The sequence below is a fragment of the Cornus florida genome, unplaced genomic scaffold (assembly GCF_030987335.1).
Source record: "Cornus florida cultivar Cherokee Brave unplaced genomic scaffold, ASM3098733v1 CherokeeBrave_3.0.0_Hap2_Chr01, whole genome shotgun sequence".
In the NCBI taxonomy this organism is placed as follows: Eukaryota; Viridiplantae; Streptophyta; class Magnoliopsida; order Cornales; family Cornaceae; genus Cornus; species Cornus florida.
In genome coordinates, this window is record NW_026775571.1 from 105,629,294 (window position 1) to 105,701,382 (window position 72,089).

The 72,089-nt window shown below is 31.0% G+C and overlaps 3 protein-coding genes and 1 pseudogene across 3 annotated transcripts in view; 1 reads left to right on the forward strand and 3 right to left on the reverse strand.

Moving 5' to 3' along the window:
• Positions 1 to 1,941: 1,941 nt before the first annotated feature.
• On the reverse strand, positions 1,942 to 20,366 carry LOC132279688 (raucaffricine-O-beta-D-glucosidase-like). Its single transcript, XM_059781718.1, has 8 exons — positions 20,251 to 20,366; positions 7,345 to 7,582; positions 7,130 to 7,197; positions 6,379 to 6,595; positions 6,007 to 6,106; positions 5,827 to 5,870; positions 5,368 to 5,541; positions 1,942 to 2,178 (listed from the first exon to the last, which is right to left on the reverse strand). Exons 1-8 carry the CDS (start codon positions 20,364 to 20,366, stop codon positions 1,942 to 1,944), a joined length of 1,194 nt encoding a protein of 397 aa, XP_059637701.1.
• Positions 20,367 to 24,290: 3,924 nt separating this feature from the next.
• LOC132279698 (raucaffricine-O-beta-D-glucosidase-like) lies at positions 24,291 to 32,480 on the reverse strand (annotated as a pseudogene).
• Positions 32,481 to 51,863: 19,383 nt separating this feature from the next.
• LOC132279706 (beta-glucosidase 24-like) lies at positions 51,864 to 58,030 on the reverse strand. Its single transcript, XM_059781738.1, has 13 exons — positions 57,707 to 58,030; positions 57,434 to 57,503; positions 55,373 to 55,431; positions 55,103 to 55,199; positions 54,737 to 54,793; positions 54,519 to 54,606; positions 54,027 to 54,264; positions 53,773 to 53,879; positions 52,936 to 53,189; positions 52,821 to 52,852; positions 52,605 to 52,704; positions 52,347 to 52,458; positions 51,864 to 52,146 (listed from the first exon to the last, which is right to left on the reverse strand). The coding sequence occupies exons 1-13, from the start codon at positions 58,028 to 58,030 to the stop codon at positions 51,864 to 51,866; spliced, it is 1,821 nt and encodes a 606-aa protein (XP_059637721.1).
• Positions 58,031 to 70,925: 12,895 nt separating this feature from the next.
• Positions 70,926 to 72,089, forward strand: part of LOC132311886 (F-box protein SKIP19-like) — a 4,662-nt gene continuing 3,498 nt past the window's right edge. The window contains exon 1 of the mRNA XM_059810035.1: positions 70,926 to 71,476. Within this exon, the coding sequence (XP_059666018.1) occupies positions 71,145 to 71,476 (332 nt within the window). The 5' untranslated portion in view covers positions 70,926 to 71,144. The remainder of the gene's footprint in view (positions 71,477 to 72,089) is intronic.

The following is a 72,089-nucleotide window of genomic DNA, read 5'->3' on the forward strand; positions in this document are numbered from 1 at the left end:
ATTATATGCTTATAACTTGCATGGAGTCCGTATGTATGATTTATTTCATAGTTAATTGTAAAGTTTGGTACATGATTAAATTGGAGGCATGGATGAGTTGCTAAAAGTATAAATAAATTGTCTTATTAATTGTATAAATAAAATACATACATGGGAAACGTGGATGAATTACTAATAAATAGTATGGATAAAAACATACTTTTGGAGGTATGGATAAGTTGCCAAGACATAAACAAAATGCCATTTAATAGGCATGGTTGATTTGCTAAAATATAAATAAACTACTTGTAGAGGCATGGTTGAGTTGATATAGTATAAATAAATATACTTCTAGAGGCATGGTTGATTTGCCAAATCATAATCAATATTAGTGGAGGTATGGATGAGTTGCCAAAGTATAAATAAATCAATATTTGTGGAGGTATGGATGAATTGCTAAAGTATAAATAAATTACTAGATAAGTTAGATGATCAAATATACATCTATGGATATTGTGTTTATAAGTTGGAGGTGATAAATATTCTTATTATAATAAACTATTATTTAAAGGATAATATATTATTTTATAGTATTAATAAAATAATACTAGTGTAGGCATGGATGAGTTGCTAAAGTATAGATCTTTGCTGTGTAATATTTATAAATAAAATCATGCATTGGTAGAAATTGGGATTTGGGTTGAAGGAAAATATTTCTTGGATTATTATTTATTATTTAAATGGTTAAATAACTGTTTAAATATGGAATTTAGGTTTAAAGGAGTTTTCTCTTAAAAGTGGAATGTACTTGATGGTTAGTTTAAATATGGAGGTAGTCTTATCATTATTTATGGTCTTGGATTTCAAGGAATTTATTAATGAACATATTCTTTATATATTTATATATATAATATATATGTATCAACTTATATTAAATATTAAAACTTTAATTAGGATGATTTTGGTTAGAGATGTTTTATTTATTGGTTTTCAGAGGCTTGGTAGAAGAAACTTGCTCGTGGGTCTAACTCACGATTTATTTTTCAGGTTATTAGAAATTCCAGTCTCGAGGTTGAGGATCCGCAGCTAGGAGACTGTCATTCATCTACTCAGCTTGTTTACTTTTTAGTATTGTTATTTATTATTAGATGTCTGGTGAATTAAAAGTTTATAGTTTAGGGGTCCTTAACTTATAAGATTCCCGAGTTGTATTTTAGAATTTTAAATTCATGAAATTTATTTTTGTAAAGGAGGTTTTATTTTATTAATAGAATTTCATTCAGCAATTTATTCATTCTTTTTATTCTTTTTGTATTCTGTATTCGTTTAAATACTAAATTGTTTTGATATTCTCGTATTTTCGGGTGTGGACCTGGCCAACCTACACGTGGAAATTCGGAGGTATTATAATAATAATACTAATACTACCCTGTAATATTATGTATCTACATAAATATGTAACCATTTATATAAATACAATATAATTATATATATTTATATAAATATAGATATAACTGAATCCTCCTTATCATTATTAGTTAGAATAATAATAACAATAACCTCCACTACCCATGGGTCATAACCCTTACCTATGTAGGTCCATCCAAGTAGTCCATGTGACCCATTTATTTGGTCCATAACTACTATCAAAATCCAACTCCTTTTAAAATTAAAATTAAAATAAAACACATATCTAAACAAGCAACTAAAATTAACACATTATCTTTTAACAAATAATCTCCTACAACAATTAATTTAAAACATTTAAGCACACACTTATAATTAATCAATTAATTCATTTAAACATATAACATGAAGCCACATAAACACATAGCCACGTAAACAATTAAAAATGCACAAGAAATAAAAATTTAAATTCTAATTATATCCTTTTGAAAACTAGGGGTATTACAAACATTGACTTAGCAATTGCAATGAAATCACTGATGGACACAACATGACCTACTCGACCTTCATGTTCTTCTTGTATAGCTTCACCGAAACCAGCTGAAGGAGTTCACCATTCAAAAGAATTACAAACCCTATCCTTGCAATTGAAAACAACTTCCCAAGATTGTCGTCTGACTCAGAGATCAACACAACTGCCCTTTTGTCACAACAATATTTCCTATTCCTGAAAGGGCCCCTTCGCACCACACCACGAAACCAACGTCTTGCAGATGATTCATAACTCATTTTCTGCAAATATACGCACACACAGAGAAGGAGAATGAGAAGGAGATGGACATGAAAACTGACAGCATCGTGAAGATGAAAATAGAAGTAAAGATGGATGATAACACTTACCAACACTTGTATCGATTTTCTGACCGCGATTATCACCAAAATTAACATTCGATTAATGTAATACTCCTAATTTTACAAAGGATAGTCCTGGAGTTTCTTTAATTATTTAATTGCAATTTTTAATGGTTAATTGCTTAATTGCTTAATTTGTTGGAATTACTTGTTATTGTTTGAATGATATGTCAGTTTACTTGATTATTTGTGTAATTGTTTTTAATTGCATTCATTGTTTAAGTTAATTAATTGTTCTGTTCTAATTAATTGCCGTAATTATGGATTTAATTGTTTTATTTAATTATTTTAATTGGATTAATTTTGTGGGATTTATTACTTTAATTGTTTTAAAATTAATTGGTTTAAATGACTGGATTTAGTTAAATTTAGTTAGTTCTCAACGTGACTGTTATATAGCTTTTCATTGGGTTTATAGTTTTCATAGACAGCCGTCATTGATTGTAACCTAGGTTTACATATTAATTGTAAGCCCTGAAGGTTTTGGAGTTGGATTTTATATTCTTATTTTGAGGATTTTCGGTTAGAGTTCTTTTCAGCCATTTTTATTTACTTCTTATTATTTCATCTTGTATTCAGTGTTCGATTTAAAATATTAATTGTTTGATATTCCCTCGGGTTTGGGTTTGGGCCTGATCAACCCGTGTCTCGGATCCGAGGGGTATCACAATTGAGCACCAAGAACAACAACAAAAAACCCTAACAGTTACAGAGTTCGTGATTTGGAGATATTTGGGTAAAGCCGTGTTTGGCTTTTTTTGTCCATTATAAGGAATGGGATTTTGGGGTATAACCGTATAACGGTTGGAAATTAAAGGCACTATTGTCATTTCATGCTTCTAAGGGTAATATCGTGTTTTAAAAAAATGCACTCAAATTTAACGGCTATATCTCACCGGACCTTGGCCGGATGGGGTGATTTGCAACTTTTTTGCATAGTTTAGGGGGTTTCTTGCATTTTTTGAAATTTAGGGGGTTAGTTGTAGGTTTCCCCATAATTCAGGAGGGGTTTTGCACTTTACCCTTTTAATTATTTAGATATAAGAGTGGAGCGCCCGTGTATATCATCTCCCTTCATTATTTAGAAATAAAAAGCAAGCCCAACATACTAACAACTAAGCAAACTTTTAATACTTTTGTGATATAATTATTTTATTTTATTTTATTTTTGTTGAACTTGTGATATAATTGACATAGTTAAAATATATAACTTTTTCATATAACTAATAAATGTTTATTATTTTTATTTAAATGTTTATTATTTTTATTTTTCTTATATTAAAAAATCAACAAAAAAATATTTAATAAATTCAAGTGATAATTTTTTAAGTGGAATAAATACATATAAGTAAATATATGAACGCTATAATGGCACCCCCGCTCTCATCTCATGGCCCCGCCCTGTCCCCAAACTCATAAAAACCCTCACAATTGATCTAGCCAGCAACAGGGCTGCTAGCTTGAGTTTAAAAACAAATATACACGACATAGACATATTTTCAACCAACATAAAGGAATGAACTCATAATTCATCAAATACATTTTATGAATTTTAACTAATTATCCTAAATAAATTGCTCCGAATTATTCAATCATTTGATAATCAGATTTATTCTTTGATATTGATAAATGAAATGAGGAAAATGGGCTACAAAGCAAGGCTAACCCTCACAAATATTGATCTAGCAAAAGGGCTGCCAGCTTGAGTTTAAACACACAAATATATATGACACAGACATATAATCAACGAACAGAAAAGGAAGGAATTTTTTTTTTTTTTCCCCGGAAAAAAAGTGGGGATAATCATTATTTTATTTTACTGAAAAATGAGATAGAGAGTTGAAAGATTATTGGCATTGAAGTTTGATGTCCCTTTACTGACAGCCTAGCTTTGAAGCACTACCGCCTCTGGCACTACTCCGTTGGTACTGAAAGGGATCGGAGGTAAAGGGAACGGAGACTCTTCCGCCCGCTCCACTGGTAATGTAGTTACCGGAGACCCTCCTTGAAAAAATTCATATACCATAGAGCTGAGTCGATCATTTGGGTGTCTGGCTAAATTATTCTTGTAATCCACACAAATGAGGCCGAAACGGGTAAGGTAAGCATTACCCCAGTCACAACTTGTATAATTTGCAACTCAATAATTTATAGTAACTAAACAAACTTGAGTTTGATTGTAATTTTTATTGGTTTGACCATATAAATGGTCGATTTCTATTGAACTCATCACTTAAATATCCTATGAAGAGGATAAGGTAAATTAGAGCGAAAAGAGTTTTTTCATGTTTGTAAATAAGTAATTGTCTGGTAATGAGTAAGAAATATTCGTCATTTTGCTAAATAGAATGTATTTAACTCATAATTCATTAGATACATTTTGCGCATGCCAACTAATTATGGTAAGGAAATTGCTCCCATTGTTCAATCATTTGATAACCAAAGTTATTCTTTCATATTAATAAATGAAAGGACGATAATGGGCTGCACAGCAGGAGGTAGCCCTCCCCATACTTAAACGCCCTCACAATTGATCTAGCAAAAGGACTGCTAGCTTGAGTTTAAACACATATATGACATATTACCAACCAACAGGAAGGAATGAACTATGTCAACTAATTATCGTAAATAAATTGTTCGGAGTTGTTAAATCATTTGATATTGATAAATGAAATGACGATAATGGGCTACACAGCAGGAGGTAGCCCTCCCCAAACTTAAATACCCTTACAAATATTGATCAAGCAAAAGGAATGCTAGCTTGAGTTTAAACACACAAATATATATATATATATATATATATATATATATATGACATAAACATATCATCAACCAACACGAAATCTTTTTTTTTTTTCTTTTTTTGCCGGAAAAAAGAAGTGGGGATAACACTTTTATTTTATTGAAAAATGAGATAGAGAGTTGAAAGATTATTGGCATTGGAGTTTGATGTCCCTTTATTGACAGCCTAGCTCGGAAGCACTACTGTCATTGGCGGTTGGTACTGTAAGGGATCGGAGACTCTTTCGCCGGAGACTCTTTAGCCGCCCCAATTGGTATTGTAGTTACCGTAGATCCTCCCTTGAGAAAATTCATGTACCACAGAGTTGAGTCTTTTGGGTGTCTTGCTAAATTATTCTTGTAATCCACATAAATGAGGCCGAAACGAGTAAGGTAACCATCACCCCATTCGAAATTATCCATGAGAGACCAAACAAAGTATCCAATTACATTAACTTTATCCTGGTCCATAAATGAAAAAAAAAAAATTAAAATTAAAATTAAAAAAATAAATCCAAGTCATATATATATATAATTGATGTACAAAAATATAATAACTAAACAATGTATCACAATTTTCATTATTAATTTACTCTAAACTTTTTGTAAATCATTAATACCGTAGTATAACATTTATCGCATCAAAGTAAAGAGAATTGATTTTTTTCCAAGAACTTACTTTCTTGCTTCTTTAATCCGAAGAAGATGATCTTGGATGTATTTTTTCCTCATCGTATCATTACAGACTTCTGAAAGATTTGTGCCTTTTACATCAGACTTGTCGCAGACCCCTATAAGAGAAACAGAAGTATTTGACTTAATTCATACCTATTTCTAGGGTAGTAATATATATGGTATATATCATTCTGCCCAATATATATATATACACACACACACACAATTAACCTTGCCAAATTTAAGGCTTACCATTCTCCGTAATGTAAATAAGCTTAGTGTCGTACTTTTTCGCAAGTTTTTGTAAAACATGTCCAAGTCCTTCTGGACAGACATTAAGCCATGAATTAGCCTGCAACATTATCAAATTAATTAATTGTATAAGATAAATACTTGATTAAATGATGATTCATATTAAATGATGGTCAGACGTGATTTTGTAGAGGTTGATAAAACTTGAAGGCTTTCCTTTTCACCAATTGCTTCACCTTTCCAACGACCTACAAGCAAATATATATTCGATCGATCATTTGAGTTCGTATGGAATTAAAATTGCATTAGAACTTTAGAACTAATTAATTATATACCTGTAAGTAAAACATCAGATAGTGGTTGGAAAATAACTGGTTTTTCATAATCAGTTGAATCTTCAACACCATTACCATGAGAGTCTCGATATATTTTTTTGTGGAGTGCATGATATGCTGTATAGTAGTTCAATCCGATGAAATCGCATGAATTTTTTAGCAACTTTTGCTCATTCTTACTGAAATGTCGAAGATCTTTCACTCTATCTCTCATGTTCTTTGGATATTCCCCTGTTGTCAATGGATTCATAAACCTGAAGAACAAAATGGAAGAATCAAAGAACATGAAATGAGAAATCGATTTTGAGATTTGGAGAAGGAGACCAATGGATTTGCCTTCCTTTTTCAAGAATTAGCAAATTTGTCATTTTGAGCGTATCTTGTTATGTGCCCATAACCTGATTGTTTAGGCGTATCTTATTTTGTGTTCATAACTTGATAAAATACCCGGTAAACTCACTTACTGCAGTTCGCTGCCAGCAGACCCTTATTATCTATTTTTGGTCCGTTTGAGTCTGTTCAAGTCATGATTCGCACAATAAAAGTTGCATTACATTTTGGGTTTCGGAATTGGGCTACTATCCAAATGGAACCGACTCCGTAGCTCGAAACCGGTTGCATTTTCTGGATAGTTCCATTGACCGCTCTTGCAAGTCGGATCTTAATCAAAGAAGCAGAGGTACGACAATTTGGGGCCACACCTCCGCTATCATACTACTTACCTGACTCGGGATGGGGAGGCACCGTTTCTGGGTCCTCGGAATTAGTCGGGGCAACGTCTTAGATACCCCCAGTCCAAAAGAGTCTTAAACCAGCATGTCACATTCACAATCCCGATCTTGCTATTTTGAACTTTCTATTAACATTCAATATCATTAGTATGTAAATTAATCACAACAGTTTAATTTCGGACCAATATCAACATTATCATTTTCTTTTTCTTTTCTTTTTTGTCGATACAGAAGATGAACACAAAATTTAATTAAGGCGGATGGAAATTGACCTTATAATTCTTCTTATACAAATCTGCTGCATTTGCATGAGCAAGAAGAAGGTTATGCGTCACGTCGTACATGTTCAATTCACTCTTCAAATGCCATGGATAATATCCACCCGGTGGGTGTGCACAATTGTGATGTCCAAAAACAGAGTAGCTCCATGGTTCATTAAGCGTGATCCAATTCTTTACCCGATCACCAAATTCCCAAAAGCAAAGGTTTGCATAGTCACGAAAATCATTCCTGTTATGTTGATATAAAAATCAATATTATTTTATTTAGTTGCAATATTAAACACCAAATGTTCACTAAAAAAATTAATTCTAAAGTCCAAATGTTCACAAAATGAAGATATATTTAAAAAATAATAATAATAATTTTTATAAAACTATATCACAAATTACCTATTTTATTTTCAATAAAACTCTATCAAACTAAACAAAGATATATTTAAAAAAAATTTATAAAACTCTAACACAAATTACCTATTTATCTATTTATTATGAGTTTTTTAAGAAAAAGAAATCTAATTAGACAAATATTATCAGTATAAAAAATCATTTATTAATTTATATAAAAAGAGGTTTAAAAAGAGTTTCTATAAAACTTTAACAAAAATTACCTATTTATCTATTTATTATGAGTTTTTTTTAATAAAAAGGAAATCTAATTAGACAAAAATTATTATTATAAAAATATTTATTAATTGATATAAAAGAGTTTTTAAAAGAGTTTCTATTAAATTCTAACACAAATTACCTATTTATTTATTTATTATGAGTTTTTTTATAAAAGAAAATCTAATTAGACAAAATTTATTGATATAAAAAATATTTTATAATTGATATAAAAAATAAAATAAAATTTCTAAAACTCTACCACTAATTATCTTTTATTATGAGTTTTTTTAATAAAAAGTAATCTAATTAGACAAGAATTATTAATATATAAAAATATTTATTAATTCATATAAAAAAAAGTTTTTAAAAGATTTTTTAAAAAACTCTAACACATATTACCTATTTATCTATTTATTATGAGTTTTTTAAATAAAAGAAAATATATTTAAACAAGAATATATTTAAATAAAAAATAAAAAAAATTTCTATGAAAACTAGCTCAAATTAGCTAACTCTAAAATCTACCTAATAAAATTCAAATTAACCTATTTATCTGTTTATTATTATGAATTTTTTTCATAAAAGAAACTCTAATTAGACAAAAATTATTAATATAAAAAATATTTATTAATTGATATATAAAAGATAATAATTTTTCTAAAACTCTTCCACAAATTAGCTTTTATTATGAGCTTCTTAATAAAATGAAATCTAATTAGACAAAGATATATTTAAAGAAAATAAAATAATTTGTATAAAACTCTATCACAAATTACCAATTTTAATTTTAATAAAACTGTATCACATTAGACAAAGATAGATTTAAAGAGTTTCTATAAAAATTTAACATAATTTAACTATTTATCTATTTATTATGAGTATTTTAACAAAAGGAAATCTAAATAAACAAGTATTATTAATATAAAGAATTATTTACTAATTAATATAAAAAGAGGTTTAAAAAGAGTTTCTATAAAACTTTAACACAAATTACCTATTTGTCTATTTATTATGAGTTTTTTAATAAAAAAAAAAATCTAATTAGACAAAATTTATTCATTTAAAAAATATTTATTAAGTGATATAAAAAGAGTTAACTATTTATTTCTTTATTATGAGTTTTTTTATAAAAGAAAATCTTATTAGACAAGATTTATTGATATAAAAAATATTTTTTAATTGATATAAAAATTAAAATAATTTTTCTAAAACTCTACCATAAATTATCTTTATTTCTGAGTTTTTTTTTAATAAAAGGTAATCTAATTAGACAATAATTATAAATATATAAAAATGTTTATTAATTCATGTAAAAAGAGTTTTAAAAGATTTTCTATAAAGGTCTAACAAATATTACTTATTTTTCTATTTATTATGAGTTTTTTTAATTAAAAAAATATAATTAAACAAGAATATATTTAAAGAAAAGAAATTTTTTTATAAAATCTACCACAAATTAGCTATTTTATTTTTATAAAATTCTATCACATTATCTATTTATTATGAGTTTTTTTAATAAAATAATTTCTATAAAATAAAATAATTTCTATAAAACTCTATCACAGATTAGCTATTTTATTTTCTATAAAACTCTATCACATATTATCTGTATTTATCTATTTATTATGAATATTATTATAGAAAATAAAATAATTTCAATAAAACTCTATTACAAATTATCTATTTTATTTTCTTTAAAACTCCATCACATATAATTTGTATTTATCTATTTATTATGAGTTTTTAAATAAAATAAAATCTAATTAGATAAGGATATATTTAAAATAAATAAAATTATTTTTCAAAAGAGTTTATATTAAGCTCTAAAACAAATTACATATTTATCTATTTATTATGAGTTTTTTAATAAAAGAAAATATAAGTAGACAAAAATTATTAATATTAAAAAATATTTAATAATTGATATAAAAAATAAAATAATTTTTCTAAAACTCTACCACAATTAACTCTTATTATGAGTTTTTAATAAAAGAAAATATAATTAGAAAATGATATATATATATATATATATATATATATATATATATAAAGAAAATAAATAATTTATATAAAATTATACCACAAATTACCTATTTTATTTGCAATAAAATTCTATTACATTAGAAAAGATATATTTAAATAGTTTCTATAAAACTCTAGCACAAATTATCTAAACTCTGGCACAAATTAATTACCCCTATATAAAAAGAGAACTCTATCACATATAACCCTTGTATTTATTTAATTAGTATGAGTTTTTAATAAAATAAAATCTAATTATACAAGGATATATTTAAATAAAATAAAATAATTTTTATAAAACTATAACACAAATTACCTATTTTATTTTCTATAAAACTCTATCACATTAGATAAGGATATATTTAAAGAAAATAAAATAAAACCTAGGGTTTTCTAAAAAACCACAAACTCCATACAATAAATTTTTATATCAATTTCAATCTAATGTATGATTAGTATAATTGTATTTCTATTTTAAAATTTAATTAAAATTAATATATTTGAATTTCTATTGTAAATTTAAAATTATAATAAATTTTAAATTACCTAATAAAATTCAAATTACAAATTACCTAATAAAATTAAAATCTATACTATTATATATATTTATATAATTTTTTAAATATTACCTAATAAAATTAAAATTACAAATTACCTAATAAAATTCAAATTACCTTAAAAAATTTATTCCTTTTCAAAACTCAAACTCTACCACCAATTTCAGTATTAAAATAATTTTTTTTATTAATTAATAAAATATAAAATATAAATATTTCAGTATTAAATAAAAACCTAAAAGAATTTATTACTTTACAAAACTCAAACTCTACAACCAATTTCAAAATATTTCAATATTTATTTATTAATGTAAAAAAATATTTATTAATTAATATAAAAAGAGTTACAAATTTTTTGTAAGGTTTATTGTTTCAAGTTTCAAATCAATAATTAAAAAAATATATATGAAAACAAAAATTCTATAAGTTACAAAACATTCACCACGTGTATCGCACATGCCTTTTCCTAGTATATATATTAAAAGTGTGCAAATAACACTTTTCGTGTTCAAATTTCACCGAACAATGTTTAGCTACTCACCGGTAAATAGCTTCACGCTTACTTACTCCTTATGTGTTCAAATAATAAACTAGCATATCAACTTTAATAACAAAATTAACAAAATAATAATAAAAAGTAGAATTAACCCATTTTAATTGGATAATTACCCTTTCTTTTTTCTCTCTCCTCTTTCACTGATTCTCAACCCATCGGTAGCCAAATCAAACGGCTCCAATCTCTCTGCCATGAAATCAACCTATTCACCTTATTGGACCATCCTTACTCGTCTCAACCCACCGCTATTCGGGTGTGACTGTTGAGCTTGACGTCAGCGCTGATGGTACAACCATCGACGTCTCTGTACGGAGAGCTTGGGAGGCGTTTGGCCAAATTGATGCTCTGATCAATAACGCTGGTGTTAGAGGTAATTCCATTCCAATTTGGTAGTAACACTAGTAGTGGTTTATGGCCAAATTGATGCTCTGATCAATAACGCTGGGCTTTTCTTTAAATTCTATACACCATTTGGTTGGTGGTAAAACTAACAGAAACAAAATAAAATAAAATTAGAATACAAATCTTCGGTGTTTTACGTTGTTCATGGTTCCAAGGAAATGATAATTTCGCAACCGATTCAGATTATTGCTCAAGACTTGGTTGAATGCAGGTTATTTTTCCCGGTATTAATTGTAAGATGAAACTTTGAGATTTAACCATGTTGTTCTGTACATCTACAACCTCTCAACAATCAATAAGAGGTTTTGTTTAATTACTAAGTTCTGATTACACTTTTATTAGAATATATAAAAGAGGAGAGAGAAAAGAGAATGACTCAATTAAAACGGGTTGATTCGAAATTTTTTTCTTTTAATTTATTTATTATTTTGTTATTAAAGTTGATGTATAATTTTATTATTAAAATACATAGCGGGTGAATAGGGCCATGTAATAAGCATGTAAAGCAAGCAAATAAGGACTTGTCTGTAGGTAAATAAAGTGGGGTGGGCGAAAAGACTAAAATGCCCTTCACTCTACTAATAACAAAAATAATACCAAAAACTTAAAACATGAAATTACCTCAACGGACAGACAAATGGGATTTACTTAGCCAAACTTTTCTGTTCTACTCAAATCTCACCCGTCAGACTCTACTCAGCCACGTCAAAACCATCGGCGAGTCATAGGCAATTCCGGGAAAATCATCAAATAGTTTGCTTAATTCAGTTTTAGATTACAGTCTTTAATTCCTTCAGTTTTAGATTTTAATGGTTAGTTGGTTTAAGTTCTATGGTGAGAACATATAACCTCATTGAGATTTGATTGCATCTAGTTAATATCCACAGGTACTGGCAATCTGGTTGGGAATTTATTTTTTTTAAATTGATTTTTTGAAGACCCATCTAGAATTCTGATGGTACGAGGTAATTAATATGGACATGAAGATGCCAGCAATGAACCTGAAAATCAGTAACAATACTTTAAAGTTGATGGATTTTCTATTTTTCCTTTAAAAAAAATTCGTCATATCCTCTCTTTTTTTTGTTTCCTTTAAACGACAGAGTATTACCTTTGGGTAAGGGAACTGATGCGGTGTACCCGGTGATCATTATCTCTGTATGTACGTGAATATGAATATTGTAAATAAATGACAATAGGTAAAAAAAATGAAAAATAATAAAATAAAAAAAAACAACGTCACGAGTGCTACCAGCCTACTTGGTCAATGACCTTACAGTTCAGGAAAAAAAATTAATTCTCTCCAACTCACTCACTCAACGGTCAAATTATTATTGAGAATTAAATTTCTCCTTTATCCAGAGCAGGCTATGACCCAAGGACCTCATGTATTATAGGGCCTCAAACTTTGCGGCCCAATTATGATGGGCTTAAAAAATAAAAAAAATAAAAAAATAAAAATTAAGACAATTGACTTAAAACTTGAAAATGCCTCAAATATTAGCCCATCTTAGTATTTCAATAACAAAATTTAAAATGAATCATATGATCACTATCTTATGTCTTTTGTTTTTTTCTTTTCTCTTTATGCCTTTTTCTTTAAAGTAGGCACACAACCTCATATATTTGATCCATGTTGGATAATAAAAAAATTATTTATATGTTTTATGTCCTTTGTGTAGTCAATTATCTCTTATACTCTGTATATATTTTATACATATGATCATCATACTAGCTACAAGTTTACAAATAAGTGCAAACCAAACACAGAACATTCTTACTTTCTGAAAAAAAAAATACAAAGAACACTCTTGATTGTTGGCTCCTCAGTTTCTTGTCTCAGATTATCAATTTTCCATAACCGAACTCTTAGTATCCTGTATCTGTAGACTATAACTACTTCTTCAATTTTTACAAAGGTTTTTTTTTTTTTTTTTTTTTTTTCCTCAATGTAAATCATATTCATTTTTTTTTTTTTGGATTGATTATTTTTTCTATTATGACTAATTTAATATTATTTCTTGCAGGTGCATTTTTAGGATCTAAATCTCATGAGGTATTTTTTTTTTCTGTAAATCATATTATTACATATTGAGTCATTAAGGTAATCTATATTTTCTTTCAGCAAAACATTTTTTTTTTTTTTTTAAGTTTAGTTTATGTTGATTGTGTTTCCTGTTATTTAGATTTCAAGATATTCATTTTGATTGGGCATAAAAAAATTGCATTGAGGTAATATCTATATTTTATTTCAGCAACCTGGATTAATTTATTGCATTACATTGAGGTAATATATATTTTATTAAAAAAAAAATTAATTCAAGGGACTCACATTTAAAGTTCGCCTAGGCCTCTCAACATTTTTTTCAATCTCAGGACCGGCCCTACCTTCATCACACACAGCGAAAGTATCATCACATCACATCAACACAAGTATATATGGAGATAACAATCATACACTACACACCAACAGGCCAGTGGTTTAGCGGTATCACCCTCTTACTTCTCAAAGAGAGGTCAGGGGTTCAAGTCTCGAAAGAGATAAGTGTGTGTGAGTACCAACTAGAAAAAAAAGAAAAAAAATTATACATTACACAATATTTTACATAGTTCACCTAATTATAGGGTTAGGTTCATGGGAAACAGAAATTTCACTATTATGGATCAAGTAATAGAATATACAATCACATGTCAAATCCTCACTCACTCATTCATCTTCTCTTATGAGGCTACATATATATATTCGAGAATTACATATACTCACTTATCTCCTCACAACTCTTACCCTTAAACTTCTTACATCTTTTCTCTCATCTCTCTCTAAACTCCTCAAACCCATCTTTATCTATAGAGTCTTCAAACACAATTCCTCATTGAACAAGTATTCCCCAACTTGCATACAAGAAATTATGGGATACAATTTCCTTTACAACTTTTAATGTTCCAAAACGGAAAAGAAAATTTATACATGCACACAATTTTGAGCTACAAACCCAACACTTATGAATACCTACGCACCGTTGCATAGAATTAGATCATACTGTTGGATCTTAGGGATCATGTTTTAAATGCTATTGAACATTAATTTTAATTATTCATACCCATACTAGTAGATACATGGCTTAGTTGTTTATGGCGAGATGATACAAGTAAGTGAAAAAAAAAAAAAGCGAGAATTTTATTCTTATTTAATTTCTTTTATATTCATGGCATGAGACTCTCTGTTGAGGAAACCAGGCGTGACAGCAGGACAGCCTCATGATGTTGGTGATGTGTCACCGAACAGTAGGAAGAAATTAAAAAGGCACCTAACAGCAGGACAGCCTCCTGATGAAAAAATGGACGCGTCCTTGCCCAATTAAAACTTTTGAACATGGGGCATCCATTAAACTTGTTTAGGACCACCAACATCCTTAGTACACATCACCATTCCCTTCCACGGTGGTTTCTATACTTGAAGCAATGGGAAAAGCGAAATACATTAAGGCTCACGATGTAAAATATTTTTTTTGAATTGAAAAATATTTTTTTTAAGTAAAATATTTTTTTATTTTTATTTTGTCAGCATTTAGTAAAGATTTACGTCTAGGTTTCATCGGGTAAGACGTGTAAAATAATTTATAAAAAATTAATGAATAAATTATTTTTATTAAATTTTAATATATTTTTTCTTCGTAAATATTTTACGACAATTAAACACCAAAAAATGAAAAAATATTTTTTAAAAAATATTTTACTTCCCAAACAACGGAGCCTAAAAGAGTATTGCAATGTTGCAGTACTTGGATCTTTCGTTGGTTCCACCTTACTATGACTGTTCATGTAAGAAAATTTTCAAAAAAATATAAAGGAGTACTAATTCTACACTTGGAAAATTCCTAGAAACATCAACCTTCTAGTAATGCAATTCTCCATTGTTAGCCTAGATCAGGAGGCTGTTCTGCTGTTAGATGCCTTTTCCATTTCTTAGTTATATAAAAGTGTAAACGGAGAGAGCGAAGACATCGTATTTAGAGAGGGAAAAATATGTAAGGAATATGACAAAAAAAAAAAAAAAAAAAAAAAAAAAAAAAAGAAGTTAATACGAGAATATAGAAAGTTTCAATAATTACAGCTCTGGTGTAATGATAATAAAAAAATTAAAAAATCTTAAGTTTCAATAATTACAGCTCACATGTAATGATAATTTGATAAAAGAAAGGATGGGAAAAAGGACTGTTTCATTAATTACAGCTCTTGTGTGATGATAATCAGGAAAAAAAAGAAGAAGAAGAAGATGAGAAAAAGGATAAAAATCTCAAGTTGCAATAATTACAGCTCTCGTGTAATGATAATCGGAGGAAAAAAAAAATGAGAAAAATGATAAGTTTCGATAATTACGGCTAGCGGAATAATAATCAGAGAAAAAAACGTGTGAGAGAAGGATAAATTTTTTTTGGTTGACTATTAAATCTCTTAATTGGTTGGGACATAATAATAGAAGAAATTTAAAATTTAAGAGAAGTTTGAATACATGAAAATATAAAAAATTTGAGGGGTTTTAGGCGATCGCATAAGTCACGCTCCAGTCGGTCCTAGGCTTTACTTAAGGGTGGTGCATGTGCATGGGGCTATTGGGCACGCATTGGGTATACTAAATGCAAATACAATCCAAACTCATGTTGGATTAGAAGTATATTAAAATTTAAATATATTATTTTTTAAAAAGTAATTTTTGCACTAGTGAATTGTTAGACATATTCTTTTAATTGATTAATTATGCAACAAATAAGAAAGTTGAGCCCTCCACTTAATTGTATTTGATATAAATAACCAATTAAAAATTATTAGGTTTAAGTGTTGGGTGTAAGTATCACTACCTTCTTTTTTTTTTTCTTTTTTTCTTTTTATTGAACATATTTGGGACACAATTATACTTCCCGGACACTATATGAGTTATTACTATTTAAAAAAAAAAAAATGAAATTCAATATCATTTAAAATATATTATAGGTTAATTAGAAGCTTATTATGAATTTTTAAATAAAACAAAAATAAAAAATATTTAACTCTAAATTCCAAATTAGTAATTTCATCAAATTAATCCCATCGTATAAATACTTCCCACATTTTACCTCTTGTCTCTTTTCATATAAGCTAGTAGTAGTAAGCTGCACATTATTGATGTTATAGCAAGCTTTTTTTTTTTTTTGTTAAGTATATAAATTCTTTTTAGAAATCATAAAAATAATCATAACTTTCATAAGGGTATATGAATATAGATATTGTCTTTATATTTAAAAGATAAATAATAAGAAATATATATATATATATATATATATATATTCTGTTATTTGATAAAACAATAAATATAAAACTAAATATTAAGTCATAAAGTTTTCATTTTTTTTACGTTGACAATTGTCTACTTGAATTTTTATAATAAACAAGGTTTTTATACAAATTGATCATAAAACTACGTATAATTAAAATAACACAATTATACAAAACAAAATGTGAATTCCAATCCACGGTATGCGTTTGTTGTAGTGTATTCTCGTCCTTCCCTAGTACGCATCTGTTTTTTAACAATTACGTACGAGGTTTATCATCCTTTAAAAAATAAAAAATAAAATCTAGTTCACATGTGAACCGGACTTACCAAAAAATTGACCCGTCATTTTTCATGGGGAGCCAGAAAATTAAGTCGGCCATAATCAGGGGCGGAGCTAGGATTTTAGTTTAGAGGGGGCACAACGTAATTGTTGAAAAAAAAATAATAATAATAAATATGACAAATAGGAAGTATAATTTTTTTAAATCAAAAAGGCAAATAAGAAAAAAAAAGTTGTAAAATAATATACTAAATAAATACTGTTAAAAAAATTATAGTTACAAAATATTAATTAATAATATTTTAATTAAATAAAATCACAAATGTCATCGATAAAAAGAAATAAGTTAAAAAAAATTTAAAAAAAATACACAATTATACATAAGTATAAAAAGAAATTTTTTGAAAAAGGAAACAAAAATTAGAAAAGGAAAAATATACTGTATACTTAAAGAAGGGATATATATAACTCAAGAAAATTAGAAGAATTTGAAATTTTGAGGGGGGGGCACAATTTAAAATTACTATAAAAGTATATGTATATACCAAAAATATATACCTATGTATAGTAGGTTGGAGCAAAGTGAGGAGGGGCACGTGCCCCCTCTGGGCTTTAATTGGCTCCGCCCCTGGCCATAATCAACATGAAAAAAAAAATATGCTGGCCTACTAATAGTGTTACAAGACAATATTAGTGCAGTCAGGTTTGCAATAAAGAAAAATTCCAAAACATAAAAACATGGGGCATAAAGTGGGTGTTTGGGAGTGCTTCTCTATTGCTGAGAAGTACTTTTATTTTAAAAAATTGCGGTGCAAAGTGTTTGGTGAAAAAAAAAAAAGCTCTTAAAGATAGTAGAGGTTAGGTCTAAAAAGCGCGTTTACTTGAAGCTAAGAATCGTAACTTTTAAAACTGCGTTACGGGTAGAGGTACATGTGTTTTTAGGTAACTAATTTTGTTATAGACAATTTAATCCCTTTTTTTTATTATTAATACAATTTGATCCCTTTTAGGCTTCTACAAACAAATAGCAAACAATGCGTGGGATTCTGTAACAATCAAAGATCCTAGTTTATTTTGGACTCTGTAATAAACAAAATATGTGATATTTAAAAAATATGTAAACAAAATATGTGATCTTAGTTTATTTTGGACTTTGTAATAAACAAAATATGTGATATTTTAAATAAATAAAAAAAAATACAAGTTCATCTTTATAAATCATTCTCAATGGAATTTTATAATATTTAATATTAGGGAATTATCATATGTTTAATGTAAGGGTAATATAGTAAAATTAGTAATAAAAGTGCTTTAAGCAATATTATTACCAAACAATTTTAAAAGTGCTTCAAATATAAAAAGTGATTTATACAATATGTCACAAAACGCTTAATAGTGTTTTACTAACAGCACTTTTATAACAGCTCTACTATAAAAAGTGCTTTTAACATTCTAACAGCAATCCCAAACTGGCTCAAGTCATAAAATTCTAGTAAAGAATTTTAAGAGGAATAGAGAGAATATGAACACACACAAAAAAAAAAAAAAAGAAAAAAAAAAGAAAAGAAAAGGAGGTCAAAATGAGATAACTTTTAAACACACTCACATATTATACTTTTTGTCCACGCTCAACAATGAGATAACTTTAAAGAAGGTGAAATAAGGGTGTGTTTAAAAGTGAAAAAATGCAAAATATTTTGAAAGAAATCAAAGAAGTAAAAGAAAAAGAAGAGTAAAAGATCATTTTGTGTAAAATATACACAATGTGTTAAAAAAATAATAATAAAATATATATATATATATATAAAATAAAATAAAATAATCTCTAATATGTTAAGATACATTGTCACATTACTAATACGTAAAATTGTTGTGAATTTTGCACAACCCTTTTACGCAACCACATCATCATATTTTTTCTCTTCTCCCTCTTTCTCATTCTATTAACGAATCAACCATATGTTAAAGTAAGTTTGTAAAAGATGTGGGGTCTTGGGTACGACACTTGTTTGGTTGTTATTGGCAAGTATATTTTTACACAAAAAATATAAAATAATGGCTGAAGCTAAAAATAATTAGTCTTTTTTTTCCTTTTTTTTTTGTATGTGTGTGTGTGTGTGTGTGTATGTAAATCCACGATAGCACATCAGATTTACAAATATAAATATATATATATATGTGTGTGTGTGTGTGTGTGTGTGTGTGTGTGCGCAGTCATTGGAGATACTCTTATAGAATAAAGAAATTTTAGGTGAGTAAATTCAAGATATTACTATGCATTAAAGTAGAAAAAAAAGTATATATTAGTAAAAAGAAGAGTAAAGAAGAAAATAAAAGAAGAAAGACATATTTATAGGATGACGACAAATAGAGGAACAATTTCAAGATATTATTATATGCAAGAGAGTTTTTTTATTATTATTTTTTTATTATTATTTGTCTTTTAAAATAGTACAGATGAGGATAAAATAATTTGAAGTTGACCAACCAAGATAACCAGAGTCCGTTTTTCAAATCCTAGAATGTAGGAGGTAAATATGATGACTCATCTGTCATTCAATTGGTGAATGAAGATCACGATTCATCTTATTCAAATATTCCTGATCGACATTTGTGTAACCAACCTGATCCCGAGGACAACAATAAATACATCGTGTGACAATTATTAATGAGGTACGAGAAAAAACCCTCAAACATTCAATACAGATTTAATTCTTCTACTTTACGATTACAAGTACTAACTTGATCGTCGGAGAGTCCTTGGCCGGCACCCCACCGGTGCCATTCGAGATGACATCTTGTTGTTTTGCAAGTAAACGTCGTTGTTCCGGGTCATGAGAATTTTCGCATCAACAGCTAGCGCCGTCTGTGGGAAATGATTAGTTCCCCAAAGAAATATTAATTCTGACGCGATTCAGCTCGAACGACAAGACGAAGGTTTCCGATCATGGAAACCGTCCTGAAAGCATCTATTGTGTAGTGTCGCGACAACGAGTTCCATACTCTTATAAAAGGACGGATTTCTACATCAAGATTCCCCTATCCATCATATTGGGGCCAAAACTATAAGTCGCATGATGCCACCCTATGTATGATAGCGGTACTCAAAAGTCTGGCACATTGATCTAGGCACCAGACTAACGTGTCTGGTGTCTCCTACTTGGCAGTGCTTGGTACCTTCACTACTAAGGTCTGGTCGCCTACATCAAGCCCTACAAAGCCAAAACGAATCAAGTCTCCCAAGGCCATGTCAAGTAGGAGGTCTTGTACCGACATCTCACACTAAGGTAGGGTCAAGTAGGTCTTCCACAAGGGCCGAGCAACGTCTCTCACTAAGACCAAGAAAGGTCTATCACCAAAGCAGGCAAGATTCAACTAAGGTAAGAAGATCTCTATCCGCCAAGGAGGCTTCTACCAAAAACAAGGTCTCTACTAACAACTAAGTCTCTATCCACCAAGGAGACTGTTACCAACCAATGAGGCCTCTACCATCAAGGAGGTTTCTACCAACAGTGAAGTCCCATTACTCCATTCATCTATGCCATCAAGGTGGTTTGTACACTCAAGAATGTTTCTCAAGATCCCCATGTCCAAAGAGGTCTTTATGCCCAAGGAGTTATCTAAGTCCAGGGAGATTCCCACATCCGACGAGGCACTTATCTAGAGGTCACCAGGCCATCGTCTATCTAGGATGCCAAGTTATGTACCTACAGAATAGGTCCCCGTTCAAGATCCCCCAATTTATCACACTAGGGGCAAAGCAGTAAATCACGTGATAACAATCAATTAGATAACAATCTACATATGATGGTAAGATTCAAAAGTCTGACGCATCAACCTTAGTACACAAAGTCAGTCAAAGTCTAGTCTCCTTCACCAATTCCTTACGCAGCCGATGCTTTGTCGAATTATATGACTAATATCTCAAGATAGTTGTAGATAAGTTAATGCCCATGTCTAAACCATGTTATTTATATCAGACATGATTACTACTTTACTCCAAGGAAACGGGATAGAGGAATTAATTTATGACCTCACAAAGGCAATCTCAAACACAAACAACACCCTTATTAAAATGTGAGCTCATGAAGCTAAATAGAAAAAGAAAAAAGAAAAGAGAAAAAGAAAAGCCTATTCCCTTATTAAAGGGCAAGCTCACGAAACTTGGGCAAAACATCCCATTATTAAAAGGGCGAGTTGGGTGAAGTTCGTAAAAATTAGACCCTTTATTAAAAGGGCGAGTTGGGTGAAGCTCAAAATTATTGCTCCCCTTATCAAAAGGGCGAGCTGAGTAAAGCTCGTAAAACTTGTTCTCTTATTAAAGTGACGTGTTAAGTAAAGCTTGTAAAACACACTCATATATATATAATGTGTTTATTCCCAAAGGGAATCCAACCATCACCGTACATCGGTGTTATTGAGTATAGGATTGGACTCACGCCTTTTCATAACATTTTGCAAGTAACCGGAGATTAAAAAAAAAAACCTCGGGAACAGTACCCCAAGGTACCGTTGACCTTGGAATAGTATCATGAGGTAAAAAAAAATAAAAATAAATAAATAAAACTTTGATATTTCCTAGTCCGTTCGAAACAATAAGGGGCATCTGATGAGGATAAAATAATTTGAAGTTGACCAACCAAGATAATCGTAGTCCGTTTTTCAAATCCTAGAATGCAGGAGGTAAATATGACGACTCCTTTGTCATTCAGTTGGTGAATGAAGATCCCGATTCAACTCATTCAAATATTCCTGATCGACATTTCTGTAACCAACCTAATCCTGAGGATGACAATAAATACATTGTGTGACAATTAATGAGGTACGAGAAAAAACCCTCAAACATTCAATAGATATTTAATTCTTCTACTATACGATTACAAGTATTAACTTGATCGTCGCAGGGTCCTCAGCCAGTACCCTACCATCCTTACCGTTCTGGGTCACGAGAATTTTCGTATCAACAAGTACTATATAATTTTATAAGTAAACTAACCTCACTTGCTCCGCCCCTTGTTTTTTAGATCCACTATGGTGATGAGAAAAGGTGAAAGATGGATAAATAAGAAGGGGCATAAGAATATGATGGAGAAAAAAGATAAGTGAAAGGAGAAATGCGAGCACACAATCCTTGAAGAAGGAATGTACATGATTATTTTTGTCATTTTAATTATTTAAATATAAGAGTGGAGCGCCCGTGTATATCATCTCCCTTCATTATTTAGTAATAAAAAGCAAGCCCAACATATACTAACAAGTAACAACTAAGCAAACTCTTAATACTTTTGTGATATAATTATTTTATTTTATTTTTGTTGAACTTGTGATATAATTGACATAGTTAAAATATATAACTTTTTCATATAACTAATAAAAATAAGGGTTAATTCCACCTACACCCCCTGACCTTTGACCATATTTCACTTATACCCCCTCTAAGTTTCAATATTCCACGCACACCCCCTAACCTTTGACCAGACGTACCAAGGTACCCCTGCCGTTAAGTAATAGACGGCCAGGGCTGATGTCAGGAGGAATAAATGAGTGCAAGGTCAATTTTGCCCTTCACAATGTCTGAAATGACATTTTTAACCTCATAGAGTATTGCAGAGTTACAAAACTACCCTTGTGACAAGAACAACAATATATCATACGCTTCATATAATCTCTAACTTTCTCACACACATATATTCAATGTACACACACACAATAACTGAGTCTCTCCCTAATCTGGCGTTGATGAGCTTCACCGAGGGTCTCTTTCTAATATTCACTGTACACACACGCTCCAACTTATAGACATTACGAGGGTCAAGTTCAACGGCGATAATGAACTTGCCAGTGTTGATGAGCTTCTCGGTGAGATTTTTAGTACCGGGACTGATCTCGAGGATGACATCGAAGCACGAGATGAGGATGCCGTTCAATTTCGGCCATCATCGCCGCCTTGTGATCCTCCACGTGAACCCGAAGCGGCGGCAAGTTCGCTAGCGACAGTGGTTAGGCAATCGAATCCTTTAATCATGTTTTAAAGTTCTTCGTCGACGATAATGAACTTGCCGGCGTTAATGAGCTTCTTGGTGAGATTTTCGGTACTGGGACAGATCTCGAGGATGACATCACAGCACGAGATTAGGATGCCCTTCAATTTCGCCCATCATCATCGCCTTGCGATCCTCCACGTGAACCCAAATATAGTTACCAGAGACCCTCCCTTGAGAAAATTCATATACCACAGAACTGAGTCGATCTTTTGGGTGTCTGGCTAAATTATTCTTATAATCCACACAAATGAGGCCGAAATGGGTAAGGTAACCATTACCCCAGTCACAACTTGTATAATTTGCAACTCAATATTTTATAGTGACTAAATAAACTTGAGTTTGATTCGTATTTTTTATTGGTTTGACCATATAGAATGGTCGAGTTCTAGAACTCATTACAAAAATATCCTATGATGAGCGAAAAGAGTTCTTTCATATTTGTGAATAAGTAATTGTCTGGTAATGAGTAAGGAATATTCGTCATTTCGCTAAATAGAATGTATTGAACTCATAATTCATTAGATACATTTTACGAATGCCAACTAATTATGATAAGGAAATTGCTCCCATTGTTCAATCATTTGATAACCAAAGTTATTCTTTCATATTAATAAATGAAAGGACGATAATGGGCTGCATAGCAGGAGGTAGCCCTCCCCATACTTACACGCCCTCACAATTGATCTAGCAAAAGGACTGCTAGCTTGAGTTTAAACACATATATGACATATTATCAACCAACAGAAAGGAATGAACTCATAATTCATCAGATTCATTTTATGAATGTCAACTAATTATCGTAAATAAATTGCTTCGAGTTGTTCAATCATTTGATATTGATAAATGAAATGACGATAATGGGCTACACAGCAGGAGGTAGCCCTCCCCAAACTTACAAACCCTTACAAATATTGATCAAGCAAAAGGAATGCTAGCTTGAGTTTAAACACACAAATATATATATATATATATATATATATATATATATATATATGACATCATCAACCAACAGAAAGGAACGAAAACTTTTTTTTTCCTTTTCTTTTTTTTTTTTCCGGAAAAAAAAGTGGGGAAAACACTTTTATTTTATTGAAAAATGAGAAAGAGAGTTGTTAGATTATTGGCATTGGAGTTTTGATGTCCCTTTATTGACAGCCTAGCTCGGAAGCACTACTGTCTCTGGCAATACTCCGTTGGTACTGTAAGGGATCGGAGACTCTTTCGCCGGAGACTCTTTCGCCGCCTCCATTGGTATTGTAGTTACCGGAGACCCTCCCTTGAGAAAATTCATGTACCACAGAGCTGAGTCTTTTGGGTGTCTGGCTAAATTATTCTTGTAATCCACATAAATGAGGCCGAAACGGGTAAGGTAACCATCACCCCATTCGAAATTATCCATGAGAGACCAAACAAAGTATCCCATTACATTAACTTTATCCCTGTCCGTAAATGAAAAAAATTAAAATTAAAAAAATATATCCAGTCATATATATATAATTGATGTACAAAAATATAATAACTAAACAATGTATCACAATTTTCATTATTAATTTAGTCTAAACTTTTAAATCATTAATACCGTAGTATAACATTTATCGCATCAAAATAAAGAGAACGGATTTTTTTCCAAGAACTTACTTTCTCGCTTCTTTAATCTGAAGAAGATGATCTTGGATGTATTTTTTCCTCATCTTATCATTGCAGACTTCTGAAAGATTTGTGCCTTTTACATCAAACTTGTCGCAGACCCCTATAAGAGAAACAGAAGTATTTGACTTAATTCATACCTATGTCTAGGGTAGTAATATATATGGTATATATCATTCTGCCCAACATATATATATATATATATATATACCCACACAATCAACCTTGCCAAATTTAAGGCTTACCATTCTCCGTAATGTAAATAAGCTTAGTATCGTACTTTTTCGCAAGTTTTTGCAAAACATGTCCAAGTCCTTCTGGACAGACATTAAGCCATGAATTAGCCTGCAACATTATCAAATTAATTAATTGTATAAGATAAATACTTGATTAAATGATGATTCATATTAAATGATGGTTAGACGTGATTTTGTAGAGGTTGACAAAACTTGAAGGCATACCTTTTCACCAATTGCTTCACCTTTCCAACGACCTACAAGCAAATATATATTCGATCATTTGAGTTCGTACGGAATTAAAATTGCATTAGAAGTTTAGAACTAATTAATTATATACCTGTAAGTAAAACATCAGACAGTGGATGGAAAACAACTGGTTTTTCATAATCAGGTGAATCTTCAACACCATTACCATGAGATTCTTGATATATTTTTTTGTCGAGTGCATGATATGCTGTATAGTAGTTCAATCCGATGAAATCGCATGAATTTTTTAGCAACTTTTGCTCATTCTTACTGAAATGTCGAAGATCTTTCACTTTATCTCTCATGTCCTTTGGATATTCCCCTGTTGTCAATGGATTCATAAACCTGAAGAACAAAATGGAAGAATCAAAGAACATGAAATGAGAAATCGATTTTGAGATTTGGAAAAGGAGACCAATGGAATTGCCTTCCTTTTTCAAGAATTTGCAAATTTGTCATATTGAGCGCATCTTGTTATGTGCCCATAACCTGATTGGTTAGGCGTATCTTATTATGTGTTCATAACTTGATAAAATACCCGGAAAACTCACTTCTGCAGTTCGCTGCCGGCAGGACCCTTATTATCTATTTTTGGTCCGTTTGAGTCTGTTCAAGTCATGATTCGCACAATAAAAGTTGCATTACATTTTGGGTTTCGGAATTGGGCTACTATCCAAATGGAACCGGTTCGTAGCTCAAAACCGGTTGCATTTTCTGGGTAGGTTCATTAACCACTCTCGCAAGTGGGATCTTAATTAAAGAAGCAGAGGTATGACAACTTGGGGCCACACCTCCGCTATCATACTACTTACCCTGCCCGGGGGTGGGAGGCACCCTTCCTGAGTCCTCAGGATTAATTGGGGCGAAGCCTTGAATACCCCAGTTCAACAAATTAAAAAAACATACGCGAGTATTAATATAATACTCACCATCCTAACATGAAATTGGTTTCTCTCTCCCCAGCGTCTTCATGACCTTTGGCAGTCTTAAACAGCATGTCACATTCACAATCCCGATCTTTCCATTTTGAACTTTCTATTGACATTCAATATCATTAGTATGTAAATTAATCACAACAGTTTAATTTCGGACCAATATCAACATTATCATTTTCTTTTTCTTTTCTTTTTTGTCGATATAGAAGATGAACACAAAATTTAATTAAGGCGGATGGAAATTGACCTGATAATTCTTCTTATACAAATCTGCTGCATTTGCATGAGCAAGAAGAAGGTTATGCGTCACGTCGTACATGTTCAATTCACTCTTCAAATACCACGGATAATATCCACCCGGTGGGTGTGCACACTTGTGATGTCCATAGACAGAGTAGCTCCATGGTTCATTAAGCGTGATCCAATTCTTTACCCGATCACCAAATTCCCAAAAGCAAAGGTTTGCATAGTCACGAAAATCATTCCTGTTATGTTGATATAAAAATCAATATTATTTTATTTAGTTGCAATATTAAACACCAAATGTTCACTAAAAAAATTCATACTAAAGTCAATGGATTATGGATAGAATTAAACTTAGCCACTTACACAATTCTTTCACTAAGGAAACCTCCGTACTCATCGTCTAAGGCTTGAGGAAGATCCCAGTGGAATAGAGTCACAAAAGGTGTTATACCTGTGCATATATATATATATATATACACACCACAAACATATACTTTGAGATGACAAATTAAATCTATGCAAGTTGATGCGGAAGTAAAATAAAAATTTAGAAAGGAATTCAGGTCGATTCATTCATGAGTACCGTTTTCTAAGAGTTCATTTATGAGATTATTATAGTAGTCGATGGAATCCCTGTTGACTCCACCACTTAATTTTCCAGCTGATAAAATAACCACAATAATAATTAAATCACTTGAGATATATGAGATCTTTCTAAATAAATAAGGCAAAAAAGATTGATTCATACTTGGCAATATTCTAGACCATGAAATTGATATTCTGTAGGCATTGAGACCCATATTCTTCATTATATGCACGTCTTCCTACAACATGGTTAGAGAAAAAAAAAATAAGTGAACCTTAAATCTATCTTGTGCTATATAATTCAAATTAAATGTACGAATTAAATAATCTAGTATATAGTTCAGACTTAATAATGTATATATGACCTTATTTTGTAGTAAATTTTCGTAACTAATTATTGATTTACCTTGTATCGATTATAGGAGTCGTTGGCCACACTTCCATTGCTACCGTCTGCAATTTTTTCTGTAATTTTATGATAAATATTGTCAAGACGTCTCATGTATAAACATAATGTTTCAACAATTAAAAAAAAAAAGACAACTATATATGCATGTGTATATATGTATTTTTTTCACATGCAAGCTGCAAAAGTCACTCGCCAAAAAAAAACTCACAGTAGTGACTAGACAAGATCCGATTCTGAATATGAATTGAACAAAAAATCCGATAACTCGATTACGATCCGAATATAATAATTCGATTTAACAAATTGGATATGAATTTTTTTTAATCCGATCCGATTAAATTTATATATATATATATATATATATATATATATATATATATACACACAATACTCCTATCAGATTTATATTAGTTGTAATAATAATAAATAAATAAATAAAAACAATCATATTATTATATGTACAATAGTGTGGTTTTCTCACCCATATACTAATAAATGATAAAAAAAAAAAAAAAATTTCTTTTCCTTCCATATTTTATTTATCTTTTGTTTTATGTCATTTTTTCTAATCATTGTTTTTTATTCTCTTTTAATATTTTTTTTTCCTTTTTTTTTAATAAAAAATAAAATTATATTTTTATCGGATCGGATCGGATCGAATTGAATATCCATTTATTAATAAATAGGGTATGGATTCACTTACAAAACGTCCGCCGAATTATTGAATCGGATCGGATCGGATCGGAGCAAGTAAAATGCTTATCAAATTCAAATCGAATCAGGTCAAATCCGAATCCGACCCGTTAACAGGTCTAGTAATGACCATATATTCTTGTAAGATCTCATTTTCATTTTAAAAAATTGTGTACAATATTTGTTTCCTCAATGATGAGTAAGATTATTCTCCTCACCATCGATATGACATAATAATAAATTGGCACTTGTCCACTTTGAATTTAAAATATAAGAAAAAGAAAAATAATTATTTTTTATATATATTTTGAATTTAAATTTGATAAGGATAAAAATAATAGGCAACTCAAAGTCAAAAGAGAAATAAGATAAAGGGTAAGAGATTTATCTTACCCAAAATCTCTATGAAATCATAAAAAATATCTGGTTACCATATGTAACCAGAGTTACCATTCCTGTAAAAAAGGAACAATATCATCATGGATCCGGGAGAATCTCGCTTCAACAACTACTACTATTAATGCTTCTATAAAAGAAATGATCAGTCAACCTAAAAAGGTACGCCATAAATTTCATATGGAATCCTTATTGGATATTTTAATCGTTGAGTACTAACTTGACCGTCGGAGTGCACCCGGCCGGCACCACTCCGGTCATCACTTCTCTTGTCTTGCAGGAATCGTCACGGGCTCCGGAGCGTGTAAATTTTTGGCATCAACAGTTGGCGCCGTCTGTGGGAACGTATATTGGTCCCAACAAATCATGGTTCGTACAAGGGAAATCTATTACAAAACTTAAAAGCAATTCAGTCCCTTTACAATCTGGCTTTCTCTAAAAGAAAGAGAATAGTTCATGGATTACGTGGCCAAAAGCAACAGTACAGTTGCTCAATCCGGTAAAATTGCTGGAAAGCCCTACCCGACCGCTAGCAGTTGTTTCATCATCGCTGTTAACGGGGTAAGTTTCATACATTACGCGTATATCAAAATATATGTCTACACTTCCTCACATGATTTAAAGAGAAACAATTTTTTATGTGTTTCCAATTGTCTACAAAATATTGTTCACCTACATAATGATGTAGTTCACTTGGGGACCCTTCGATAGAATACTACGCTTTGTGGGTACTGTTCACAGGGTTTGAAAAAAAATAAAAATAAAAATAAAAATAAAAATAAAAATAAATTATTCTGTGAGTACTATTCACATGAATAGTGTCAGTGGGAATAGTACCCGCGGGTACTGTTCACAGGGTGTAAAAAAAAAAAAAATTATTTTCTGAGTACTATTCACATGAATAGTACCCACGGGTACTATTCATAGGGTGTAAAAAAAAAAAAAAAAAAAAAAATTCTTATTCTAGAGAACAATCGCTAGCTCCATTGATACTCAATGATAAGTTTTTGCCTTAATTGTACCAATTCTGATATATATAAATATGTATATATTATCCATTCAAACTGTACATCTGTTCTTTTATTTTTGTTTTGCTAACTTTGCAAATAGAAAGAAAACATTAGCGTTCGTTGCGCATGAGAGGCAAGCTTGGGAATGGGGGCAGAAAATTAACCTCTCTTATTAAAGATACGAGCTCACGAAGCTCTGAAAAATTAGTCTCTCTTATCAAAAAGATGAGATAACGAAACTCACGAGGATGAACCTCCCATATTAAAAGGATAAGTTCATGAAGCTTGGAGAACCTACTCCCTTTTTAAAGGGCTAGTTAAATGAAGCTTGTAATTGTCATCCCCGTATTATAAGGGATTAATATAAAAGTGCCTCGTACTATAAGGGCCCGAGCTGAATGAAGCTCGTAATTGTTGTCCTCCGTATTAAAAAGGGTCAAAATCGACTTGTAAAATATACTTCCCTTTTTAAAGGATGAGCTGAGTGAAGCTCGTAAAATATATTTTCCTTTTTAAAGGGCGAGTTGAATGAAGCTCGTAATTACCATCCCGGTATTATAAGGGATTGATATAAAAGTGCTCCGTACTATAAGGGCCCGAGCTGAATCGTAATTGTTGTCCTCCGTATTAAAAGGGGTCGAAATCAACTCGTAAAATATATTTTCCTTTTTAAGGGGGCGAGCTGAGTGAAATTCGTAAAATATATTTTCCTTTTTAAGGGGGCGAGCTGAGTAAAACTCGTAAATATACTTCCCTTTTTTAAAAGGTAAGCTCATTCAGCTTAAGAAAGCCTACTCCCCCAGCTCATGAAGTTCGGGCAAATCTTAAGAGATCAACCAAAAAAAAAGGCCGCCCAACTAGGGTTAACCTAAAAAGAGATTGATTTATGCCAAAGAGACGTCATTCCAAAAAATATTCTGACATTCTCGATGTTTGACAAGCAAGCACGAGAATGGGGGACAACTGATAAGGATAAAAATAATAGGCAACTCAAATCAAAAGAGAAATAAGATAAAGGGTAAGGGATTTATCTTACCAAAATCTCTATAAAATCATAAAAAATATCTGGTTACCATATGTAACCAGAGTTACCATTCTTGTAAAAAGGGAACAATATCATCTTGGATCAGGGAGAATCTCGCTTCAACAACTACTACCATTAATGCTTCTATAAAAGAAATGATCAGTCAACCTAAAAAGGTACACCATAAATTTCATATGGAATCCTTATTGGATATTTTAATCGTCGAGTACTAACTTGACCGTCGGAGTGCACCCGGCCGGCACCACACCGGTTATCACTTCTCTTGTCTTGCAGGAATCGTCACGGGCTCCGGAGCGTGTAGATTTTTGGCATCAACAAAATTAAACACGTGTCTTTCTATCTCTATGTCATATTGTCGATGAAGAGAAAAATTCCACATGAGTAAGCAAATATTGTTAAAATTTTGTTAGATATATATCCTATGTGTATCGACAATATAATACTCCCATCCAATAAACATGTGCCATTTGCCTGTAATAAGAAATAATAAATATTCACTATGCTATTGTATGGAAAGATGATTGAAAACTATGCATGATTGCGTTTTTAGGATCCATTGATTAAGGGTCTTTTAGTTTGCAATCTAATGAAAGAAAAGAAATGTCAATTAGGTTCCGTGTGTTTGGACGTAAAATATTTTTTACAAAATATATTTTTATTTTTTGGTATTTAATTGTCGTAAAATATTTATGAAGAAAAAAAATATTAAAATTTAACAAAAATAACTTATTCATCAATTTTTGACAAGTCATTTTACATATTTCGACCGATGGATTCAACCTCAACCTCGACGTAAACATTTGCCAAACACCGATAAAATAAAATTAAAAAAATATTTTACCTGGAAAAAAAAATATTTTATGTCGAAACAAATGTAATATTTTTGGTTTTTTATTTGTCATATACAGAAATAAGAGAGTGAGATAAAAAAATATATTTCATAGAATTTAGTTTTTTTATTTAATGGGAGAAGGGGATCGAGCTTCTAGGTTTCTAGAGAAATAAGTCAAGAACTAGAAGCTAGCTAGCTGGGTTAATGTGGTGTTCTCGATTTCTTGGCCATAGATATATATATAATGTGGTTTGATTCTCTCTCACTTTTGGTACATAGCTTCATTTGATTAAGATTCCGTGGTGTGATTTTCCCCTTCATCTCTTCAGGAGTACTACTAGCGCTATTCATGGAGGATTATCTAAGGGCAATCCCGCGCTAATCATTTTCAAAATTCAAATTTGAATGAGAAATGAAGAAGATACACCCTGCTTGAGAAATGAATTTCATACTAGTTTTTGAGTGATTTGTGTGTGATTTTTAATTGGAGGTTGAGAGAGAGACCAGGGAATCGATCTGTAAAAGTGTCCCAGATACTAGGGCCTCTGCCACCTTCACTTGCTGCACCTTGAACCTGAATTTGTAAACAAACGAAACAATAAGAGGCATAGCACAGCACAATGCACATGCATGCATATATGTACACACGCGCGCGGGGAAGACTTTAGTAAGTAACTAGGAAGCTTGTATATACTTAAGTTATTACTTAATTCAAGTAGAATAATTATAAAATTAAAGGTGGCCAAATGTGCAATACCTGATAGGCAGCTGATCCTGCTCCAAAAATAAAATCTTCCGGAAAATCGCTACGTTTTACTTCTTTCTTCTCTACAGATGCAGTAACAAAGTTAGTGGGAGTTGCGGAACACATAGTGAGGACAGGACGGGAACTGGTGAGGGAATATCCCATGACCGAAGGACAAGTAGTTGAACTCCTCCTCCCTAGATTAGTCGGGACAAGGCGGCTGGTGGTGGTGGATGATCTCGTGACAGAAGAAGGGCTATTGAAATTAGTAGTCCGGAGAGTGCAGAAGGCACGAGTGGAAAGGAGGAGGGTTGCCATGATCACTAAACAGCTTAATTGATATATAGATTTTGTTTCAAATTTGATACACCAAAAGCTTCACCCTTATGTTGGTTTATACAGTGCATGCAAGGGGACGATCACTGAAGTCCTTGACCATGTTCAAAGGTTTTAATTGGACAAGGACGCGTCCACCTAACAGGTGGAAGAAATTAAAAAGGCACCTAACAGCAGGTGTAAAGACCGTAAATATGAAAATATAAATATTATTATCATTATTTTTTTATTTGATTTTATTACTATTAATATTACTATAATTTGTTTATTTAATTTTATTATCGATATTATTATTGTAGTTATTAGTGTTGTTGTTATATAATATTAGGTGTATTTATGTGATAATAATTTGTAGTAGTTGACATTGTAATTAATGAAAAATAGTAGGTTAGGGATGAAATAAAGGAAAAGAAAAGAGATGTATTTATATATGCTTGTGTTCCTTTGCTTTATATAATGTACAAAGTTTTCTTTATATATGCACGTAAAACTAGGACAATAAAATGGTTAGTATGGTTTATATAGGAAAACGTGTCAGGACGGTGACCGAGTGTTATGCTAAAATGAAAACAAAATAATTAAAAGGAATTAGAAACGTGAGTGAGCTACATAAAGTACAAGTACAGGAAAGCAAAATCTATATTTATATTTATATTATTATTAAATAGGAGAAGAGTTTCAGTATTTTAGTATTTATTTATTTATATAAAAAATATTTATTAATTAATATAAATATATATTTATATTATTATTAAATGTGCGAAGAGTTTCAGTATTTATTTATTTATATAAAAAATATTTATTAATTGATATAAAAATTTTTGTATAAAAATTATTTATTAATTCATATAAAAAATATATTTATACTATTATTAAATGTGCGAAGAGTTTCAGTATTTCAGTATTTATTTATTTATATAAAAAATATTTATTAATTGATATAAAAATAATTTTTATAGAAAATTGATATAAAAAGAATAATTATTTTTTATGGATAATTATCACAATATAACCGGTCCGGTCTAGTTATGATTATGTCTTTGTAACGACCCAAACCCGTGGGTCCGAACCGTTAACCGGGTCCTTATCCAAACCCGAGATTAACTAAGGGTACAATTGTCATTTCCTATGCTTATAGGTAGTACTCAATCCATTTCAAGACTTAAGAGACTTCAAAATACAATTTAGAAGTAGAAGGTCAAGGTGCAGGTCAAAGAGGCATAGTCAGCCGGGTCAATAAAAAGGTCAGCCGACTAATAGCCCTTCGTCAGCCAGCTGAAAGTGCAAAATCAGCAGGCTGATCTACAGGGTCGGCCGGCTGAAACGATTCTCTAAATCATCAGCTCTCGGGAAAAGAGGACTGTTGGCCGACCGATCATCCAACGTTGGCCGACTGACAAGGGAGGTTCGGTTGGCTGACAATGTTTATCAGCCGGCCGAAACAACATTTATACTGACTCGACCTACTGGAATGCCAAAAATTACACTGTCAGCCGGCTGACAAGCCCTTAAATGTTGTTATCTGCAGCTGAGACATCAAATGAACTAGGCCCATTGTGAGCCGGCCTGAACCAAACCTGATACGCAAACAAATCCCGAATTCACGGCAAACACTATACAATAATAACGCACAACATTCTACAATTATCGATATCAAAGATTACACAAAACATATATATATGTATGTCAATATTTCCCGTTCATTACAACATGACAACATATTTTAGAATTTACATCAAACTATGGTTTAGTGATACATTTATAATACATGGCCGTGCTATACAAAATGAATACATTTTCCAAATGCGGCTCTACAAAAGAATGGACACAAGTGTACAAAAGTTAGCAAAATAAACTTCAAGTCCTTAAACTAACTTTGTGATGGACCGTCATCTGTCACTTCTTTTCCAAACCCTAAAAAATGTTAAGATAATAGGGTGAGCATAAGCTCAGTAGGAAGTGTCTAAGACACACTTCTTATAACTTTGTGAATCCGTACAAAGAATAGGAAACTAAGGAAACGGGATCATGTTAATTCCGGGGTAATATAAAAACAATAACAATGGCAAAAATTCGAGTCACGAATGAAATATACCACACTATAGGATGTAATGTCTCTCCCCATTTCCCAAAACAAATCCGTTTCACCATTCCAAACCGTTAACGGAACCTGACCCATAGCACCTCTATGACGTGACAAGGAAAAAAGTTGGCTAGCAATCCTCGACCACATGGCACCTCCATGGCGTCGTCTAGGCCAAGGTAACTCAACTTTCCTCTAGATCACATTAACACCACGGACCACTGGGAGCCTCCTAGGCGTCCGGTTTTCACAACACTTTTCAAAACATTTTTCCAAAATCGTTTCATTTTATTTCAAAACATTTTTCCTTTTTTCCTTTCCCGATGGATGCATGAATGCTTTATGCTTCTAGTCATTAACTCGACTGTATAATTTCACACATGTTTTGCAAATTAAATCTCTAAAGTAAGTAATTCATACTTTCCTTCAATATTGATTTAGCATACTAAGCATACAAAGCGTAAATTCCACTTCACATAAGCATGTTATTACACAATTGATCAACTAGCACATTGCCACATATTTCCTATATACAACACATAAATAACTTGCAAGAATTCAAGCCAATTAAGCATGCAAATCAATAATTTGTAAAAAATTTAACTCACAAAAGCATAAGAAATCATGTATTAGAGACCCCTACCTCTTAATTGAAGAAAAGCCCTAAAAATTGCCCAAATCCAAGCCCTAATTCAAAAATTCCAAGGTGCCCCCAAAACACTTTTGCTCTGATCAAATCGTAGATCTTGACGAGCTCTCCGACTTGCCGCAAACGGTACAAACAAACTCCAAATGGTTGGAGAGAAATCAAGATTTGAAACTTTGAAACAAAAGGAAAAAGAAAATGAAAATGAGAATGAGGGAAAGAGAGACTTCGTAGAGAGAGAAAAAGGGAGAAAAAGTGAGGCCAAAAATGGCCTCTTAGCCCTTTTTTGAAAAAATTAATGGTAGGTCGACCCCCAAAAGATTTTTTTTTCCCATTAATTTTCCACCACAAACATTTATACATATACATATATTAAATTACAAACACACATTAATCATTTAAGTAAATAATGCAATAAAATAATGCATGAAATGTAATGGACCCGAGATGCAACTTTCGCACACAACAATTCCAGTAACGGGTCCCACCCGGGACTTTCCAGTCCAAAAAAGGAAAAAATGTCTAAATGGCAACCGGTGCATTTCCAAGAGTCCTGAACTCGAGGAAATGTCTCACCCAACTCTCATATACACCTAGCACACCCCACGATGTCCGGCATGCAAAACGAGAAAAAACGAAAATACTCTCGAAGGATTGAAAAATTCCAAAAAAATGAAAAACGATGAAAATCGGAAACATTACAGTCATTACCAGGAGAGGACACATGTCATTATCCTATTAATCCAAAAAGTCTATAAATAGAGCCATGAAAGAAGGAGGAAAGGGTACATAAATTGAGAATTCAAATCCAGAATTCTAGAGTAAACTACAGAAACTCTGCCAAAGAGTTTCAGTATTTATTTATTTATATAAAAAAATATTTATTAATTGATATAAAAAGAGTTTTTATTACTGTTATTAAATGTACATTTATTTACTTATATAAAAAAATATTTATTAATTGACATAAAAAGAATTTTTATTACTGTTATTAAATGTGCAAAGAGTTTCAGTATTTAAGTATTTACTTATTGATATAAAAATATATTTATTAATTGATATGAAAAGAGTTTTTATAAAATTAAAAAAAAAAAAAAAAAAAACCCTAATAAAATTCAAATTCACCTATTTATTTATTTATTATTACGAATTTTTTAATAAAATAAAATCTAATTAGACGATAATTATTAATATAAAAAATATTTATTAATTCATATATAGAATAAAATATTTTTTCTAAAACTCTACTACAAATTAGCTTTTACTTTGAGTTTCTTAATAAAATGAAATCTAATTATACAAGAATATATTTAAAAAATAATAATAATAATTTCTATAAAACTATATCACAACTTACCTATTTTATTTTCAATAAAACTCTATCAAACTAAACAAAGATATATTTAAAGAATTTCTATAAAACTCTAACACAAATTACCTATTTATCTATTTATTCTGAGTTTTTTAAGAAAAAGAAATCTAATTAGACAAGTATTATCAATATAAAAAATCATTTATTAATTTATATAAAAAGAGGTTTAAAAAGAGTTTCTATAAAACTCTAACACAAATTACCTATTTATCTATTTATTACGAGTTTTTTTTAATAAAAAGGAAATCTAATTAGACAAAAATTATTATTCTAAAAATATTTATTAATTGATATAAAAGAGTTTTTAAAAGAGTTTCTATTAAATTCTAACACAAATTACCTATTTATTTATTTATTATGAGTTTTTTTATAATAAAAAAATCTAATTAGACAAAATTTATTGATATAAAAAATATTTTATAATTGATGTAAAAAATAAGATAAATTTTCTAAAACTCTACCACAAATTATCTTTTATTATGAGTTTTTTTAATAAAAGATAATCTAATTAGACAAGAATAATTAATGTATAAAAATATTTATTAATTCATATAAAAAGAGTTTTTAAAAGATATTCTAAAAAACTCTAACACATATTACATATTTATCTATTTATTATGAGTTTTTTAAATAAAAGAAAATATATTTAAACAAGAATATATTTTTAAAAAAATAAAAAAAATTCTATGAAAACTACCACAAATTAGCTAACTCTAAAATCTACCTAATAAAATTCAAATTCACCTATTTATCTGTTTATTATTATGAATTTTTTAATAAAAGAAACTCTAATTAGACAAAAATTATTAATATAAAAAATATTTATTAATTAATATATAAAATATAATAATTTTTCTAAAACTCTTCCACAAATTAGCTTTTATTATGAGCTTCTTAATAAAATGAAATCTAATTAGGCAAGTATATATTTAAAGAAAATAAAATAATTTGTATAAAACTCTATCACAAATTACCAATTTTAATTTTAATAAAACTGTATCACATTAGACAAAGATAGATTTAAAGAGTTTCTTTAAAAATCTAACATAATTTAACTATTTATCTATTTATTATGAGTATTTTAACAAAAGGAAATCTAAATAAACAAGTATTATTAATATAAAGAATTATTTAGTAATTAATATAAAAAGAGGTTTAAAAAGAGTTTCTATAAAACTTTAACACAAATTACCTATTTGTCTATTTATTATGAGTTTGTTAATAAATAAAAAAAATCTAATTAGACAAAAATTATTAATTTAAAAATATTTATTAAGTGATATAAAAAGAGTTAACTATTTATTTCCTTATTATGAGTTTTTTTTTATAAAAGAAAATCTAATTAGACAAGATTTATTGATATAAAAAAATATTTTTTAATTGATATAAAAATTAAAATAATTTTTCTAAAACTCTACCATAAATTATCTTTTATTGTGAGTTTTTTTTAATAAAAGGTAATCTAGTTAGACAAGAATTATAAATATATAAAAATGTTTATCAATTCATGTAAAAAGAGTTTTAAAATATTTTCTATTAAGCTCTAACAAATATTACTTATTTTTCTATTTTTTATGAGTTTTTTTAATTAAAAAAATATAATTAAACAAGAATATATTTAAAGAAAAGAAATTTTTTTATAAAATCTACCACAAATTAGCTATTTTATTTTTATAAAATTCTATCATATTATCTATTTATTATGAGTTTTTTTAATAAAATAAGAACTAATTGGATATGAATATATTTAAACAAAATAAAATAATTTCTATAAAACTCTACCACAGATTAGCTATTTTATTTTTTATAAAACTATATCACATATAATCTGTATTTATCTATTTATTATGAATATTATTACAGAAAATAAAATAATTTCAATAAAACTCTATTACAAATTATCTATTCTATTTTCTTTAAAACTCCATCACATATAATTTGTATTTATCTATTTATTATGAGTTTTTAAATAAAATAAAATCTAATTAGATAAGGATATATTTAAAATAAATAAAATTATTTTTTAAAAGAGTTTATATTAAGTTCTAAAACAAATTACATATTTATCTATTTATTATGAGTTTTTCTATAAAAGAAAATATAACATTTAATAATTGATATAAAAAATAAAATAATTTTTCTAAAACTCTACCACAATTAACTTTTATTATGAGTTTTTAATAAAAGAAAATATAATTAGAAAATGATATATATATATATTTAAAGAAAATAAATAATTTATATAAAATTATACCACAAATTACCTATTTTATTTGCAATAAAATTCTATTACATTAGACAAGATATATTTAAAGAGTTTTTATAAAACTCTAGCAAAAATTTTCTAAACTTTAGCACAAATTAATTATCCCTATATAAGAAGAGAACTCTATCACATATAACCCTTGTATTTATTTATTTAGTATGAGTTTTTAATAAAATAAAATTTAATTATAGAAGGTATATTTAAATAAAATAAAATAATTTTTATAAAACTATAACACAAATTACCTATTTTATTTTCTATAAAACTCTATCACATTAGACAAGGATATATTTAAAGAAAATAAAATAAAACCTAGGGTTTTCTAAAAAACCACAAACTCCATATAATAAATTTTTATATCAATTTCAATCTAATGTATGATTAGTATAATTGTATTTCTATTTTAAAATTTAATTAAAAATTAATATATTTGAATTTCTATTGTAAATTTAAAATTATAATAAATTTTAAATTAACTAATAAAATTCAAATTACAAATTACCTAATAAAATTAAAATCTATACTATTATATATATTTATATAATTTTTTTAAATATTACCTAATAAAATTAAAATTACAAATTACCTAATAAAATTCAAATTACCTTAAAAAATTTATTCCTTTGCAAAACTCAAACTCTACCACCAATTTCAGTATTAAAATAAATTTTTTTATTAATTAATAAAATATAAAATATAAATATTTCAGTATTAAATAAAAACTTAAAAGAATTTATTACTTTACAAAACTCAAACTCTACCACCAATTTTAAAATATTTCAATATTTATTTATTAATGTAAAAAAATATTTATTAATTAATATAAAAAGAGTTACAAAAAATTGCAATTTTTTGTAAGGTTTATTGTTACAAGTTTCAAATCAAAAATTAAAAAAAAATTATATGAAAACAAAAATTCTATAAGTTACAAAACATTCACCACGTGTATCGCACATGCCTTTTTCTAGTATATATATAAAGTGAAGTGCGAAAAACTTAATTTTAAAAGTGTGCAAATAACACTTTTCGTGTTCAAATTTCACCAAACAATGTCAAGCTACTCACCGATAAATAGCTTCACGCTTACTCACCCCTTATGTGTTCAAATAATAAAATAGCATATCAACTTTAATAACAAAATCAACAAAATAATAATAAAATAAAAAAAAAATAGGATTAACCCGTTTTAATTAGATAATTACCCTTTCTCTTTTCTCTTTTCTCTCTCCTCTTTCATTGATTCTCAACCCATCGCTAGCCAAATCAAACGGCTCCAATCTCTCTGCCATGAAATCAGCCGATTCACCTTATCGGATCATCCTTACTCGTCTCAACACCACTATTCGGGCCATGGCTGTTGAGCTTGACGTCAGCGCTGATGGTACAACCATCGACGTCTCTGTACGGAGAGCTTGGGAGGCGTTTGGCCATATTGATGCTCTAATCAATAACGCTGGTGTTAGAGGTAATTCCATTCCAATTTGGTAGTAACACTAGTAGTGGTTTATGGCCAAATTGATGCTCTGATCAAGAACGCTGGGCTTTTCTTTAAATTCTATACACCATTTGGTTGGTGGTAAAACTAACAGAAACAAAATAAAATAAAATTAGAATACAAATCTTCGTGTTTTACGTTGTTCATGGTTCCAAGGAAATGATAATTTCGCAACCGATTAAGATTGTTGCTCAAGACTTGGTTGAATGCAGGTTCTTTTTCCTGGTATTAATTGTAAGATGAAACTTTGAGATTTAACGATATTGTTCTGTACATTTACAACCTCTCAACAATCAATAAGAGGTTTTGTTTAATCACTAAGTTCTGATTACACTTTTATTAGAATATATGAAAGAGGAGAGATAAAAGAGAAAGGCCCAATTAAAATAGGTCGATTCGAATTTTTTTTTTTTTTAGTTTATTTATTATTTTGTTGATTTTATTATCAAAGTTGATGTGTAATTTTATTATTTAAATACATAACGGGTGAATAGGGTCACGTAATAAGTATGTAAAGTAAGCAAATAAGGACTTGTTGGTAGGTAAATAAAGTGAGACGGGTGAAAAGACTAAAATGCCCTTCACTCTACTAATAACAAAAATAATACCAAAAACTTAAAACATGAAATTACCTCAACGGACAGACAAATGGGATTTACTTAGCCAAACCTTTCTGTTCTACTCAAATCTCACCCGTCAGACTCTACTCAGCCACGTCAAAACCATCGGCGAGTCATAGGCAATTCCGGGAAAATCATCAAATAGTTTGCTTAATTCAGTTTTAGATTACAGTCTTTAATTCCTTCAGTTTTAGATTTTAATGCTTAGTTGGTTTAAGTTCTATGGTGAGAACATATAACCTCATTGAGATTTGATTGCATCTAGTTAATATCCACAGGTACTGGCAATCTGGTTGGGAATTTATTTTTTTAAAATTGATTTTTTGAAGACCCATCTAGAATTCTGATGGGACGAGGATAATTAATATGGACATGAAGATGCCAGCAATGAACCTGAAAATCAGTAACAATACTTTAAAGTTGATGGATTTTCTATTTTTCCTTTAAACAAAATTCATCATATCCTCTCTTTTTTTGGTTTTCCTTTAAACAAAAGAGTATTACCTTTGGGTAAGGGAACTGATGTGGTGTACCCGGTGATCATTATCTCTATACGTACGTGAATATGAATATTGTAAATAGATGACAGTAGGTCAAAAAATGAGAACAAAAAAAACAAAAAACAATGTCACGAGTGCTACCAGCCTACTTGGTCATTTCTAAAGACCTTACAGTTTGGGAAAAAAATTAATTCTCTCCAACTCACTTAACTCTACGGTCAAATTATTATTGAGAGTTAAATTTCTCCTTTATCTAGGCAGGCCATGACCCAAGGACCTCATGATTTATAGGGCCTCAAATTTTGCGGCCCATTGATGATGGGCTTAAAAAATAAATAAATAAATAAAAATTAAGACAATTGACTTAAAACTTGAAAAGGCCTCAAATATTAGCCCATCTTAGTATTTCAAAAACAAAATTTAATATGAATCATATGATCACTATCTTATTTTGCTTTTTCTTTTCTCTTTATGTCTTTTTCTTTAAAGTAGGCACACAACCTCATATATTTGATCCCTGTTGGATAATAAAAAATTTATTTATATGTTTTCTGTCCTTTGTGTAATCAATTATCTCTTATACTCTATATATATTTTATACATATGATCATCACACTAGCTACAAGCTTACAAATAAGTGCAAACCAAGCACATAATATTCTTACTTTATGAAAAAAGAAAAATACAAAGAATACTCTTGATTGTTGGCTCCTCAATTTCTTGTCTCGGATTTTCAATTTTCCATAACCGAACTCTTAGTATCCTGTATCTGTAGACTATAACTACTTCTTCAAGTTTTACAAAGGTTTTTTTTTTCCTCCATTTAAATCATATTCTTTTTCTTTTTTTTGGATTGATTATTTTTTCTATTATGACTAATATAATATTATTTCTTGCAGGTGCATTTTTAGAATCTAAATCTCTTGAGGTATTTTTTTTTTTTCTGTAAATCATATTATTGCATATTGAGTCATTGAGGTAATCTATATTTTCTTTCAGCAAAGTATTTTTTTTTTTTTTTTTTTAAGTCTAGTTTTATGTTGATTGTGTTTCCTGTTATTTAGATATCAAGATATTCATTTTGATTGGGCATAAAAAAAATTGCGTTGAGGTAATATCTATATTTTATTTCAGCAACCTAGATTAATTCATTGCATTGCAATGAGGTAATATATATTTTATTAAAAAAAAAATTAATTCAAGGGACTCACATTTAAAGTTCGCGAAGGTCTCTCAACATTTTTTTCAATCTCAGGACCGGAACTACCTTCATCACACACAGCGAAAGTATCATCATATCACATCAAACAAATATATGGATCTAACAACCATACACTACACAATATTTCACATAGTTCACCTAATTCTAGAGTTAGGTCAATGGGAAACAGAAATTTCACTATTATGAATCAAGTAATAGAATATACAACCACATGTCAAAATCTCACTCACTCATTCATCTTTTCTTATGAGGCTACATGTATATAATCGAGAATTACATATACTCACTTCTCTCCTCACAACACTTACCCTTAAACTCCTTACATCTTTTCTCTCATCTCTCTCTAAACCCCTCACACCCATCTTTATTTATAGAATCTTCAAACACAATTCTTTATTGAAAAAGTATTTCCCAACTTGCATACAAAAAATTATGGGATACAATTTCCTTTACAACTTTTAACCTTCCAAAACGAAAAAAAAAAAAGAAAATTAATACATGCACACAATTTTGAGCTACAAACCCAACACTCATGAATACCAACGCACCATTGCAGAGAATTAGATCCTACTGTTAGATCTCAGGGATCATGTTTTAAATGCTATTGAACTTTAATTTTAATTATGCATACCCATACTAGTAGATACAAGGCTTAGTTATTTATGGCGAGATGATACAAATAAAAAATAAAAATAAAAATAAAAAAATAAAAAAAAGGAGGAGAGAAAATTTAATTCTTATTTAATTTCTTTTATATTCATGGCATCAGACACTCTGTTCAGGAAACCAGGCGTGACAGCAGGACACCCTCATGATGTTGGTGATGTGTCACCGAACAGTAGGAAGAAATTAAAAAGGCACCTAACAGCAGGACAGCCTCCTGATGAAAAAATGGACGCGTCCTTGCCCAATTAAAACCTTGAACATGGGGCATCCATTAAACTTGTTTTGGACCACCAACATCCTTAGTACACATCACCATTCCCCTCCATGGTGGTTTCTATACTTGAAGCAATGGGAAAAGCGAAATACATTAAGGCTCCCGATGTAAAATAGATTTTTAGAAAAATATTTTTTTTAAGTAAATTTTTTTATTTTTATTTTGTCAGTGTTTAACAAAAGTTTACATCAAGGTTTTATCGGGTAGGACATGTAAAATAATTTGTAAAAAATTAACGAATAAATTATTTTTATTAAATTTTAATATATTTTTTCTTCGTAAATATTTTACGACAACCAAACATCAAAAAATAAAAAAAAAAATATTCTTTAAAAAATATTTTACGTCCAAACAAACAGAGCCTAAAAGAGTATTGCAATGTCGTAGTACTTGCATCTTTTGTTGGTTCCACCTTACTATGACTGTTCATGTAAGAAAATTTTCAAAAAAATATAAAGGAGTACTAATTCTACACTCGGAAAATTCCTAGAAACATCAACCTTCTAGTAATGCAATTCTCCATTGTTAGCCTAGATCAGGAGGCTGTTCTGCTGTTAGGTGCCTTTTCCATTTCTTAGTTACATAAAAGTGTAAACGGAGAGAGCGAAGACATCGTATTTAGAGAGGGGAAAATATGTAAGGAATATGAAAAAAAAAAAAAAAGAAAAAGAAAAAGAAAAAAAAGAAGAGTTAGTACGAGAATATAGAAAGTTTCAATAATTACAGCTCTGGTGTAATGATAATAAAAAAATTAAAAAATCTTAAGTTTCAATAATTACAGCTCACATGTAAAGATAATTTGATAAAAGAAAGGATGGGAAAAAGGACTGTTTCATTAATTACAGCTCTTGTGTAATGAAAAAAAAAAAAAGAAAGAAGAAGATGAGAAAAAGGATAAAAATCTCAAGTTGCAATAATTACAGCTCTCGTGTGATGATAATCGGAGGAAAAAAAAATGAGAAAAATGATAAGTTTCGATAATTACGGCGAGTGGAATAATAATCAGAGAAAAAAACGTGTGAGAGAAGGATAAATTTTTTTGGTTGACTATTAAATGTCTTAATTGGTTGGGACATAATAATAGAAGAAAATTAAAATTTAAGAGAAGTTTGAATATATGAAAATATAAAAAATTTGAGGGGTTTTAGGCGATCGCAGAAGTCACGCTCCCCAGTCGGTCCTAGGCTTTACTTAAGGGTGGCGCATGTGCATGGGGCTACTGGGCACGCATTGGGTATACTACATGCAAATACAATCCAAACTCGTGGTGGATTAGAGGTATATTAAAATTTAAATATATTATTTTTTAAAAAGTAATTCTTGTACTTAATATTTGTAGTGAATTGTTAGACCTACTCTTTTAATTGATTAATTATGCAACAAATAAGAAAGTTGAGCCATCCACTTAGTTGTATTTGATATAAATAACCAATTAAAAATTATTAGGTTAGACAATTCTGTAACTGTTGGGTGTGATTATCACTACCTTCTTTTTTTTCCTTTTTTTTTTCTTTTTTTTTTTATTGAACATATTTGGGACACAATTATACTTCCTGGACACAATATGAGTTATTGCTATTTAAAAAAAAAATGAAATTCAATATCATTTAAAATATATTATAGGTAAATTAGAAGCTTATTATGAATTTTTAAATAAAAGAAAAATAAAAAATATTTAACTCTAAATTCCAAATTAGTAATTTCATCAAAATAATCCCATCGTATAAAAACTTCCCATATTTTACCTCGTCTCTTTTCATATAAGCTAGTAGTAGTAAGCATGCACATTATTGATGTTATAGCAAGCTATTTTTTTTTTTGTTAAGTATATAAATTCTTTTTAGAAATCATAAAAATAATCATAACTTTCAAAAGATAAATAATAAGAAATATATATATATATTCTGGTATTTGATAAAACAATAAATATAAAACTAAATATTAAGTCATAAAGTTTTCATTTTTTACGTTGACAATTGTCTACTTGAATTTTTATAATAAACAAGGTATTTATACAAATTGATCATAAAAACTACATAAAATTAAAATAACACAATTATACAAAACAAAATGTGAATTCCAATCCAAGGTATGCGTTTGTTGTAGTGTATTCTCGTCCTTCCCTAGTACGCATCTGTTTTTAAACAATTACGTACGAGGTTTATCATCCTTTAAAAAATAAAAAATAAAACTAGTTCACATGTGAACCGGACTTACCAAACAATTGACCCGTCATTTTTCACGGGGAGCCAGAAAATTAAGTCGGCCATAATCAGCATGAAAAAAAAATAACATGCTGGCCTACTAATAGTGTTACAAGACAATATTAGTGCAGTCAGGTTTGCAATAAAGAAAAATTCCAAAACATAAAAACATTGGGCATTAAGTCATAAAATTCTAGTAAAGAATTTTAAGAGGAATAGAGAGAATATGAACAAAAACAAAACAAAAAAGGGTCGAAATGAGATAACTTTTAAACACACTCACATATTTATACTTTTTGTCCACGCTCAACAATGAGATAACTTTAAAGAAGGTGAAATAATGGTGTGTTTAAAAGTGAAAAAATGCAAAATATTTTGAAAGAAATCAAAGAAGTAAAAGAAAAAGAAGAGTAAAAGATCATTTTGTGTAATATATACACAATGTGTAAAAAAAATAATAATAATAAAAAATAAAATAAAAAAAAATGAAAAATAAAAAATAAAAATTATCTCGAATATGTTAAGATATATTGTCACATCACTGATGCGTAAAATTGTTATGAATTTTGCACAACCCTTTTACGCAGCCACATCATCATAATTTTTCTCTTCTCCCTCTTTCTCATTCTATTAACGAATCAACCATATGTGTTAAAGTAAGTTTGTAAAAGATGTGGGGTCTTGGGTACGACACTTGTTTGATTGTTATTGGTAGGTATATTTTTACACAAAAAGTAAAAAATAATGGCTGAAACTAAAAATAATTAGTCTTTTTTTTTTTTTTATTTCTTTTTGTGTGTGTGTGTGTAAATCCACTATAGCATATCAAATTTACAAATATATATATATATATATATATATATATATATATATGTACAGTCATTGGAGATACTCTTATAGAATAGAGAAATTTTAGGTGAGTAAATTCAAGATATTATTATGCATTAAAGTAGAAAAAAAGTATATATTAGTAAAAAGAAGAGTAAAGAAGAAAATAAAAGAAGAAAGACATATTTATAGGATGAAGACAAATAGAGGAACAATTTCAAGATATTATTATATGCAAGAAAGTTTTTTTATTATTATTTTTTTATTTTATTTTTTGTCTTTTAAAATAGTATAGATGAGGATAAAATAATTTGAAGTTGACCAACCAAGATAACCGGAGTCCCTTTTTCAAATCCTAGAGTGGAGGAGGTAAATATGATGACTCATCTGTCATTCAATTGGTGAATGAAGATCACGATTCATCTCATTCAAATATTCCTTATTAACATTTGTGTAACCAACCTGACCCCGAGGACGACAATAAATACATCGTGTGACAATTATTAATGAGGTACGAGAAAAAACCCTCAAACATTCAATACAGATTTAATTCTTCTACTATACGATTACAAGTACTAACTTGATCGTCGGAGAGTCCTCGGCCAGCACCAAACCGGTGCCATTCGAGGTGACATCTCGTTGTTTTGTAAGTAAACGTCGTTGTTCCGGGTCATGAGGATTTTCGCATCAACAGCTAGCGCCGTCTGTGGAAAATGATTAGTTCCCTGAAGAAATATTAATTCTGACGCGATTCAGCTCGATCGACAAGACGAAGGTTTCCGATCATGGAAACCGTCCTGAAAGCATCTATTGTGTAGTGTCACGACAACGAGTTCCCTGCTCTTATAAAAGGACGGATTTCTACATCAAGATTCCTCTATCCATCATATTGGGGCCAAAACTGTAAGTCGCGTGATGCCACCCTGTGTATGATAGCGGTACTCAAAAGTCTAGCACATCGATCTAGGCACCAGACTGACGTGTCTGGTGTCTCCTACTTGGCAGTGCTTGGTACCTTCACTACTAAGGTCTGGTCGCCTACATCAAGCCCTACAAAGCCAAAACGAATCAAGTCTCCCAAGGCCATGTCAAGTAGAAGGTCTTGTACCGACATCTCACACTAAAGTAGGGTCAAGTAGGTCTTCCACAAGAGCCGAGCAATGTCTCTCACTAAGACCAAGAAAGGTCTATCACCAAAGCAGGCAAGATTCAACCAAGATAAGAAGATCTCTATCCGCCAAGAAGGCTTCTACCAAAAACAAGGTCTCCACTAACAACTAGGTCTCTATCCACCAAAGAGACTGTTACCAACCAATGAGGCCTCTACCACTAAGGAGGTTTCTACCAACAGTGAAGTCCCACTACTCCGTTCATTTATGCCATTAAGGTGGTTTGTACACTCAAGAATGTTTCTCAAGATCCCCATGTCCAAGGAGTTATCTAAGTCCAGGGAGATTCCCACATCCAACGAGGCACTCATCTAGAGGTCACCAGGCCATCGTCTGTCTAGGATGCCAAGTTATGTACCTACAGAATAGGTCCCCGTTCAAGATCCCCCAATTTATCACACTAGGGGTAGAGCAGTAAATCACGTGATAACAATCAATTAGATAACAATCTACATATGATGGTAAGATTCAAAAGTCTGACGCATCAACCTTAGTACACAAAGCCAGTCAAAGTCTAGTCTCTTTCACCAATTCCTCACGCAGCCGATGCTTTGTCGAATAATATGACTAATATCTCAAGATAGTTGTAGATAAGTTAATACCCATGTCTGACCCATGTTATTTATATCAGACATGATTACTACTTTACTCCAAGGAAACGGGATAGAGGAATTAATTTATGACCTCACAAAGGCAATCTCAAACACAAACAACACCCTTATTAAAAGGTGAGCTCATGAAGCTAAAAAGAAAAGGGAAAAAGAAAAGCCTATTCCCTTATTAAAGGGCAAGCTCACGAAACTCGGGTAAAACATCCCCTTATTAAAAGGGCGAGCTGGGTGAAGTTCGTAAAAATTAGACCCTTTATTAAAAGGGTGAGTTGGGTGAAGCTCGAAATTATTACTCCCCTTATCAAAAGGGCGAGCTGAGTAAAGCTCGTAAAACTTGTTCTCTTATTAAAGTGACGTGTTAAGTAAAGCTCGTAAAACACACTTATATATATATAATGTGTTTATTCCCAAAGGGAATCCAACCATCACCGTACATCGGTGTTGTTGAGTATAGGATTGGACTCACGTCTTTTCATAACATTTTGCAAGTAACCGGAGATTAAAAAAAAAAAAAAAAACCTCGGGAACAGTACCCCAAGGTACTGTTGACCTTGGAACAGTATCACGGGGTAAAAAAAATAAAAATAAAAATAAATAAAACTTTGATATTTCCTAGTCCATTCGAAACAATAAGGGGCATCTGATAAGGATAAAATAATTTGAAGTTGACCAACCAAGATAATCGTAGTCCGTTTTTCAAATCCTAGAATGCAGGAGGTAAATATGACGACTCCTTTGTCATTCAGTTGGTGAATGAAGATCACGATTCAACTCATTCAAATATTCCTGATCGACATTTGTGTAACCAACCTGATCCTGAGGATGACAATAAATCCATTGTGTGACAATTAATGAGGTACGAGAAAAAGCCCTCAAACATTCAATATATATTTAATTCTTCTGCTATACGATTACAAGTATTAACTTGATCGTCGGAGGGTCATCGGCCGTTATCCTACCGTCCTTACCGTTCTAGGTCACGAGAATTTTTGTATCAACAAGTACTATATAACTTTATAAGTAAACTAACCTCATTTGCTCCGCCCCTTGTTTTTTAGATCCACTATGGTGACGAAAGAAGGTGAAAGATGGATAAATAAGGAGGGGCATAAGAGTATGATGGAGAAAAAAGATAAGGGAAAGGAGAGATGCGAGTACACAATCCTTGAAGAAGGAATGTACATGATTATTTTTGTCATTTTAATTATTTAAATATAAGAGTGGAGCGCCCGTGTATATCATCTCCTATATCATCTCCCTTCATTATTTAGTAATAAAAAGCAAGCCCAACATATACTAACAAGTAACAACTAAGCAAACTCTTAATACTTTTGTGAAATAATTATTTTATTTTATTTTTGTTGAACTTGTGATATAATTGACATAGTTAAAATAAGATAATACTTAGCTACTCATCGGTGAGTAGCTTCACCCTACTTAACCCTCATGTGTTCCAATAACAGCATACCACATCAGCTTTAATAAAAAAGTTATTTAATGGTTGATCTAAGAAAATATTATTTGGTTGTTAAAGCTGATGTGGTATGTTGTTATTGGAACACGTGAGCGGTGAGTAGGGTGAGCTACTCACCGGTAAGTAGCTAAGCATTATCCGTTAAAATATATAACTTTTTCATATAACTAATAAATATAATTATAAATAAATGTTTATTATTTTTAATTTTCTTATATTAAAAAATCATCAAAAAAATATTTAATAAATTCAAGTGATAATTTTTTAAGTGGAATAAATACATATAAGTAAATATATGAACGCTATAATGCCACCCCCGCTCTCATCTCATGACCCCGCCCAGTCCCCATACTTAGAAAAACCCTCACAACTGATCTAGCTAGCAACAGGGCTGCTAGCTTGAGTTTAAAAACAAATATACACGACATAGACATATTTTCAACCAACATAAAGGAGTGAACTCATAATTCATCAAATACATTTTATGAATTTTAACTAATTATCCTAAATAAATTGCTCCGAATTATTCAATCATTTGATAATCAGATTTATTCTTTGATATTGATAAATGAAATGAGGAAAATGGGCTACAAAGCAAGGCTAACCCTCACAAATATTGATCTAGCAAAAGGGCTGCCAGCTTGAGTTTAAACACACAAATATATATGACACAGACATATCATCAACGAACAGAAAAGGAAGGAATTTTTTTTTTTTTTCCCTCGGAAAAAAAGTGGGGATAATCATTTTTTTATTTTACTGAAAAATGAGATAGAGAGTTGAAAGATTATTGGCATTGAAGTTTATGTCCCTTTACTGACAGCCTAGCTTTGAAGCACTACCGCCTCTGGCACTACTCCGTTGGTACTGAAAGGGATCGGAGGTAGAGGGATCGGAGACTCTTCCGCCCGCTCCACTGGTAATGTAGTTACCAGAGACCCTCCTTGAAAAAATTCATATACCACAGAGCTGAGTCGATCATTTGGGTGTCTGGCTAAATTATTCTTGTAATCCACACAAATGAGGCCGAAACGGGTAAGGTAAGCATTACCCCAGTCACAACTTGTATAATTTGCAACTCAATAATTTATAGTAACTAAAGAAATTTGAGTTTGATCGTATTTTTTATTGGTTTGACCATATAAATGGTCGAGTTCTATTGAACTCATCACTAAAATATTCTATGAAGAGGATAAGGCAAATTAGAGCAAAAAGAGTTTTTTCATGTTTGTGAATAAGTAATTCTCTGGTAATGAGTAAGGAATATTCGGGCATTTCGCTAAATAGAATGTATTTAACTCATAATTCATTAGATACATTTTGCGCATGCCAACTAATTATGGTAAGGAAATTGCTCCCATTGTTCAATCATTTGATAACCAAAGTTATTCTTTCATATTAATAAATGAAAGGACGATAATGGGTTGCACAGCAGGAGGTAGCCCTCCCCATACTTAAACGCCCTCACAATTGATCTAGCAAAAGGACTGCTAGCTTGAGTTTAAACACATATATGACATATTATCAACCAACAGAAAGGAATGAACTCATAATTCATCAGATTCATTTTATGAATGTCAACTAATTTTCGTAAATAAATTGCTTCAAGTTGTTCAATCATTTGATATTGATAAATGAAATGACGATAATGGGCTACACAGCAGGAGGTAGCCCTCCCCAAACTTACAAACCCTTACAAATATTGATCAAGCAAAAGGAATGCTAGCTTGAGTTTAAACACACAAATATATATATATATGTATATGACACAAACATATCATCAACCAACAGAAAGGAACAAAAACCATTTTTTTTCCTTTTCTTTTTTTTTTTCCGGAAAAAAAAGTGGGGAAAACACTTTTATTTTATTGGAAAATGAGAAAGAGAGTTGTTAGATTATTGGCATTGGAGTTTTGATGTCCCTTTATTGACAGCCTAGCTCGGAAGCACTACCGTCTCTGGCAGTACTCCGTTGGTACTGTAAGGGATCGGAGACTCTTTCGCCGGAGACTCTTTCGCCGCCTCCATTGGTATTGTAGTTACCGGAGACCCTCCCTTGAGAAAATTCATGTACCACAGAGCCGAGTTTTTTGGGTGTCTGGTTAAATTATTCTTGTAATCCACGTAAATGAGGCCGAAATGGGTAAGGTAACCATCACCCCATTCGAAATTATCCATGAGAGACCAAACAAAGTATCCCATCACATTAACTTTATCCCTGTCCGTAAATGAAAAAAATTAAAATTAAAAAAATATATCCAAGTCATATATATATAATTGATGTACAAAAATATAATAACTAAACAATGTATCACAATTTTCATTATTAATTTAGTCTAAACTTTTAAATCATTAATACCGTAGTATAACATTTATCGCATCAAAATAAAGAGAACGGATTTTTTTTCAAGAACTTACTTTCTTGCTTCTTTAATCTGAAGAAGATGATCTTGGATGTATTTTTTCCTCATCTTATCATTGCAGACTTCTGAAAGATTTGTGCCTTTTACATCAGACTTGTCGCAGACCCCTATAAGAGAAACAGAAGTATTTGACTTAATTCATACCTATGTCTAGGGTAGTAATATATCTGGTATATATCATTCTGCCCAATATATATATATATATATACACACACACACACACACAATTAACCTTGCCAAATTTAAGGCTTACCATTCTCCGTAATGTAAATAAGCTTAGTATCGTACTTTTTCGCAAGTTTTTGCAAAACATGTCCAAGTCCTTCTGGACAGACATTAAGCCATGAATTAGCCTGCAACATTATCAAATTAATTAATTGTATAAGATAAATACTTGATTAAATGATGATTCATATTAAATGATGGTTAGACGTGATTTTGTAGAGGTTGACAAAACTTGAAGGCATACCTTTTCACCAATTGCTTCACCTTTCCAACGACCTACAAGCAAATATATATTCGATCATTTGAGTTCGTACGGAATTAAAATTGCATTAGAAGTTTAGAACTAATTAATTATATACCTGTAAGTAAAACATCAGACAGTGGATGGAAAACAACTGGTTTTTCATAATCAGGTGAATCTTCAACACCATTACCATGAGATTCTTGATATATTTTTTTGTCGAGTGCGTGATATGCTGTATAGTAGTTCAATCCGATGAAATCGCATGAATTTTTTAGCAACTTTTGCTCATTCTTACTGAAATGTCGAAGATCTTTCACTCTATCTCTCATGTTCTTTGGATATTCCCCTGTTGTCAATGGATTCATAAACCTGAAGAACAAAATGGAAGAAACAAAGAACATGAAATGAGAAATCGATTTTGAGATTTGGAAAAGGAGACCAATGGAATTGCCTTCCTTTTTCAAGAATTTGCAAATTTGTCATTTTGAGCGTATCTTGTTATGTGCCCATAACCTGATAGTTTAGGCGTATCTTATTATGTGTTCATAACTTGATAAAATACCCGGAAAACTCACTTCTGCAGTTCGCTGCCAGCAGGACCCTTATTATCTATTTTTGGTCCGTTTGAGTCTGTTCAAGTCATTATTCGCACAATAAAAGTTGCATTACATTTTGGGTTTCGGAATTGGGCTACTATCGAAATGGAACCGGTTCCGTAGCTTGAAACCGGTTGCATTTTCTGGTAGGTTCATTGACCGCTCTCACAAGTCGGATCTTAATTAAGGAAGCAGAGGTACGACAACTTGGGGCCACACCTTCGTTATCATACTACTTACCGTACCCAGGTGGGGAGAAATAAGGTCCGGCAAATTGATTGAAAAACAATTCCAAACGATGGTACAGTAGTCACTATTGCGAATGAAACATACACGAGTATTTATATAATACTCACCATCCTAACATGAAATCGGTTTCTCTCTCCCCAGCGTCTTCATGACCTTCAGCAGTCTTAAACCAGCATGTCACATTCACAATCCCGATCTTGCCATTTTGAACTTTCTATTGACATTCAATATCATTAGTATGTAATTTAATCACAACAGTTTAATTTCGGACCAATATCAACATTATCATTTTCTTTTTCTTTTCTTTTTTGTCGATATAGAAGATGAACACAAAATTTAATTAAGGCGCATGGAAATTGACCTGATAATTCTTCTTATACAAATCTGCTGCATTTGCATGAGCAAGAAGAAGGTTATGCGTCACGTCGTACATGTTCAATTGACTCTTCAAATGCCATGGATAATATCCACCCGGTGGGTGTGCACAATTGTGATGTCCAAAAACAGAGTAACTCCATGGCTCATTAAGCGTGATCCAATTCTGTACCCGATCACCAAATTCCCAAAAGCAAAGGTTTGCATAGTCACGAAAATCATTCCTGTTATGTTGATATAAAGATCAACATTATTTTATTTATTTGCTATATTAAAACAGCCAAAGAAAAAAAAAAAAAAAAAAAACCCTTATATTTTGAATCTGTTTCATTTTGAAATGCGACATGGTGTCCATATATAACTTCCCATCTGTTTATTATAATTTTTATCCTAAACTCCAAATGTTCACAAATACCGGCCAAAAAAATTTAATTATATAGTCGATGGATTATGGATAGAATTAAACTGAGCCACTTACACAATTCTTTCACTAAGGAAACCTCCGTACTCATCTTCTAAGGCTTGAGGAAGATCCCAGTGGAATAGAGTCACAAAAGGTGTTATACCTGTGCATATATATATATATATACACACCACAAACATATACTTTGAGATGACAAATTAAAACTATGCAAGTTGATGCAGAAGTAAAATAAAATTTTAGAAAGGAATTCAGGTTCATTCATTCATGAATACCGTTTTCTAAGAGTTCGTTTATGAGATTATTGTAGTAGTCGATTCCTTCCCTGTTGACTCCACCACTTAGCTTTCCAGCTGATAAATAATCACAATAATAATTAAAATTAGAATATATATCAATTATCAAACTATATATATATGTATATATATATATGATAGATTTGTATGAAATGCTTAATTTGGATAACTACAGATTTTTTCTTCGATACATATTTTTCATTAGCCGGAAAAGAAGCTAGACAAAAATTATTGACTGTGTCCTAACAAATGTAACAATGTTAAGCTTGGTCAAATTCATTTTCTGTCACTGAATATATATTGTCTCGGATTTTTAATCACTTGAGATGAGATCTTTATAAATACATATATAAGATTGATTCATACTTGGCAATATTCTAGACCATGAAATTGATAATCTGTAGGCATTGAGACCCAGATTCTTCATAATATGCACGTCTTCCTACAACATGGTTAGAGAAAAAAAAAAAAAAAGTGAACGTTAAATCAAACTTGTGCTATATAATTCAAATTAAATGTACGAATTAATGAAATAATCTAATATATAGTTCAGACTTAATAATGTATATATGACATTATTTTGTAGTAAATTTTCTTAACTAATTATTGATTTACCTTGTATCGATTATAGGAGTCGTTGGCCACACTTCCATTGCTACCGTCTGCAATTTTTTCTGTAATTTTATGATAAATATTGTCAAGACGTCTCATGTATAACCATAATGCTTCAACAATTAAAAAAAAAAAAAAAAAAAAGAAGGAAAAAAGCAACTATATATGCGTGTGCATACATGTATTTTTTTCACATGCAAGCTGCAAAAGTCACTCGCCAAAAAAAAAAAAAAAACTCACAGTAGTGATCCTGTCTAGTCACTAATATCAGATTTATATTGATGTAATAATAATAAATAAATAAATAAAAGCAATCATATTATTATATGTACAATAACGTGGTGTTCTCACCGATATACTAATAAATCTCCTAATGTATATATTAATAATGTCATAATATTTATTCATTTTTTTTTTTTTTAGTTAGCACCAGAAACTTCCTTATGCAGGATCCCTTTGAAATCCACCCTAAGCTACAAACATGGGGTGTAGAGTCTCGCCCCAAAGATACACCGAATAAATCGGGGGTGATAATAGAGGCTAGCAAGGTTCGAACACTAGCCAAGTGATATGCCAAGTCCTTACCAACTCATCCAAGCCCCGGGGTATTTATTCATTAACAAAGCGTAAATGATCAAATTTTTTTTTTTTTTTCTTTTCCTTCCATATTTTATTTTTCTTTTGTTTTATGTCATTTTTTCTAATCATTGTTTTTATTCTCTTTTGATATTAATTTTTTTCTATTTTTTTTTTTTATAAAAAATAAAATTATATTTTTATCGAATCGGATCGAATACCCATTTATTAACAAATTGGGTATGGATTCACTTACAAAACATTCATCGAATTATTGGATTGATCTCATTTTCATTTGAAAAAATTGTGTACAATATTTGTCTCCTTCATGATGAGTAAGATTATTCTCCTCACCATCGATATGACATAATAATAAATCAGCACTTGTCCACTTTGAATTTAAAATATAAGAAAAGGAAAATTATTATTTTTTATATATATTTTGAATTCAAATTAAACACATATCATTCTATCATTATGTCATATTGTTGGTGAAGCGAAAAATTCCACATGAATAAGCAAATATTGTTAAAAGTTTGTTAGATATATATCCTATGTGTATCAACAATATAATACTCCCATCCATAAACATGTGTCATTTGCCTGAAATAGGAAATAATAAATATTCACTATGCTATTGTATGGAAAGATGATTGAAAACTATGCATGATTGCGTTTTTAGGATCCATTGATTAAGGGTCTTTTAGTTTGCAATCTAATGAAAGAAAAATAATGTCTGTCCATTTGTTTAGATGTAAAATATTTTTTTATGTTTTGGTATTTGGTTGTCGTAAAATATTTATGAAGAAAAAAAATATTAAAATTTAATAAAAATAACTTATTCATCAATTTTCGGCAAGTTATTTTACATATTTTGTCCGATGGACTCGATCTCAATCTCAACATAAACCTTTACCAAACACAGACAAAATAAAATTAAAAAAATATTTTCTTTGAAAAAAATATATATAATTTATATCGAAACAAATGTAAAATTTTTGGTTGTTTATTTGTCATATATAAAAGTAAGAGAGAGAGATAAAAAATATATATTTCATAGAATTTATTTTTCTTATGTAATGAGAGAAGGGGATCGAGCTTCTAGGTTTCTAGAGAAATAAGTCAAGAACTAGAAGCTAGCTAGCTGGGTTAATGTGGTGTTCTCGATTTCTTGGCCATATTGGAGTTGCTTCACTAGCATATATATATATATATATATATATATATAATGTGGTTTAATTCTCTCTCACTTTTGGTTCATAGCTTCATTTGATAAAGATTCCGTGGTGTGATTTTCCCCTTCATCTCTTCAGGAGTACTACTAGCGCTATTCATGGAGGATTATCTAAGGGCAATCCCGCGCTAATCATTTTCAAAATTCAAATTTGAATGAGAAATGAAGAAGATACACCATGCTTGAGAAATGAATTCCATACTAGTTTTTGAGTGATTTGTGTGTGATTTTTAATTGGAGTTTGAGAGAGAGACCAGGGAATCGATCTGTAAAAGTGTCCCAGATACTAGGGCCTCTGCCACCTTCACTTGCTGCACCTTCAACCTGAATTTGTAAACAAACGAAACAATAAGAAGGCACAGCACAGCACAATGCACATGCATGCACGCACACACACACACACACACACACACACACACCACACACGGAAGACTTTAGTAAGTAACTAGGAAGCTTGTATATACTTAAGTTAGTACTTAATTCAAGTAGAATAATTATAAAATTAAAGGTGGCCAAAAGTGCAATACCTGATAGGCAGCTGATCCTGCTCCAAAAATAAAATCTTCCGGAAAATCGCTACGTTTTACTTCTTTCTTCTCTACAGATGCAGTAACAAAGTTAGTGGGAGTTGCGGAACACATAGTGAGGACAGGACGGGAACTGGTGAGGGAATATCCCATGACCGAAGGACAAGTAGTTGAACTCCTCTTCCCTAGAGTAGACGGGACAAGGCGGCTGATGGTGGTGGTGGTGGTGGTGGAGGTGGATGATCTCGTGACGGAAGAAGGGCTATTGAAATTAGTAGTCGGGAGAGTGCAGAAGGCACGAGTGGAAAGGAAGAGGGTTGCCATGATCACTAAACAGCTTAATTGATATATAGATTTGTTTCAAATTTGATACACCAAATGCTTCACCCTTATGTTGGTTTATATAGTGCATGCATGGGGGACAATCACGTAGTACGACCTAGAAAGACTCGACCCATTTTTCCTCTCTAACAATAATTATTATACACGTTTCTTCCATTTGTCCACCCCGGCCCACTTATAATATTCATCACCACACAATGCGAATGCAAGACAGTGTGAAGCACACATCCTTCACTTAAGGGTGGTGCATGTGCATGGGGCTATTGGGTTCGCATTTGACATACTACATGCAAATACAGTCCAAACATTGGATTAGAAGTATCTTAAAATTTAAATAATTTTTTTTGTTTTATTGAACATATTTGGTACATAGTTCAAATACGTTTTGAATACTATCAGACACAATATGGTAATTTTGTAATTATTATTATATTTTTAAAAATGGGATTCAATGTCATTTAAAATATATTATAAGTTAATTGAAAAACTATTATAAAATTTAAGAAAAGAAAAATAAAAAATATTTAACTCTAAATTCTAAATTAATAATTTCATCAAGTTAATTCCATCCTATAAAAACTTCCCGTATTTTACCTCTCGTCTCTTTAGTGATGTTATAGCAAGCTATTTTTTTTTGCTGATAAGTATATAAATTCGATCTTTTTTTAAATCATAAAAATTATCATAAGGGTATATCATTATAAATAATGATTAATGACTGAAGTTAAAAATAATTAGTTCTAAATTTTTGTGTAAATCTTGAATTTATATATATATATATGTATATATAACAACCAATGGAGTCTTGGAGATGCTCTTATAGAATGGAGAAAATTTAGGTGGGTAAGTTCAAGATATTATTATGCATGAAAGTAAAAATAAAAAAAATAAAAAAAATAATAATAATAGTAAATAAATAAAAATAAAAATTGAACTGTCCCGGTTCCGAAACACAACACTTTTTTTAGGACGGAGGTAGTACTATATAACTTTATAAGTAAATAACTTCACCGCTCCGCCCTTGGTTTTTTAGATCCACCATAGTGGCGAAAGAAGGTGAAAGATGGAAAAATAAAAGTGACGCGTGGATTCTGATTTCTGAGAGATCAGAAAACCCAACCACGATGTGCCGTAAAATAGGGAATTAGTAATCCAACCACGATGAATACAATACAACAGTACAATAAAGTGACGTGCATGCGTGGTTCAATTAGAAAAATGTGAAAAACCCAAGCACGATGAATACAACAGTATATATAATAATCAAACAATGTCAATAATTGAGATTGACATGTTAGGTGTTGATTTGATCCTAACATTGCGGATTCAGATCTCTACACCTCATGTGGCGATAGAATCTTGTGTTATTCCACCAGAATGACACCGTTTCAAACTCATATAACAGTCATAAAATTCCTTTAATTCTCACCTGGTAAGAAGGAAGAAAATTGAATTAAAAAAAAAAAAAGATAGGGATGAGATATTCTTGCGAAAGAAATTATATTATTTCATCTTTTTATTTGATTAAACGGGAGATAAAAGAAGAAAATGAGATAATATCTTATTTTGTTTGTTAAAAAGAGAAGAGGATAGAGTGTTAATTATAAAAAAAGTTTTTAAATAATAAAATTTTTATAACAGTCATGTGTTTTTTCTTTTTCTCGGAATGAAAATTTATGAAGGAATAATAATAATTCATCCATAATTTTTTCTCTTCTCTCCTTACCTCTTTTTTACCAAAGGAATGAATTTTTTTAATATTTTTTATTCCAATCCTCCATCCTACCAAACGAAGTATTAAACCCTCTTTGCCCCACTGTAAAACCTTGATTCCTCTTTTATTTTAAAAGATGATAAAGTACTGCATTCATAACCTTCATTTAAGTCAGTCAATATTAATACATAATTTCTTTGTTGAAATTGATTAACAAAAATACGAATAATTATACACGTGAATGTTTTAAAAGATTCTCAAGTTGTGACAATTTGCAAATAATTTATACTTTATTGTCTGGTTTATGACAAAGGTTGTTGATGCCTTTGTTTAAGTTGCAACTTCCAGGTTGTTTCTTTCTAAATCAATGTACATCAACCTTGCATTGACTTTATGGGTGGAACATGTACTCCTAGTAATATACATATAGGTTTTCAATGCACATCATAAATGTAATTCAAGATTTCATATTTTGAACGTAGTTGAAAATGACGAATAATAATGTGACTACTTAATTCTTAGGGTAAAATACCGTAACACTTTCTGAGATTTGTTAAAAAATAGTCAGATATAATTTACCTTGTTTTGGGACAATGACACCCCCTTATGAAATTTGCAAGCCAAACAGAGCCTTAAAACATGTGAAAAGTCAACATTACCCTTCACTATTTTATTAATTTTAATTATACAATATCAAAATAATTAAATGACCAAATTACCCTCAGCACCCAATCAACCATATTCTAGCCGGCCACAACCACCACACCAAACTCCAAAACCACCAACACATAATCACCCCACCACCACCACCACCATCCCCACCCCCAAACCACTGCCACCATCCCCACCCCAATAACCACCCCAGCATATTCTAGCATGATCTAGCACCAATACCACCACCATCCCCATCTCCACCCTCATAACCACCACCATTAACTCATTACCCATAATAAAACCAACACCACAACCCTCACTTATTCACTACCCGCCATGTAAGAAAGAAAGATTCTTTGGAAGTGGATGATGCAAACAATCGCCATCTCGCTACTCCAACTTCTGATCTTGAGGCAAAAGTCTCCTCGGCTTCTTCTGTCCCACTCTTTACTGCTACAGCCTATTCGACCTAGGCTACAACTATAGAAAGGGAATTCGACTAATAGGGTCACAGTTGCCGCACTTACCTCATTGGCAACTATGGGCTCCAAGGATTCCAGTGACCCCATCAATTCCGGCAGCGATCTACCATGCATGTGTTTGTGGAGGTAGGGATCGATTACGCTGGAAATTTGTGGCGGCAAAGTCGGAGGATTAGGCTTGGGCCCAAAGATTGATGGAATTGAAGGCAACTATGGGGTTCTATGGGTCGACAGAATCAAAGGCGGGCCGCGGATCTGGAGTCGGCGTCCTCAGATTCGAATAATGAAGGCTTCATGGGTTGATAGAATCGAAGGATGAAGGTCGCGGATCCATTCACCATCGCCACCTGTATAAACATATGTGTATGTGTGTGTGTGTGTGTGTGTGTGTGTGTGTGTGTGTATATATATGTATATACATATACATATATCTGTGTGTGTATATGTGTGTGTGTGTGTGTGTGTGTATTGGTGTTGGGGCGAAGGAAGAGAGAACAGAGGAGAAAAGGTGAGAATGATGATGAGGCGGCGGTGGCTGAGGGTTTCTTTACACAGGCGGGTTAGGGTTTGAGATGGGTTAGGGTTTAATCCAAGGGTGTTTAAGTCAATTAAAATGTCAATTTTATGTCAAAGGGTAACAAGGTCAATTCACCATCTTCAGGGTCTTTTTGTCCATTTTTCAAACTTGAAGGGGTGTTATTGTCCAAAAATAGGCCAACTTTCACATGCATGGCCTTTCCCCAAACTTTAGGGAGTGTTTATGTACTTTACCCTAATTCTTAATTAAAAGACTACATATACAACTATAAATAAATAAAAATTCAAAAACTTATTAGCGGCTTCTTCTCCATGCCTTGCAAAAGAGATCGAAACCCCACGATTATGTTTTTTTTTTGTGTGTGGGCTTCTTGTTGCCCTATGGTTGCTCTCATGGGCCATATTGTACATACACTATATTAATACAATTGCTTAACCATTCAAAAAAAAATAAAATTTGGAAGAATAAAGTGGATATGAAGTTTGTTATGGCATTTTCACTGTAGAATACTCTTTGTCTAACCATATGTCCTTCTGGTAAAAGTTTAAACTTCTTTGTGTCACAATACTGTATATGGTTCTTTCATAAATAAGGGGAAAAAAAATAATAATATCAATTTTGCAAGGAATATTTGGACTGTAATCTCAACAGTGGTTTAACTCGTGAGACTACATGTGCTGTAAAATAGGGAATTAGTAATCTGAGTAATTTTTATATTAAATAAGGAAATAAATAATAATTCACATAATTCATTGACAAGAATACTTATAGATACCTCGATAGCCCAGTGGTTAGTGCCTCCAGTGGATTTTGGGAGTGTCAGGCTTCTATTCTTTGCGCCTACTAATCTAACTTCTAACATTTCTTGTCATGTAAATTAAAAATTAAAAAAAAATATTAATGACAAGAATATTTGTACACTGAATGAATGCATAATGTAAGCATATAATTATTAATGGAAGATGTTATTCTTGCTCCATAAAAGTCTCCCACTCTTAATTGGAATGACCAAAGTAACGAAAAATTATTGAATACCCCGGGGGTACATACCCCCGGGCATACCAACCCTTGGATGTGGTGGGGCCCACCACCACATCCATAATCCAATGGCCATCACTACCCCGGGGTACCATACCCCCGGGGTATTCAATAATCTCTCCACAGTAAGGTGAACTATGCAAATTTCTTTTTCTTTCACCTTTTTATCTTTTTGCTCTTTCTCTCACCTGATTCTTCTTATCAACACATTCGACCATCTTATCTATACAGCATTATTATTAGTTTCGCTTTTTCAATACACAAAATAACCATAATCATTTTATTGGGTGGTAAATGGGCGGGTTAGATTGGATTTGGGTATAATTTAATATGGTCGGGTTAAATATGAGTTGTAATTCATATTCAACCCCTTTTGTAACAGGTTAAATATGAATTGGGTCCAAATGGGCGGAGTCAACCCGTTTTAGGTAAAAAAAATATTATTATTTTGGATAATCTCATTATTATACTTCTTGATTTTATATGAATAAAAGCTTGTAAAAATATGTATGAATAATTGTAAATCTTCCAATTTATTTTGCAAAGTTTTTTAAATTAATATTATTTTATTTTATGATTAGACATGCATGAAGGTAAATGTTTTTTTTTTTTTTGTTTTTTTTTATTTTTTTGGGTGTAGTAGATAAACCAAAAAAGAATATTTTTTTTTTGGTAAGTAACCAAAAAAGAATATTGATGCAACTCTAACACGCCTTCTCATAGAATCCCTTAGATAGGAAAGCAGAGTACATATAATACACGATACAATGTGTTGTGGATATAACAGAGTAATACTATAGTACTCCAAAGATATTTAGAGAGAAAGAGAATGATGCGAGAGAATCTTAAAGAGATTTTAGAGAGAGATAGAATTTGGGATTGTGTGAGAGAATTTTAGAGAGGTAAAAGTGGTGAATTTGAGTCAAATAGAGGATGTGAAACTGAATTTCTTATATAATGGATGAAACATGGGTCAAAATGGGTGATCCATATTCAACCCGTTTAATCCTCTATAAAAATGGGTTGAATATGGGTCACCCATTTTGATCCATATTTTAAAATGGTTCACTTGTATTCATTTTAAAACGGGCAAATATGAACGGGGTGATGGGTCTAACCCATTTTGCCACCCCTACATGTTATGTTCTTGCAATGTAAATGAAGTTAATGAACTATCTCACGGAACATCCAGAGAACAATATTGGAGTAGAATGATTAACCGAATAATAAAAAAGAAATGGAGTGAGATCATTTGGGGAAAACATTCCCCATTGAGACGATGGAGTAAGATCATTTGGGAAATAATTAAAAGGGTAAAGGGCAATAAACCCCCCTGAACTTTCAACAAAAAACGGAAAACCCCCCTAAACTAAGTAATGCCCCCTAAACAATCTAAAAAGTGAATTTTAAGAACAAAAGCAAAAGTTATTATCACCAGAGGTAACCGGAGATACAAAATTACTAACGTATCCTTTTGTAGAACGACAACGTTTTATTGCTTTACTAACTGGTGTTGATGATTTGTCAAATACAATCTCAAAACCCAATAGCAGTGTGACACATCGTCCTCTTACCACAATCACCTTCTACCCACTTCCTATTTTTGCGCCAAACACCCCCTTAAGTACAAAACACTCTCCCTCTCTCTCTACGCTCTCTTTCAGTATCCTCTCATTGGCAGCCGATCGCAACGACTTGGTCGACCAGCTCACAACCTCACCGGTGGCCGACTCCTTATATTATGACTGGGGGCTAATCAACCAAATTAATCATGAAATCAACCTCAATTAAATCATTGACAGACTGAAGCTCTAGATATTGGCCAATTAGCAACAAACCCCCCTGAACTTCAAAATTTTCAAAAAAACCCCCCTGAATTATAATTTTTGTTGCAGATAGCTCCATCTGGCGACCGGCCGGTTGAATTTCGCCATTAAAACCATCACGTGCGGTCACATGATCACACAATATATACTTAATGGCCATAATGCCCTTATGAGTTTAAAAGACTGTATTACCCCTTATTATGAACATTACACCCAAACACAGCCTTATCATTACAAACACTGTTTATCTTCTTCATCAAACCCAACCGCAAGATTTTGCCGCTTTAACTACGGCAGCGTAAGCAACAGCTCTCTCCCTCCCTCCTATGTGTGTGTCTATATATATGTGTGTGTGTGTGTGCGTGCTTGTCTGGAGAATTGAAGATATCCAGAGGAAACATTTGCGGGAGAAATAGTTGAATATGAAACACGGGAATTGAAATCCAAACAAAATCCTCACCATTCCTCTCCATCGATACTCTCACACTCCTCATCGGAATCATAACTCAGCCGGCAACACACCTCCCTTTCACTCATCACCGAATTAATGGTTCAAATCAGACCCAATTGCTTGTTTCGGCGAACCAAATCGCCTTCGTTATTCGTCATCATCATCGCTATGTCCAGTGCTTGTGGATTTTGAACCACCTGCTGAGACACAACCTGACTGGATTGCATAGGGTTCAACCCTAATTTTAGAGTTTTCTGCGATGAAAAGAATTCCCAAATTGATTCGATTCTCTGTGATTCTCAACTATTAACAGGTTAAATTGCCCCCTTTGTAAACTCAACTAATTATGGTAAGAGGTTTGCTTTTGTAAACTCAACTAATTAAGGTAAGACTCAACTAATTAGGTAAGAGGTTTCCCGACTTTGCAACAAGAGAAATCGCTATGGTTTCATGGGTAGGGTTTTAATGGTTGCGAGAGGGATTTGCAGAGCTTGATGACGTGTCAAACTTTAAGTGGTTTTCAGATTACAAAGGGCCACATCATTTAGTCAACCTTATCTCTTGAGGGTGCGTTGTAGAATTTTTATTGCCCTTAAAATTCACTTTACAAGTAAGCAACTTCAAGTGACAATATTTGAAACTGTGCCATTTAATACGAAGGGCGAAATTGTCTTTTGCCTTTTCCGGTGACCTGATGGGGTGAATTGCAACAAAATAATAGTTTAGGAGAGTTTTTTTGTAATTCAGGGGAGTTTCTTGCAAAACCCCAATAGTTCAGAGAAGTTTTTGGCGTTTAACTCTTAAAATTATTAATTTTTGTGCTTATTCCATCATCTTTTGGAAAGAGAAATGGTTTATGAATCATTAGATCTGTTGAACGTACTATATACTCCGGGAAAATTATGCGAATTATCCTTAGGTGGTAAGTATGTTTATTATGATTGTTGCAGTCAATAGGTTCAGTAGCGCGCAGAATATAACAATTGGCCCAGACTTCTTTCCTTCACCACCGTAATACAGAGCATGGACCTAACTAGCTAGAGGATTACATATGTACGTATGAATATTTATGTTCTTTTTCTCGCCATGTCACATTGTTTGTATTGGGCACAACGACAGTAGACAGACAAGAATATATAGCATATTTGGATGCAGAAGCATCATATGTTAACAAAAAATTTCATGTGAAAAAATAAAATAAAAAGGAGCGTAAGAGTATCGTGGAGAAAAAAGAGAGGGGAAATGTGAAGAAGACAGACAATTTTGGTGATTTCTTCCTCAATTGAGAAGAAAATCAATAATTGTTTTATTTTTATACATGTAGATATATTACAATATGAAAAAAAATTCACAAGACTTGATTTACACGAATTCAACAAGAAAGGAAATAATTCAACAAAAAGTATCATCCGTTAACAAAAATTTTCATGCAAAAAAAAAAAAAAAAAAAAAAAGGAGCATAAACAGGGGCAAAGTTAGGAATTTGGTTCAGGGTCATATTAACAGTGACAAAATAATTTTTTCCTAGACAAGTCAAAAATATAATAGTATAACAACAGTATAGTAGAATAAGTGAATAAAAAATGAATAAGAAAAATAAAATAAATTTATTACACATAAATTATGCATAAGTGCAAAAAAAAAAAAAAAAAAGGAAATTTTTAAGAAGAAAATGAAATAAAAAGAAAAAAAAATATGAGAGAATTTTGAAGGAGCAAAATATATTTTAATTGTAGAAAGAGAATGCAAAAGTTTTTGAAAATAACAAAAAGAAATTTGAAGAGTAAGAAAATAATAATAATAAATAAATAAAGAATTAAAGACGTTTTTAGAAATAGATAATTTTATGGGGGATAATTTATAAATTTTATGAAGGTATTTTATAAATATTTACTAATTATATGTATAAAATAAAATAAAATTTAGTGAATTCAGGAACAGAAAGACTATTTTATTAATATTAAGAGGGACATTTTATTAATTTCTACAAATTTATGTAAAAAAAAAAAAAAATCTAGTGGATAAGCAGGCAGGGGGCAGCTGCCTCCCTAGCACATGCTGGCTCCACCCTTGAGCATAAGAGTATCGTGGAGAAAAGGAGGGGGGAAAGGAGAGATGTGAGCGCATGGTTCCTGATGAAGAAATGTTTCGTATTATTTTTGTCATTTCAATTATTTAAATGTAAGAGTGGTGCGCTAGAGTATGAGAGTATATCATCTCCCGTCATTATTGAGTAATAAAAAGCAAGCCCAATACACTAAAAACTAAGCTAACTTTTAATAATTGTGATATAACCATTTTTTTTTTGGCTGAACTTGTGATATAATTGACATAGTTAAAATATATAACTTTTTCATATAATTAATAAAAATAATTATAAATAAATGTTTATTATTTTTAATTTTCTTATATTAAAAAAATCTATCAAAAAAATATTTAGTAAATTAAAGTGATAATTTTAAAAGTGAAATAAATACATATAAGTAAACATATGGACACTCTCTTGGCGCTCTTTGCCTCGCACTATCAAAATTCTAGACTTTGACGTTTCCGCTCTCGTTCCTATTTTCACTTTATGTAAATTAGGACATGCGTCGTTTAAGATAAAAATCAATTATAATATTTATCATTTTCGGTATATATTTCAATTCATGATCCTAATCATTTTTCACATGCCTGTATGTATATATATATATACATCCAGCTCCTGAACCATTAGAGTTAAACTAGTGCGAACTCTAAATTATTAATATACTCTCTTTTTTCTGGGTAAGTTATTAAATATACTTTTCTCTCTCTCTCTCTCTCTATATATATATATATATATATATATATCTATCCTCAATAATTGACAGTTCTCTCTCATTACCAACCCTTCACCCACCTTTATGTCCGAAATCAGTATCCTTTGTTGTCATGTGATTATCTATTTGTTTCCAAACCATCCTCATTCCTCACATTTCAAACATTATTCTTGCATATGTTAGTACCTTAATATTATCTTTTTTAACCTTTTAAGCTCTAATTTGTTTTATTTCCGATTTTAAGGTGTTTAAAGCTAAACAGTGCTTAATCCAGTGCTTTAAAACTTCTACATGCCGAAAGAAGTCTTGGCGAAGAGGAGCAGACAAAAGAGGCTCAAAGTACACAATTTAGTGCACTCGATCGATCGATTACTTAGCTCGATCGATCGAGTTCGGGTACGAGACCTTTGCAACTTCATACCTTGATCCCTTTTTGAAGACCAATTGGAGGTGCACTCAAATGACGAGCCTTGTGGACGTGTTCTGCCCATCTCCTGGTCACAAGCCAAGGTATAAATAGAATATTAGAGCGGGCAAGATTGGGAGGCCTCTCTCTCTCTCTCATATATATATATATATATATATATATATATATGTGGTTCTCTCTTTGAAGATTGGATATGATGCTATTTGGTTGTGCTTAGAGATGGAGATTCATCCTTCACTAAATATCTACCCTACCACTATAGCTAGCTAGACTTCAAGCAAATTGTAGTTTTGTTATCAATTTTGGGGATTTTTTTAGTGTAATGATTGTATAATTTTGTGAATTGAATTGGTTGTACCAAGATTGATTAAGCTTTAATTATACAATTGATCTTCTTTTAGTCTTTGTCTTGTCTTAGATATTGATTATTGTATGTTGATCTCAACATTTTCACTTTTTGTAACTGTGATGATGATAGTTATACAATGATGCTTATGTATATGATTGTAATCAACCTGATATTCCATGCCTAGTGAAGATGAATTGTGCTACAAACTTATATTAGTAGGTAGGTAAACAATGCATGTCTAGCTAAGATGGATTATACTTGTTAATGTCAATTGGAGTTATTGCTTGAACTTAACAATAGGTCAGTGGTCTAGCGGTACCAGGCTCCTACTTTCCAAAGGCAAGTCAAGGGTTTGAGTTTCGGTAGAGGCATGTGTGTGTGAACACCAATTAAGGAAAAAAAAAAAAAAAAAAAGGTTATTGCTTGAACTTAATTGTGTGCGTGTAGCCATAATTCATAAATACACTTCTGAATTCCCCAAGATTGTTGGCAATGCTACGGTTACAAGGTTAAGATGGTTTTCCTGCCCTAAGTCTCTCCTCATTATATTCTCTTTCTCATTACTATCTCATTTTACTTGCATTCTTACTTAGTTTATTTTAGTTATTAATTAGGAACAATTCTACCCTTATCTTATATCAATTGTTTATTGAGTTTGAATTTAATCAAGCCATAGTTCTTGTGAACGATACCTTAGTTATACGACCCATTCTATTGCGGAAGTAATGGTTTTATAAATATTAAAATTGAGCTAAACCACAAATTATAAACCACTCACATTAGCCGCCTTCCACTATCACCGCACCACTGTCACTGCCACTGCCTTCCATCATCATCACCTACAACATTCACGCCTTTCACCATTGCTTCCACCTCCTCCACCACCACTGCTATTGTCTTCCATCAACACCAATGTCGCATTCTGCCACCATCGCTACCACAACCGCCTTCCAACACCACCATCTACACCACTACCATTTTTTGCCTCCACCATCATTGTCACCGCCATCTACCACAGCTGTCATTTCTTTTTAAAAAATTATAGAATAATTTTATTTTGTTAACTTAGTATATTTGTCACAAAGGAGTATTTGGATAATTCAATTTGAAATTCATTCCATTTTAAATTTTAAATTGGTTCAACCAAATACTAGAATGGTTATTATCATTTCATTTCTATACGTTTCATATTTGCAACCAAACAATAGAATAAGAATGACCATTTTATTCCGTCCTCATTCTATTTTCATTCTCATTTGCATTCAATTATATTCTTACATACCAAACGCAGCATAAATGTGAGTTTGGTTGGAGAGAAATGAAAGGAAAAGACAAGAAAGCTTTGGAGGAAAATGCTAAATTATGTTTGGTACAAATCATTAAAGAAAACAAAAGGAAATAGAGGGATTTGGAGGGATACAAAATAGGCAAATGATGGTTGAATTTTGTTATCCTTATAAAAATGGAAGGAAATGAAAAGAAAGGGCTATAAAGTTTAATAAAACTTTTATAATACCAATTTTGTCCTTATTCTTGGTATTTTTATAAAAAAACAAAACCTATAGAAAAGGGCACGATAGTAAATTCATTAAATAATATCATTTATTTTCCTTTCCTAAATATGATTACTATCATTTATTTTCATTTATTAATTAACCAAACATAATAATACACTATTAACACTTTCCTTCCTACTTTTTTTTTTTCTCAAAATTAATGATATCTTTTATTTTGTTTTCTATTATACCAAACATAGCCTCAATGCTAAATAAATTTTCCATTTTTTTTCATTTCCACCTACTTTCCTCTAACCAAAAAAAATCCGTCTTTAAGGGTATGTTTGGATTGAGAGATTTGAAGGGATACGGACAAAAGAAAAAAACTTATATTTGATGTAGATTGTGTTTGGATTATTTAAAATGGGAGAAAAGAAATGATAGGAAAAGATAGGGGGAGGGATAATTATTCCACATATCTCTCAAAAAAGGGTTAAGTATCTAAAACACCCTTAAGATTTACTTTTTGAACAAATAACATCTCTCTTTTACTTTGGGTGTATAACTCCCTCAACAATTTTAAAATGTTGTAAAGAAGATTCTTCGGCTGTTATCGTTAAAAATGCTCCGTTAAAAAAACACGTGTCTATCATATGACTGATTAAATTTAATAAATATCAAAATTATCCTTTTTTAATTCCCAAAATGCATTTTTCTTTTGTATATAAATCTCAAAAATAAAGGATATAATAGGACTTTTACATTAACTAAATTTTTATTTTTTTTAATTATAAGAAAGACATTTTAGTATTTGTATCCATTAACCACTAATTGACGGGAGATTTTCATTTGCTCATCCAATAAACGTGATTTTCAGAACCCATGAACTATATGCATACTAGGGGTATTAAATGCTTTGTCCTCACAAAATAAAAATAAAAATAAATAAATAAATATATATATATATATATATATAATGTTTAAATAATATTTTCATAATTCCAAAATATGAATAAAGATTATTATTCTCATTTCATTTCTCTCACGTGTATCCAAACTTAGCCCAAGCTTAGCCTAAGACGCCTCATCCGTGTCCCCCAAACACACCGCTTTTCACTGTACAGTTCGAACCACAAACACACCACACACCACACTGCGATCAAATATATCCTTGACCTCAAGAACGCACAAATACGTTCAACCTTTTAAACCCTAATAACCACCATTTCTCATCTTCACTCTCTGAAATTATTTTCCTCACTTCCCGGGTCTTTCCCGGAAAATCCTGAAAACATATTCGGAAAAATCTCGCAATCAATGGCTTCCTCCTCGACCTCACAGCCACCGGCGGCAGAAACAAGGAACTGGCTGGAACTTCCGCAAGACGTGACGGCGATGATACTGCACAAGCTTGGGGCGATAGAGATACTTGAGAGCGCACAGAAGGTGTGTATGGCGTGGCGTAATATCTGCAAAGACCCTGCGATGTGGAGGACCATCGACATGCGCAATTTGGGGGATCTCTGGGACATGCCGTACGATCTCCAGAAGATGGCGATGCACGCCATCGATCGCAGTTGTGGACAGTTGGTCGATATCAATATCGAGTATTTCGGCACCGATGAGACCCTTCAGTACATCACCGAGCGGTATCGCTCTGTCTTTTAGATTCATATATATATATATTTATATATATATGTATGTATATGTGTTATATATAATTGTTTTAATAGATGAATTTATATATGTATTGAATATAATGTATGTTTATTTAGTTTATTTGAATGTTGAATATATACATTACTGATTAGTGATTTCTGGCGTTCAACACCGGCCTTGAATTTATATGTCTGCTATGTTATGCTAGGGTTTTGTAGATGATGAGTTCTACTTGGGTTAAATAGTTGGTATTTACTGATTAATGTTTAGTTGTATCTAGTTGATTTCACTAAATGTTTGTTATTGTTTATGGATTTCTCTTCACCCGAAATTTGATTAATGATGAAATGGAAAAAGATAACATAAAGAAATTAAATTGTTAATCGTACATGACCCTTTTTTTTTTGGACCTAAAATGAAGTTATATGATTGATTGCTAAGATTTTCTGTTGAATTATTTTGTTTTATTCTGAATACTCTGCTTCTACACTTTTGTGGTTAATTGCAGTTAAAACTTGTAAGTTTAATTTTCAGAAGTGAAATGTTCAATTCAGGCAATGGCAATGGCAATGGCAATGGTGATATTTCATTTTCAATGTCTTG

What these genes read in the sequence shown, in the direction of transcription:
- LOC132279688 (XM_059781718.1), bottom strand. Translation starts at nt 20,366, where the DNA reads ATGTCGGTACAAGACCTCCTACTTGACATGGCCTTGGGAGACTTGATT. An exon ending in AAGGTACCAAGCACTGCCAA is followed by an intron (nt 7,583 to 20,250) that starts GTAGGAGACACC and finishes TCAACATAACAG; the next exon opens with GAATGATTTTCGTGACTATG. An exon ending in TTCTCAAGGGAGGATCTACG is followed by an intron (nt 2,179 to 5,367) that starts GTAACTACAATA and finishes GTATATTTGCAG; the next exon opens with AAAATGAGTTATGAATCATC.
- LOC132279706 (XM_059781738.1), bottom strand. Translation starts at nt 58,030, where the DNA reads ATGGCAACCCTCTTCCTTTCCACTCGTGCCTTCTGCACTCTCCCGACT. An exon ending in TATGAATCAATCTTATATAT is followed by an intron (nt 54,794 to 55,102) that starts GTATTTATAAAG and finishes TAAGTGGTGGAG; the next exon opens with TCAACAGGGAAGGAATCGAC. An exon ending in CAGATTAAAGAAGCAAGAAA is followed by an intron (nt 52,147 to 52,346) that starts GTAAGTTCTTGA and finishes ATTTACGGACAG; the next exon opens with GGATAAAGTTAATGTGATGG.